Consider the following 72089-nt stretch of genomic DNA (forward strand, 5'->3'; position numbering starts at 1 on the left):
AGTCACTAGCTACAGGTGGCTATTGAGCACTTGAAGTGTGATTATCAACACTGAGGAGTTGGCTTTTAAATATGAATTAAGTAAAGTTCAACTTTAAGTAGTTACATGTGGCTAGTGACTATTGTATTGGACAGAATAGTCTTACACTGATAATAGGAGTTATTTCCACACTGGAAAATTACCCATTGCAGGGATTAGTAACTATGATGAGAACCAAATTAATAGTATTTTTCATGTGACACCAGATCAGTGATCTGATTCCTCTTAACTTAAGCACCCAAGAGACAGCTGGCACATATTATACAAAGGTTTCTCACAAGTCTTTATAAGTATAACTTGTTCATATAATATGATGAGAAATTTTACTTTTTGAGAATGATATGGAGAATTGAAATTACTTGCCTTAATATCAATGCCTAGCAGTCTTTTTTTAAACATTTTTAAAATGTTTATTTTTGAGAGAGACACACACACAAAGTGTGAACTGGGGAGAGGCAGAGAGACAGGGAGACACAGAATCCAAAGCAGGCTCCAGGCTCTGAATTGTCAGCATAGAGCCCAAAGCGGGCTCAAACTCACAAATGGTGAGATCATGACCTGAGTTGATGCTTAACCAACTGGGCCACCCAGGCACCCTATAAATGCCTAAGAGTCTTAACTGAAAACTGAACAAACCCTCCTACCATTTCAACTAGACTTGACTTTTTCCCTAGACATTCTTGGTCAAAAATTTAAGGCTAGGAGTTCATGGATGGCTCAGTCGGTTAAGCATCCAACTCTTGATTCCAGTTCAGGTCATGATCTCACATTTGTGAGATTGAGCCCTACATTGGGCTCTGCACTGACAGCACAGAGCCTCCTTGAGATCCCTCTCCCCCTTATTTCTCTCTCTCTCTCTCTCTAAAAAGAAAGAAAGAAAGAAAGAAAGAAAGAAAGAAAGAAAGAAAGAAAGAAAGAAAGAAAGAAAGAAAGAAGAAAGAAAGAAGAAAGAAAGAAACAAGGCTAAAGACCAATAATTAAATTTTGTATTTGATTCAGGGAAATCCTGTAAGCTATTATCATTTGCTCTTTTAGGCAAAAAGCTCTCCTAAGAGGAAAAATTCTGCTCACCTGAGCAAGAAGTTTGGTTATCAGAATACTTTACTTAAAACCATTTCCTGTCTTTGCTTATAATCCTATAACTTTTATGTCAAAATATTTCTAGCCCCAATCAGTACCTCACATTGAAAGACTTGTTTTAAACCCACTGGACAGGATGCAGACCATAAAAATTCTGGAAATATCTTATGCTGACTTCCCCTTCTGAGATCCACTAAGATTCTGTCAAGGTCTTTGTTCATCATACCTGCATTGGATTAACAATTAGTTTCTTTGATCAGAAAACTTTCTGGTGACCTTTTTAGGGAGTCAGCATTGCACAGCATTTCCTAGGAATTTTTAGTTAATAACTAAAATTATTAAAATTCACACTTTGTTCTTTCTGAAAAGGAATAGAGAGAATTGGTAAAGGCCCACATTTAAAATAAGCTATTTTATTTCACTTTCCTTCTCCATAAAATGAGAATACTAATACTACCAATAGCATATGGTTGTTATAAGGTTTGAATTAATTGATTTATAAGATTCACTTAATTTCCTCCCATATAAGTCCTCAAAAGACATTAATCACTTTTAATATTTATCCCCAAAAAGAAATATCTCATGAAATTTTAATATTTTCCTAATAGAGTAAAAATATCATTAAATGTTCAGATAAAGCAAGGTTTATATATTATTATATAATATAATATGCATTTATATATTTTAATAAAAAATAAATATAATATAATATAATAATTACAGTCGCATATTACAAACTCAAAGTTAAGTAGAGCCTTTCTATTCCTAAGAAATTCATATATATATACATAATCATATATATATAATCATATATATATTTATTTATTTGATATATAAATAAATTAGGGTTTCCTAGGAATACAAAGCCTCTACTTAACTCTGCATTTCAGCTATGTGCTCCGGTCCAGGTAACCAGAAAACTATGCATTTGTGATTTGAGACCCTGGCCCAGTGCACAATAATGTTCCCCAGGAAATTCATAGGAGAAAAAGTGGTTGGAACATGGCATTCCAATGCCATAATGACTCAACTCTTCCCTTTTCAGAAAAATCCTTATATACACCGTGTATCAGAGTATTCTTCTATCAGAGAAAATCGCATTGGACAATACCACATTCAAATTTATATTAAGGTTATTAGTAAAATGTTGAAAATAAATGGGGAAAACTGAGGAATGAATATACTAAAAACTGGAACTGATTATCTGTACTGACAAATGAGAGAGTACATTTCAATTAACATTTGCCAATTATGGGAAATCCAAATTCAGCGTACTCAACACCTATATAAAATCCTTTAGGCCTATAAATTAGTTCCCTGGGACACATAGTTCCAGGAAAGTTTAACAGAGGCATCTATAATTGATGTGTTAGCAGTCTCGCAGTGTGCCAGAGAGTGCATTTAGGTGTCACCGGGCTATTTCAGCACTGTTAGAGATGAACAAATTAACCAGCTGCAGATCCTATGGAGTTTCACAAAAAAGTCTATTTTAAGTTTTCATATACTTTGAGAAGACTTAGAAAGCATGTATGAGATTAAGGAGTTATACAGATAACGGCAACACATTTTATAATGCAAGAAACACCATCACTTACTCAACTATTTTTATCTATCAGTACAAGCTCTTTATCACCATAGAAACTCATGATAGCATTATGAAATTGTTTTATGCTTAGTGATTGTCTACATAATAATAGGTATTAACAACAGAGTCTAACTCTACTTAATATTGTTACGGCAGCAAAATATTTAATTTTTCAGGGATATATAGGCTCTAGTTTAGATATAAACATGGAAGAACATAATGCAAATTAAATGTAAGCTACTGTGGAAAGATAAATGAGCCCAGAATAAATTAATCTAAAACTTATGCATTTATACTTGCTCTCTCACCAAGTAACATATATAAGCCTTAATATTACTGTAGTGTTGAAATATATTTATCATGGTCTAAAGAATAAATGTTACCTTGTTAATACGACCATGAGAACAGCATAATTCTGACAGTTGACTATCAGAGATAATTGTGCAAAGAAATTGCTTTTGTTAGTTAATCTTTGCAACTGACAGAGTATTTTTCACAGATGAAAGAAATTTAAAAATAATTTGATTTATTATATTTCCAGAAAATATCAACTGCCAAAAACTAGTGACAATGTTTGAAGAAAAAGCAACAGAATACTAAAATGATACTTGTATGTAAATTAAAATAGTTGAACCATAATCAATAAAGCATCTCAAAACCTTAAAATTTGTGTCTTCCATCACCATAATTATTCCATGAAATATTATAACAATTGGAAAATGTCAATATTTATTAAAAAATGTATTTTATCTCTGAATATCTTCATATTACTTTCAGGGAATAATCTCTAGTAATTTGTTTTGCCAAACATATATTTTTATATAATGTTAAAATTTTTTAAATCATTAGAAGTCATTTAATAAAAACATTTTAATATCTTAATAACAATCAAATATATTTGGGTGCCTTTGTTATATGTCCACTTGGCTAGACCAAAGAGCATTTCCCAGAAATTTCTTTCCTGCTAATTTCCCATTCGGATGGATCATAGGAAAGATTCTTGCGTGTGATATTTGAAAGACAGAAGTGAGGAGCAGCTGGGTGGTTTAGTGGATTTCAGCCCAGGCTAGTATCTCACCGTTCATGAAATCCAGCCCTGCGTTGGGCTCTGCACTGAGAGCATGGAGCCTGCTTGGGATTCTCTCTCTCCCTCTCTTGCTTGAACTCTCTCTCTCTCTCTTTCAAAATAAAAAAAATAAACTTAAAAAAAAAAAAAGTGAAGCGACAGCCGTTTTGTTTATCAGATATATTGCTACATATCTACTTGTTTATCTTATTAACATGACACATTAGCTGGCCCTACAAAAACACCACCTGTCCTAGGATCTGCCTTCAGCTTCTCTGACTCTTGGTCCAGATATGTGCTCAGCTCTATGATAAGGGCCCTGGTTTACACAAGGAACCCATAAAATCAAGGCAAGATACAATGAACTGACATCAGTCTCAGTTTGTTCCTAGGCTTCAGCTCATGTTCATGGGCTCAAACTCGTTCTTGCTTTTATTTACCTTGGCCAGGGCTAGAATGAGGCAAATGAGACACATAGGGCACATAATTTAAGGAGGCTTGCACTGTCAGGGTCATGCAGGGGCAGGTGTAAAATTTTTTTCAAATATTTCTTTCAAAACATGATATCTAGTCAAAAATAAATAAAGTTATCAAATAAAGCAGCATATAACCTTGTGATCATAAACTGAGTGAAATAATAGACCACATTACAATCAAACATTGTCTAATTATTCCAGATTTGAAATGTTGACGATACTATTAACACTTGTTATTTACTTTTAAATTCAACACATTAATAATAGTAAGTGATCACGTGGCATACCCAATAAATAAGTCAAACTTAATGTTTTTGTTACATTATACCCGTGGAAGGCCTCTGACCATCTGCATGAAAATTACTGCACTTTCTCATTAGTATTTTAATCTTGCGGGGATTAGTTTTATTTGACACTATTGTCTTTTCTTTTAATTTTTTTTTAACGTTTATTTATTTTTGAGACAGGGAGACACAGAGCATGAACAGGGGAGGGTCAGAGAGAGGGAGACACAGAATCCGAAACAGCTCCAGGCTCTAAGCTGTCAGCACAGTGCCTGACGCAGGGCTCGAACTCACGGACCACGAGATCATGACCTGAGCCGAAGTCAGACGCTTCACCGACCGAGCCACCCAGGCGCCCCCTGACGCTATTCAAAGCCCAACAAAAAGCAATCAAGTTGTGAAAGATCCCAATTTTGCTGGGAACCCTCAGGACCTGCAAGAGCCTAAATCCTATCATTTACTGTTTAACATACTGCACAGGAGTATTACAAGAGCTGGTGCAAGGAGCCAGTTTTAAGTCCAGGGAACGTCTTTCTCAAGAACCTGGGAAACATCTGTTTGAAAGGTAAACATTGTAGGAAATAACTTCCCTACCTTTCAGTCTCCTTAGGAGGGCAGGAGCCTAACTTCAGTGTGCGACTTGCTCCCAGTTGTAAACCTCTTGTTCTGAAGATATGGAAAATTTACTTTTCTGCTGGGTAAAGGTCAATTAGCAAACACAGGTCGTCTACAATTTCCCCCATCCCAGCTCTTAAAATTCTCCAGTCTTTTGTTGCAGTGCAGTTGAGTTCAATCTTTCTTTTTTATGGCAATAATCTCTTGAGTGAGGTTTGACTTTGTCAAGTGCTATACATTAACAATGTTGTTGGACAAGGCCATGGGGAGGACAATGACCACTAGTTGACCCCAGAGTAGGACCCAGGCAATGGAAGGCTCCTCGGCCCCTTCCTCGTCCTTGTTCCCACAGCGGGAGCTGTTTAATGAATGCAGCCCTAAGGGAGCAAACATATTGTTGAGAGCATCTGGATGGTATGTATGACTGAAGCCCATTAAAGTCTCTATATAAACTTCAAGTTCTGGAGGGCAGGTGAGGAGATCAACTCCTCATGCAGCTGTCCAAGATAAGTCTCATACGTAAGTTCTGTTGCATTTTGGACCGGCCACCAACCAGTCTGGAATGGCCTGCCTCTCCCTTTTTCTCTCCTTGCCCTCCATGTCCAGGGACCAGTCTCAGATTTCACCTGGGAAAATCCTGAGGTTTTGAACCATCAATTGTCTGAAAGTATTTTTCAAGTAATATCTGAAAGTCTCCAATGACTCCCTGACTTCACTGTTTATAAGACTTAGGTACAATCAGTTTTTAAGGCAAGTTGTATGAAATCTCTTTGAAAATATTTTGTCCTATCACCTGGTTATTTAAAGTCCATTCTCAGACCTGAAATATCCATATAAGTTTGGATCTTTCCTGGGACATTTCTTTCCCCAATTATTGTCTTTTTCCAAGTTTTGGCTATTTAATGATCATCTAAATGATGTACTCAATTTTATAAATTCAGAAGACCAGGATTACAAGCTCCCAGAGGAATTCTGCATTCCTCTGATTTTTCCCCTTTATTCTCATGAGTTTGGGAAAAAATTTTTGACAATATATTTCAAATCTTCCCATGATGATGTGTTACAGTCAGCACACCATAGATTATTGACCTTAAAAAGGTATGTTGGGGAATAGAAAAAGGATTATTAGTTTGAACTGAAATTCCATCTTGGAGGTAGGAGTAAATGTGGGGGGAAAGCTGGTCCTTGGAGATGGCAGTTTCTAAGAATAGAGCTGTCTGAAGTGTTTTGTTTGTTTTCATATGTTTCACTAGTCTGCACCAGAAAAAAAATCATTTAGAAAAGTCATTTTGCAGTCTAAATTAGGTTTTGATTTTTCTTCATACCAATCAAAAAAGGCTGACTGTTAAATGTTAGATATTTTGTTGCCTTTTTGTTCTAAGGCATCTATTAGTCAAGTTTTATCAGAAGTTCCTCAAAATGGCATCAGAGTGCTAAGTTATTGTTGGTAAAAGTGTGCAATTTCAAAAGATAGAAGACCTATTTAGGATGATGATGAGAGTATATGTATAAAGCATGATTTTGCCTGGGTAGGGGTGAGGACTCAACTGAGAAAACCCTGTGAGAGCTGAGACAGTTGGAAAAAATATGTTGCTTTTAGATCTCATGTGTTTCTATCCTAGCCAAATGCCAGCTGCCACCATCAGTAAGCCTTACTTGCTGCTGCTTCTTTGTAGATGGAATAATCAAAACCATTTTTCAGGGAAACAAGAAGAAAGAAAAGAGGCGATATAAGGTGTTGAGTAGTGACCCAACAAAATTTTCCGAGGCACACTAGTGTATTGAGACAATCTACATACTGGTCTTTGGGGCTATTTCACATTCTTAAGCTTATTAAGCATATTCTCTACGAATAGTCACTTTCCCATTTTAGCAACAATATAAAATTCACCAATATAAAAGGGAAACAATGATAGAAAATAAAGATATAGGCCAGATTTCATTAAGGGACATAGAATATAAGAATGCATAGGAATCTGATTAGATTCCTAAATTATACACTTAATCTTGGGAATAAAAATAAACAGCAACACAGTGTCTAAGAAAAATTTTCTAGCTTGTATTCAGCATGAGACTTTAGTTAAAAGCGAGGTGGTCTCTAACAGCCAAAGATAACAGAGTCTTACATGTGAGTACTATTATTGAGTTCATCAACAAAGGGAAACCAAGGATACACCTATTTTGCAACCAAAACAAAGTCTGTGATCAAAACCAAGTAATTCTTGGGGTGCCTGGGTGGCTCAGTCGGTGAAGCGTCCGACTTCAGCTCAGGTCACAATCTCACAGTTCGTGGGTTCAAGCCCCGCATCGGGCTCTGTGCTTACAGCTCAGAGCCTGGAACCTGCTTCGGATTCTGTGTCTTCCTTTCTCTCTATTCCTCCCCCGCTCATGCTCTATCTCCCTCCTTCAAAAATAAATTTAAAAAATTAAAAAAAAAACCAAGTAATTCTCAAGAGAAAGTACAGCACAAACAATCCTTATGAGTGACCCCTATTTATTTGCCAACGGTCCATTATTGTGACTTATAAATTACCCTATTGGAGGAGACCTATCAATGCTTTCTGACTACAGCAGGCCACGGATTGGTTACACATAAATACCATAGAAAAAAATGAAATATAAGAAAAATCGGTGGTTATAATTTCAATGTTTAAAAGTCAACAAATCTAGTGAACATTTTGTTAAATTTGCTCTTTCATGGTAATACTATACCCATCAATGGGTCATATAATTTTTGCTTGATTTTAAAAAAAATATTTATATCCCAAAATATGTTTGCCTGAAGCCTGGTAGAGAGCTGAAGTTTGAACATCTTAAGCTTGTCTGTTAACTCATGAGACAACTGAAGAATTCCTAAAAATTCTCCACTACTCTTGGAGCAGTATTTTGGTTACTGGATGATAAAAAGAAATCTATAAAAATGAGGAGGCTGAATTCATATCTGATCTTCAGTTATCTGGACAGTCACATCTGACATACCAGTCACATCTGGACTAGTATCTGATGTGTTGATTGGAAATTTTCCTCATCCCATTTCTGGCAAACCTCACTGATTATTTCAACAAGGGAGAGGACAAATACTATTCACTACAATGTGATACTTTGTCTTTAAGAAATCGTGGATGTCATATTAATATTAATCTTAATAAATCTTCATATTAATAAATCTTCAGCTCAAGCAACATAGATTCCCAGCACTGCCTTATATGATTTTCTACTGTATTATTGTCCAACTATCACTAAGGATAAAAATCAAAGTAGATAGACAAATTATTAAAAAATTCCACATCAAAATCTCATTTTTTATGTTAATTTTGAGATAATCATAAGTTACCTAAAAGAATATTGTTAAGAATGTACAATTGTCTCTGGAAGTAGATTTTTTATATGCCATCTAAGCACATAAAAATCATTGTCTTTGTGTCTTCAAAGCATTTGGTGTCTTTAAGGAAAACTGATAATTTTAAAAATAATGTCTGCATTAGTTGATTACATAATTTGACAGACTTAAAAATACTGGAAACCTTCAGAGAGAAAATTTTTGCAGGCAGTTGTTACATGACATATTTGGAATTTGATTTTGGTTTTTTTTGTTTGTTTGTTTTTTGTGGGTTTTTTTGTGGGATTTTTTTGCATTTCGGAAGCCAAACACAATCATACTAATAGTTGTAAGTAGGGAGTTTTCTTAGTGTAGTAATGTAGTATAGTGCAGCAATAAAAATGTCATTTCATTGTCCTTTTAGTGTTTTTATACTTTATCATTTTAGCAAAATTTGCATATTCATTACTACGTACCTTCAAATATTCCGGTACTGTAGCACCCTTTTGTCTGCCCTTCCTGTTTCTGTTAATTCTGTAGTAGTAAATAATTCGGGAATAATACTTAGCATCATTATTTATTTGTGAACAATTATTATATGATATTGTTATTTTTACTATTTCTAATACTTAGTATGTGACAAACCGTTCGTTGGGCAGTAATTGTTAGGTCTTCAAGTGTGAAACAATAAACAGATAAATTGACTGTTTGGATTTAATAGCTTGAAGTGATGTCCTAGAGAATGATAGTGTTAAGGTGAAAATGATTTTAAAAATCATTAACTGATTATATTTAACTTTAACACATTTAAATAAAATAGGTCTTTTAATAGTATCTAATATTTAAAGCATGTTGATGGGAAGGCATTATCGACTATTCTTTTGCTGTAAGCCCAGAGAAATGTGACACACAGATCTGCTTAGGTGTGTGTTACATGTGTATAGGGTTGGTCAAAGGGCTTGTGGACATTGTTTGGCTTAAGCTTGAAATGGGTTTTATTTTCCCCAATTGCTAAAAACTGGTTATTTACAGTAACACACTCCACTGTCATCTCTATTTTACCATATGTATGATAAATATCGTACCTATGTTATATCTCTTTGTATATTTCTGCTTATGTGTTTATCATCTACTCTCCATTAATTTATGTCTCATCATCTATCTATAGAGAGGAAAGTCCTAAATGGAGCTCTTAAAAATAATCTCAGCCTTGATCATGAGATTTATTCATTAATTGATTATATTAATCCACCTTTTTCTCTTTCTTAATCATTTTCCTAGTTAATTGTCAATTTTACCTTCTCCATGCCTCTCCATTTTGTTCTCTAACATGTATTGCCAAGTTAACCATCTTAATGAAATCTCATCATCTTGAGTTTAGGCTCATTTTATAATCTGCTAACCAGTTAAGCTGCAATACTTTTACCTCTAGGAGTTCCTGGTTGGCTCAGTTGGTTAAGCATCCAACTCTTGATTTCGGCTCAGGTTCTCATGGTTGGTGAGTTCAAGCCCTGCGTTGGGCTCTGTGCAGACAGTGTGAGCTTGCTTGGGATTCTCTCTCTCTTCGTCTTTCTCTGTCCCTCCCCCACTTGTGCTCTCTCTCTCTCTTTCAAAATAAATAAATAAACTTAAAGAAATACTTTTACCTTTAATCTATCTTTCACATTACCAACAAAGGTTTATTTTATATCATGTGTCAGTGAGAAAACTTAAAATGCTTAGCATGCTTACATGGATATATAGCATGTTTTCCCATTTAATCTACCTATTCAGGATGATTTTATAGATTTCCTTAATTTCACATCTTATGCTTTAGTCACATCATTTATCTATTTTGCTAATAAAACATTTATCTAAATCCAGTGAACAATTTCAGCAGGGGCAAATTACTTCTATTTTTAATGTACTATGTAGTTTCACACTTCTGTGTGAAACTTATGCTATTTCATGTGGCTGGGGCAGCCTTATCCATGGTGTTTCCTCTTGAACAAGATCCTATAAATTCAAACTGTGAAAATATTTGAATATCTTGACAAAATTCAGTACTAGATCTTCTGGACATCCACTGTACTGTGATCTATTCCCAATTATGTCATTTCCTGCCTTATTTTACTTGTTAATTTCTTGTTGCCTCCATTTTTTGAGATACTTTAGAGTTGGTAGTTAAGTTTAATTCATCATTACTGGTGCACACCCTGGGCACTTCTTGTATCTTAAATACTCAAATATGTGTTTTCCTGAGTTTAAAAACTTGACCATAATTGAACAAGAATGTATTCATATACAAATTATTTCACATAACCACATATGATGACCCTTCTGGAATGTAATGCTTTTTAACTAACAGTGTAGTTGACATAAAGTATATCATGTTACTTATACTTTTTAATAAGGGCTTCTTATTTCACAGCAAGATGGAAAGAGCTCTTACCTCCTGATTCTGTATACAATATTTCTATCAATTCCTCTTCTATCATTAAACTGTACTAATAAACTATAAACTGATTGGCAGAAAGAAATTAATCACCCATGTGACTGTATATCTTCATTTCCAAGAAGTTAATATTACTATGTTAAATCTTTACTTTTTAACTTAAAAAAAAATTTTTAATGTTTTTATTTAGTTTTGAGATAGAGAGAGACAGAGCATGAGCAGGGGAGGGGCAGAGAGAGAGAGGGAGACACAGAATCCGAAGCAGGCTCCAGGCTCCGAGCTGTCAGCACAGAGCCCGACACGGGGCTCAAACTCACCCTGAGATCATGACCTAAGCCAATGTCGGTCACTTAACTGACTGAGCCACCCGCGCACGCCTTTATTTTTTCACCTGAATATTACTGAAATTGTCTAACAGTCAACGGCATTTGAAACTGCTATCAGCCCAGTGTCTGCCAAGTTGGCTGTTTTTCTTGGTGGTGTGGTTGCCCAACTGTGAACTCCCAACAATTTAGTCAACAAACTAAGAAACAGTGAAAACACATACATGAGTCCTAGTTGTTGTGTGAAAATGTTCACCTGCAGGAAACATGGATTAAGAAGAACCAGTATCAAAACGTACAAATGGATGTCAACAGCTTGGAAAATTATTGAAGATTTTTGGAAGGAAATCCTTAAACAGTAAACACCTTTTTTTTTTTTTTTTAATAAATGCTGTATTCTCAGAACTCTTCATTGGACAGAGATAATACTGTGAGGAAAAAATATGTCTTATCTATCACTTTGACTTAAAAAGTGATTCAGAAAATTTAGACTATATTAAGTTTTTTAAAAAAACAACCATTTTATTTTCTCTCATTACCCACATATTTTACTTTAAAATGATATATTTTTAATACTTGTATCTACATAAACCAAATATATTTTTATTATGGATATTTCTTTAAATCAATGATATTTTGTGCTGGATAATATATGTGATAGTCTCATAAGCTTATTAAGCACTTATGCTATTCATTTTGGCAATAATCCAGACTGTAAATGACATTACTAATAGTTACTTAGGCTTAAAGTCACATATTTTTATTACTATACACAATATAGAAAACACACACTTGCACAAAACAAAACACACACACACACACACACACATAAATGCATATTTTAAAACTCATTGTGGTAAAGATTTGGTTGAAGAAGCTGAGAGTTTTTTGCTGCAATTTTCTACCTGTGTCTTTGTTCTTTAATTTTTAGAATTAATATTTACCCTTAAAAATTGCCCTTCAGACCCAATGTTTATTCTCATAATTATCTTTCCTAATTCCAATAACAACATCAAATATTTGGGTAGTTTGATTTTCCTTTTCCCAATTTTAGTGACCCCCCTCTGACAAGTTTTGTGTATGTTTTTATTATTGTTTTTTAAATCCCTATTGATTTCCATGGGTTTTTGGAAGACTTTCTTTTTTTAATCAGAATCTAATTCATGACTTTTCTTTTTGCTTTCTGTTGACTTGGGTTAAAAATACTACTTCCAAAATTTAGACATATACAATCAGGTAAATGTGATGACTATTTATTATATGTTTTTATGAGAATATTGGGGTTTTTATGGTAGTTTATCTATATATATGTGTGTGTATTGGCAATTTTTTGGTAAAATATGTCTTTATTTGAATGAATATATCCTAGAGAAATATATACTTTATTTTTAAATTTTTTAAAAGCTTATCTATTTTTGAGAGAGGGGGACAGAGAGAGAGTGGGGGAGAAGCAGAGAGAGAGTGAAAGAAGAATCCTAAGCAGGGTCTGCATTGACACAGTGCAGAGCCCGACAGGGGCTCGAATCCACAAACTGGGAGATCATGACCTGAGCCAAGATCCAGAGTTGGATACTCAACCAACTGAGCCACCCAGGTGCCACATAGAATATGTACTTCATAGAAGAAGGTGAATGATAATCTTCATTTTACAAGTGAGAAATTTTAATATAAAGATTCAATTTTCTATTGCATTATCTTTAGTTAATTCAGTATATCATGCCCACCGATTTCAGAGGAGACCCTCTGGTACTTTTTACTTCAGTTTTTAAGTGTATGGCTTCCAAATCATCAGTGGTTCATCCCTGGGGTGTGGCAGAGACTGCCTATTTGTTCTCCAATCCACTTTTAAAAAGACCTTCAGGACAGAGCCAGATTTTATCTCCCACTGTCCCGCCAGTTACCTGTGGTCCACGACTGGGTTGCAAATAGAAAGTCATCAGAATCTACACAGGTCACCTCTAGGCTTGGGCCCAAATATTTCCAATACATGATTGTCTACCTTTTTTTTATCCACCATGCTGGCTGAATTTAGAGGATTCAGAGTTCTAAAGCAGGGTGGACCGAGTGGAGAAGAGATCTGGATCCCTGAATAGCCATTTGCAATGCCATCCACTTACCAGGAAAACCCGTTTTGAACTTCACATGAGTAAGAAACTCCTCTTGCATTAAATCAATGGATTTGGGGGTTAACTTATTAAAAAAAAAAAGCATTGCCTTTTAAAATTTTTCAACGTCACAGAATTATGTGTCCCTTCAATCGTCCTGTTGTTACTTGGAGCTCACTAAACATATGGCATAGAAGTAAGCTGGTCCAGTTTAGACTCATTCAATAAGGACTCTAACAGGAAACTAAAGAAACAACAAACCTAAAATAAGTTTAAAATTGAATATTTAAAACTATGTTACTTTATAAAACCTTAAAATATGATATTTATAGTCTAGCCATAGACTCCTCAGCTGGTATAACTTGCCAATCATACGGGTAATTCTATGTAACATGGATGGTTAAGTCTACGTAACAATGTCATCCAGTCATGCTCAAATTAAGACAAGTAACACTATTTTTTTGTGGGTTTTTTTTTTGTTTTTGGGTGGTTTTTTTTTGTATAATTTTCACGCTGGCCAAGAACTTCATTTCTTGCCTTTTCTTTGACCATAAGGACATTACTCATTTCTCTACTGGCTCATGGTTGAGCTGTATTTCTATTCAGCCACTAACATTCTTTGCTGAATTATTTTCTGACCTTCTTCACGACTGATTTCAGCCATGTCATACTAAATTCTTAAGTGATCTTGAGAGTCTTCCTTCAGATTTTAAATGTGACCTAAATATTATAATTGAAATAATTACAGTCATTTTATATTGGGCAGAAATCTTACCTATACCATGTAAATGTAATAATAAGCACATTGTTTGTGCTGGCTAATTTTATGTATCCAACTGAGTGGACCACAGAGTAGCCAGATATTTGGTTAAATATTACTCTAGGTGTGTCTGTGAAGGTGTTTTGGACATGATTAACATTAAAATTGGCATATTAAAGCAGACTGCTCTCCATAATATGCATGGCCTCATCTAATCAGTTGAAGGCCTGAATAGGAGGAAAAAAAAACAATAAAGCTGACTTTTCCCTAAGTAAGGGATCATTTTTCCTGCCAAATAACCTTCAAACTAGAACAGCAGCTTTTTTTTATTGACTTCAAATCTGAACTGAAATATTGACTTTCCTGCATCTCAGGTCTGCTGGACTTTGGACTTAAAATACATTATTGGTTTTCCTGGTTCTCAGGCTTCAGACTTGGCCAGGGACTATACCACCAGCTTTCCTGGATCTTCAGCTTGCTAACTCACCCCGCAGATCTCAGGACTTGCTGGCTTCCATACACATATGAGCCAATTCCTTATAATATATATCTCCCTCTTTCTTCATACATGCACATGCACACACACACACACACACACACACATGCATGCACACATTCTATTCTGTTTCTCTGGAGAATCCTGCCTAATACACTGTTATAGCACAATAATACTTAGAAGAACAACTAGAAAACACAAAATGCAAAGAGCAAATAATTTTTTGTAAAGGCAGCAATTTCTAGAAAGACAGTGAGAGTAATTGAATTCTATCAACAGAATAATGAGGAAGATAATAAAGTTCTCTTACTATTGAAATATTAAAGTTGTTTTGAAGATCTAAGAGATATTTGACTAGTGGAGAAAATCAGGCACTTCACTAATGAGCTTTCATAAACAAAGAAAACTATCAGCAGAAAAGAAAAAAATCCAAAGGAAGTAAAATGCTTTTTAAAAATATATTTGATTGCCATATGCTGCTTAATTTTTTATTTCAAACTGTCACAAGTTAATTCTGAAACTCACCTGAACATCCATCATTGCAAAAAAGTTAATAAATAAATCTGTTTAGTTTATTTTTCTTCAACCATTTCACAAGTATTAATTTAGTGTCTACTGAATACTGGGTACAGAAGTTATAACGATGGATGAAACACAGGATCTGACTTCAAGGGCACTTTAAAATTTGGTGAAGCAAAGTTACACAGGTTTGCCCCCACTGTCCAAAAGTGGAGTGTTCTATGAAAATTTGCCTAAACAGAAATGGAGTAAAGTGAAGAGTATCCTGCACGTTCAGAAGTTCATTGCTACACTACATCACTTTTGTTGAAGACCTACAGTAGTTTTTTTCACAAAAGCAAAAACCTTCTTTGGATTTCTTTCGGTGTCAAACACAAGTACCAAGGTGGGTCTTTTGTAAAAGTGAAAATGGTGTAATGGGAACTTTATGGAAAGCGGGGGGTACTTGCATTTAAAACATTTACCAGAAAAGTGCAGATAAAGTGTTATAGATGGTGCCATTCCCAGACATCATCGTGACGTAAAAATAAAGAGGTAAACTCTAGTAGTCTTGGAAAAGAGATTAAGAGAGGTTGAGGAAGACTCCCTGAGAGGCAAATGGATGTGTGTGGAGTTGATGAGAATAAACTCTCACTGGTCTGGTAGACCAAGCGTCTGAGTATAGGCGTTCAGAAAAACAGCAATATAAGAAAATACAGAGCCTTTAAAAAACACATTATGTTTGAGAGTCCTAAGTTGTGCAAAAGAGTATAGGTTTGAGAGGGATGTTAATTGTGGGAGACAAAGTGAAAATGTAGGCATCATTAAGTTTTTTGTATGCTATATATAGGAAACTCTTTTTTTTTCCTACCTATCTATCCACTCTGACCTTTTGTTCTCCCTGAATTCAATTTTGTTCCAGTCAACAGACTGTGAAATCGTGGACTGCAGGATAGCTGACTTCTTCCCTATGTATAAGAATGTTTTCCATTTCTTGGGTTTAGGCATTAGTGTGGATGACAATATTGGCCAATCATATTTGAAGGTAAGTAAACCAAGGAAGTCATAGCATCGGTTTTCTTGCTCTTAACAAAACGAATCTAAAACAATTGCCTTATGCAACATTACCTGAATTTCTGAAGCTTTTTTTATTCCCTTTCATTTTTCTGGAAATGGACCAGTAATTTTTCTGTGCTCTCTTTTTTGTATCATCTTAATAAAAGTTTACAATGATTGTGAATACTATGTTTGGTTTTCCAACCCATTCACTGACACTCACTTTCTAAACTGTTGCTACCTATTTAGATGATTTGTAATAATAACATAGGACCTGTTCCTGACACCAATATTCTGACTTAGCTAGCATGGGCTAAATTATGCTGCAGAAATACCAACAATGACAACAAAATTCTCAATGGATTTATGTAACGGAATTTTTGTTTGTTTGTTTGTTTGTTATTCACATATCATGTTAAATGTGGGTTGGCAGATAATCCTTGTGTGGGTCTGTCCTGTGCATTGTTGAATTCCTGGCTTTTCCTCATTACATGCTAGTAGCAGCTACCCCTCCCACTCATTTGTGACAACTAAAAGTGTCCGTAAATATTGTCAAAAGTCCCGCAGGGGAGGAAAGATTTGCCCCGTTTTGAGAACTATCCATCTAATCTCCCTAACTTCACGTCTTATGCTATTAACCAGCATTGTATATTGCCTCTTGGAGCTCAGTATGTGTCTTTGATTTTGATATTAATAAATTATGAATATTACAATGACACTAACTCTAAATGAAGGCAATAGTGCAAAATAGCTTAGAATTATTATCAGAATTTGGGGAAAATATGTGAAATTTTCTTGGTCTGATGGTAATCTTAATATCTCTAGCATATGCCTAATTAGTGATGGTAAAGAATTTCACCTAGCCCATTTTGTTTCATATTAGATTTTATTGGCACAATTAAACTGCTCTTTTCAATCCATAAAAGTCCATCTGTTTGTAGTCTAGAGGCAGGCACATCTTTCTCAAGGTCATTTTATGAATTGATAATTAACCTTCTAAATATAGATACTTCATTCTGAAGGTCTTTTACCATATCTAATTAAATGAAAACAGCTACGTTTATATCTCCCACAAGAAACGTGGCTTACATTTATATTAACATTATGATTAAAATGATGTTTCCTTTGTTTTCCTCAAAACAAAATGGCGGGTGGAAACAACATTTATTACGACGCCAACAAGAGTATTGTACCTGTATTTTTAATAAGGCTTTATTAACCATAAAATTGGTCTGAATCAGAGATCTATATCTGTATGTTCCAAAACAGATCACACAGAAAGTATTGAATTGGAAAGACAAATGCTAAAAATGCAAACATGAAAGAAAGTCATTGGCTTATTGATATGTGGAATCTTAACTTGGCTTAACATTGAGAAGTTAGGACATTAATATTATATGCAATTGAGAAAAAAGTCAAATAGCACACATTTTGCTTAATTTTTAATTTTTTAAATTTTATTTAAATACAAATTAGCTAACATATAGTGTAATAATGATTTCAAGAATAGAATTTAGGGATTCATTGTTTACATATAACACCCAGTGCTCATTCCAACAAGTGTCCTCCTTAATGGCCATCCCCCATTTGGCCCATTCCCCCACCCAATACATGGTCAGCACCCCTCAGTTTGTAGGCACACATTAAAAAATGATTAACTGGGAGATGTGGAAGTCTGATTAATTGAACAACACAGTGAAATGGATCACATGCAGGAATTAAAATGAAGATATTAAATAATAAATGCATTACTGTTTGACTATTAAGTAATAAAGCAAGAGTCTAGTTACTAGAGAATTGAAAAAATACAGTAAAAATATGATGGGCCACAAAGAATACACTATTCTTTTGAAGTTTTGAATATTAAATGTCTTTATATACAGGTAGCCCTATATACTCTAATTTAATGTCCCCCCAAATTGATAAATGTAGGAACTTGAAGGGCTTTATACCACAGTTTCTTCATTGATAAATATCATGTCCATATATATCTTGCCATATTTCTACAGATTTTCAAACTTACTTAAAGCCAGTTTTGGCCTTAGGTTTGGTGGGGGTAAAGGTAGAGGAAAATAATAAGTGTAGTTGCAATGATTATAAATGTTCAAGACAAAGGATGTAAGTAATGCATTATATTTTCTTAGCTACTTGTTGGGTATAAAATGGGTAAATGTAAATTATTAAGTATATGTTGACAGTATGTTTTATATGTCAAACTTTTTAATTTTTTTTAGTTCTTTTGAGAACAATAATTAAACAAATAAAATGCAGAAAGAATATTATAATTCACCAACAATTACTAATGCATGTCCATTTTGCTTCATCTACATTCCTACCCAACTCTCCTTCCCCGCCCCCGAATTAATGTAAAACATTTTCAAGTTAGAGAACTATTTTATTTTATTCATAAATATCTAAAAACAAAATGTAGCCTCAATAAAATTATTGCATCAAAAAAATAAACACTTCAGTATAAGCAATTACACAGCCATTGTTCAAATGGCAGATTGTATTATAAATCCATTTTTAGTTGCTTTTTTTAAAAACAATTTGAAGACTGGGGCGCCTGGGTGGCTCAGTCGCTTAAGCGTCTGACATCGGCCCAGCTCATGATCTCACAGTTGGTGGGTTGGAGCCCGGCGTGGGGCTCTGTGCTGACAGCTCGGAGCCTGGAGCCTGCTTCAGATTCTGTGTCTCACTCTCTCTCTCTGCCCCTCCCCAGCTCATGCTCGCACTCTGTCTCTGTCAAAAATAAATAAACTTAAAAAAAATTTTAAACAATTCGAAGACAAATCTAAGTGAGATCTGTGCATATATTTAGATCATATTACTCTCATGTGTCTCTTTTTTTGGACATTTCATTTTTTTCTCTTTCATTCTTACCCCTAACCAATTCCTATTGTGATTATTACTATCCAAATGCAGTATTTTTCTTATTTTTTTCAAGTTAACTTTTGTGTGATTCTGAAGAATTTTATAGATGTTAACATTTACTTTAATTTTTTTTAACCTTTATTTTTTATTTTTTATTTATTTTTTTTAAGTTTATTTATTTTTGAGACAGAGAGAGTCAGAACATGAATGGGGGAGGGGCAGAGAGAGAGGGAGACACAGAACCGGAAGCAGGCTCCAGGCTCTGAGCCATCAGCCCAGAGCCTGACGTGGGGCTCGAACTCACGGACTGCGAGATCGTGACCTGAGCTGAAGTCAGACACTTAACCGACTGAGCCACCCAGGCGCCCCTTTAACCTTTATTTTTGAGACAGAGAGACGGAGCATGAACGGGGGAGGGTCAGAGAGAGGGAGACACAGAATCTGAAGCAGGCTCCAGGCTCTGAGCTGTCAGTATAGAGCCCGACGCGGGGCTCGAACTCACCGACCACGAGATCATGACCTGAGCGGAAGTGGGCTGCTTAACTGACTGAACTACCCAGGCGCCCCTAGCATTTACTTTAAATTGATTTTTTTCTAGGTTTGCTTACAGTTCTTTCTAATCATATTTTTAAATTGTTTTTTTATTGTACATGGAGGTTTTCTCTGTAATTCAATATTTTAGTAAGATTTTGTTTGCATATATGTAAACTATCGGTTTTATGATGTATATTTCATTACTATTACTTTAGGAAGTTTTCCTATTATTCATGGTAGTTTTTCCTTGATTTGTTCAGCCTATCACATCATCTATTATTTTTATTCTTTTCTCTCAAATTCTATAGTTTATTTTTTTTCTCTTGTCTAATCGCATTGACACCTTTGCCATATTGTTTTAAAGAGCAATAAAACAGAGGGCATTATATCTTTGACTTCAGTAGAAAAGGTTTTTATGTTTCCCCATTAAATAGACAGAGATCTTTAGCTGAAAGCATATCATTCCATCAATTGTTATTTCATTTAGTACTTTTGCCATAAAGGGGCATCTTTTTATTTTTGTAATTTATGAAGATTATCATATGATTCTTCTTACATTATTATATCGATTACATTATAACAGTTAATGCTTTTGAAACCCTTGGGTCTGTTAGGTGGTGGATGCTCCATTTAGTCATGATGTTTAATGTTCTTACTCTTTCAATATGCTATTAAATTCTGTGTGTTTTTATTTAATTTTCTTGAATTTATATTAGTAAATCATCATGGGTATATGGATCTTTTTGGAGTTTTTGACAACCTGGGGAACATTTTTATCATTTCATAAAACTAATTTGGAAGTTTTCTTTCTTTGTCTCTAGAAATAGATAAAGTAATATTGGATTAATAGCTTTTTAAAGGTGTTTGTAATAGAGAGTTAATTTGGACACAACTAATACTTACGTGAGTTCTGGAACACAGTAACTAAAACATATGATGAAATTAATAATATGAGAATATAAAATCCTATGATTCAGTGTGTAATGAACTGATCATATTTGTATACCTTTTTAAGTATAATTTTCTTCAAAATGACCACTTTGGAAATATTAAGTACTTTTGCATGATTTCTTGTTAAGTGTTATTTAAGTAATTTTGGAATTGCATGCAAAGTACGTTTTACGTTATTTTAAAAATATGCCCATCTATTTACATACATAATATATTTAAATTAATGTCTTTTTCCCTAAGTTATTTATAATTAAGTCCTTCATTTCATTCATTTACTCAGGTATGCTTACCTTAATTCTATACACTCTTCACTAATGTTATGTTGTGGTCATGTGATAAGCACAATTAGGATATTAAATGAAACTTGTATTTTGTGTTTCCTGCTTTGGAGAAACTAAATGTAGTATGAAACAAATTTACAGGCAACTCTATAGCTCCTAGCAGTAGGTGAAAAAACGTAATGATACTATATTTCAAGTATCATATATTAATGAAATGATTCTCGAAGTGTTAATAATTTAAGGAACTTGGTCTTAGGGGATATTCTGTTGGTACCAAGTTTGATACTTTGGGAAAGTCTAATACTATATCTTAGATTTTTAGCACAAAATGGAATATGTATAAAACCTTATTATTTTCCATAATGTATTAGAAGAATTCTCTCAAGGTATTTAAATGTGATTGCAAACTCAGGAGTGATGAAATCATGATTTGTAAATTTAGTTGGCTTGTGTTACAATAAAAGCTCCATCAATCTTAATTACTCTAAAGACTTTAGCTAGGGTATTTAACCTTCTCAAACTTTTGATTTTCAATCATGAAAAAGGTGACCCTAGTGAAAACTAGCTTATAGAGCTGGTGTAAGAAATAAATATTCCTGTCCCTTATAAGCAGTCTACTGTTTGCAATATTTTTCTAAAATTAAAAAGACAAATGACTGATGAAATTTAAGCCCCTTATTCTAAGACCTCTCAAAACGCAAGGATTTTTTTTTCTTCAAGTGAATTCTGCTAATTCAATTGATACCAGATTTCCCACAACAGATTTTTACCTTGGCCACATTTCCCAGCTCAGGAACCTCCGAGGACCCATTTGAAATAATTCTGTGAGGCAGATATTTGAGGAGAAGGTCTAATAAAATAACACTTTGAAAGTGTACAGCCCTAGTTTTATCTGGGTTTGTTGTGAATATCTGGGGTAGATACAAACCATGCTTTTCCCCTCTCCTTTCCTGATATTTAGGATACCTGAGACAGGAATTCTCCAGTGCCTCCCTTCTCACTTTGGCCATGAACACTTTCATGTACCCACCCAATGCGGGGACTTACTCTCCAGCTCTCCTTATGTGTAACAAAATAGAGAATAAGGACTATTTTAATTCATTACAGATATTTCTTTTTTTAATACAATTTTCTTCCATACATAGGAAACAAGGTTTTCCTGTCCATCTATGGAAGGAATATGATGGTATTTTTATACCCACTTGAAGAATATATTGATTAAATGAACTTCTAATTAATTAGAATTCATTAGGGAGGAGTAATAATTAATTAGGTTCCCCTGGACCTCCTACGGTATAGAAATTAATTAAATAACAAATTAAAAGCTGCTTTTTTGTGTTTTCAAAATGGTATTACCACTTTGTAATTTTTCAGTAAATTACTTTCTTCTTCATTAAATTGCTTTTGCTTCTTTAACATTGTACCTGGTGTAGAACTGAACACCTCCACCCGATTTCTAAATACCTCGTAATTTAATCTCCACTACAGAGATTCATACTTATTTTCCCACAGGGTATGTATAGCTTTTCCTCTCAAACTTACATATTGCACATTTTTGATGATTGCTCTAAAATTATTAAATCTACATTTGTATTTTTTTCTCATTTTAGAAAGTAATATTGAAAAATTGTGTCTGCTATTTTGCATAGTAGCAAAATTTGTACTATAGTACATATATGCACTACATATAGATTTCACACACAGATTTCAATTGATGATGTTATACAATTATCACAGGAGATTCATCATGTGGGGTTTTTTCTTTAATTTTTAAAATATTTATTTATTTTTGAGAGAAAGAGAGAGAGCCTGCAGGGAGGGGCAGAGAGAGAGAGGGAGACACAGAATCGAAAGCAGTCTCCAGGCTCTGAGTTGTCAGCACAGAGCCTGACACGGGGCTCAAACTCGTGAACGCGAGATCATGACCTGAGCAGAAGGCAGACACTGAACCACTGAGCCACTCAGGCACCCCCGTCATGTGTTAAAAAGAGAATATGCGTTATGGAATCATAACAATATGCATTTCAGCTCTGCTCTGTAAACATCTGAGTATAAAGATGCATGAAGACCAATCACCATATAATTACTTATACGTAGGTTACCTAGGGCTAATAATCATTAACTTAATGGCCTGGGGGCGCCATGTGTATCTGTCTTGAAATAACACTGTACACGGTCACAGAAGTCCAATATTTAAATTGTCAAATGTGAATATTTGCTTCTTTTTTTAGATAACGAAAATGAAAATCTATCATGGGAACACTTTCTAGTGGTGTAATCTAAGACCATTTTATTCAAACGTGCAGCATTTTGTCTGTGTGAAAATTGGTTTGTAATTGGATTTAAGAGAACCATTTTTTTCCTCTACATAAATTACCTAAAGATACAGAATACATAAATTATAAGAGAATAAAAAGTTCAGGATAATATCTTCTCATAAGCTATAACTTACCATATAGGAGTCAGACGATAAATTGAATTACTAAACAAAATTTCTTGATTTAACATTAGATAAGCTTCTTTCAGACTGTAGACCCCTGACGTAGTTTTTCTTGGAGTGTTTACTTATAAAAACAAGTTGAAAATTCATTCTTTGCCCCTTTTAGATGTAAATCTTGTTGAAAGCTTCTTGCCAGTTTTGCAATCCAGAACTGCCTTTTTTAAGGACTTGGGGGGGGGTCTCCCTTCAAAATATAATCATCAAGGAAGATAGTGCTCCCCCCACCCTCAGGCTTTTCCTTTTCTTTCTTTCTTTTTTTAGATTTACTCTCAGCAATTTCCAAATATGTGATAGAGTATTATTAACTACAGTTACCACACCGTACATTATATCCCCATGACTGATTTCTTTTATAAACGAGAAGTTCGTACTTTTTGACCCCTTTCACCCATTTTACCATCCTCCAACTACTACCAATCTGTTCTCTACGTCTATGAGCTTGCTTTTTTGTTTGTTTGCTTTGTTTTGTTTTAGATTTCATATATAAGGGAGATCATACAGTATTTGCCTTTCAGGTCTGACTTACTTTACTTAGCATCATGCCCTCAAGGTCTATCCACATTGTCTTAAATGGCAAAATTTTGTTCTTTTTACGGTTGAATAGTATTCCATTGTGTGTGTGTGTGTGTGTGTGTGTGTGTAATATATACATTAGTAAACATATATATCTATACATATCTATATTAATTCATCCATTGATGGGAACTTAAGTTGTTTGCATATCTTGACTATTATAAATAATGCTGCAATGCATGTGAAGGTATATATATATCGTTTTGAATTGGTGTTTTCATTTTCTTGGGCTAAATACCCACAAGTAGAATTTCTAGGTCATATGGTAGTTCTATCTTTATTTGTTTGTTTTGCTATTCGGTTTTGTGGTTTTAAATATAGTTTGTGTATTAACTACTTATCAGATAAATGATTTGCAAATATTTTCTCCCATTCAGTAGGTTGCCTTTCATTTTGTTGATGATTTCCTTTGCTGTACTGAAAATTTTTATTTTGATGTGGTCTCACTTATTTATTTTATTTATGTTGCCTTTGCATTTGGTGTCAACTCCAAGAAATTATCACCAAGACCGACGTCAAGGAGCTTGTATATTCCTGCCTTCTTTACCATTAATTACTTGACTCTAGAGGCATGGGTTTATTTCTGTGCTCTCTATTCCGTTCCATTGATTTATGTGGGGTTTTTTTTTGAATACTACTTTTTAATGTTTTACAATAAAACAAAAAAGTAAAATAAATTTTGTTAAATGAGGGGCGCCTGGGTGGCGCAGTCGGTTAAGCGTCCGACTTCAGCCAGGTCACGATCTCGCGGTCCATGAGTTCGAGCCCCGCGTCAGGCTCTGGGCTGATGGCTCGGAGCCTGGAGCCTGTTTCCGATTCTGTGTCTCCCTCTCTCTCTGCCCCTCCCCCGTTCATGCTCTGTCTCTCTCTGTCCCAAAAATAAATAAAAAACGTTGAAAAAAAAATTAAAAAAAAAAATTTTGTTAAATGATATTATTTTGGATAACTGAATTACAAGAAAAAATGTATTGCTCAACAAGATATAGTTGGATGCATGTTGATTATCATAATAACAATATTATTTTCTTCTTAATGAAGATAATGACCTTGAGGATATAATTATTAGATACATAATATTCTCTAAAAAAATCACCAAATGAAATAAGTCGAAGGAAAACAAGTCTTATTCCTGATCAGTTGACTTTGAGAAAGAAGAAAAAATGGGAAGAATGTACTGTTTTTAAGGGAGTAAGGAGACAGCGGGAATGAGGAAAGTCATTTAAGAAGATGGAAGACCGTTATTGTGAGGCAAGAAAGAGACCTTGTTTAAGTCCATTATAAGAGCACTTGTGGGTGTGTTTGAAAGGCTGCTATGTTATATACAAGTGGGAAGTACATCTTTGGCTGAAGTTATGCCATAGGTTACACTATAATTATTAACTTAATATTTGGTTAATAAATATTGAGCCTTTCAGCTGTGTATGTGTGTATTAATTGCTGCACACTTTGAGTAGTAGTATGTAGGAGTATGTTAAGATTCAGAATTTTAATTAGACATTGCCATGAGTCTGTTCATCTATGATACCCAGAAAGGAAGGAAAAAATGCTTACCAGCCAGAAGCTAGATGACTCACACATTTCATGTCCTAACTACAAAAATTCAAAATGGCAAAGTTTTTTATATGTTGGTAAAAGCTAAAATGTATTTTTTTAAACTGTCTTATGGTCAAGCAAGAAATTAGAGCCTAGTGACAGTCAAGTACAAGAGAGAAAACCTTAAACTCTCCAGGAAAGGGGGAGGTGGATCCTCAACTCTGTTTATCTAATTATAAAAAGCCATTTGAAAGTCTTGCTAAAAACCTGTTATTCAAAAGTGTGAATTTGTCTAGTAAAATATTAAGTATACATTATGTTTATATTTTTCCCCTAAATAGAAATATTCAGTATTAGACGGGCTGAATTCTTGATTAAGAAACATTTTCCATCTCTCTAGAGCAAGAACATAACTCCAGATAAGCAAATTAAACCATTATTTTTATTAATTAGTACAACATGGATATAGTAGGCAGTAAAACTTAAAATGTGTTTGAATTTCTAAAACAAATCAAACAACTTTAAAGAATTGTTGAGTTTATAGAGCATGTATTTATGCTTTTTGGGAGTACAATTTCACCTTCCCCTTCCATTAGCTGTAATCAATACATTAGTTGATTCAATAAATACATACTGAGTACATATAATTTGACACAATGAACATGGTCTTCACTACCCAATGGTAAACAAAATACATACTTTTGATGCTAATGGTCCTTGTAATTCAGGGGAGACCAAGAATAATTTATTTATTATACACATAAATATTTTAAAATAGTAAGCTTTAAGAAAAAAATGGATGCGGGAACTGTGATAGAAAGTAAGGAGGGGAGTGTAGTTTTCCATATAGATGAAATGAGTGGGTAAACTTTATAGGGTTTCCTATCACACTCTACGGTGTTGACTTCCTGTTCTTTTATAACTTCTCTTCTACATTGTTTTAGTTCCTTTTTATATTCTACTCTCCTTGCCTAGAAAATCACTTTAATTATTTTTTATTCCAGAAATGTATACAGCTCCTAATGATATCTTAACACTTTCATATGCAAGAATGTCTTTCTATCTTCATTGCAAGAACAGCAACAAAAACAACAACTACAGCAAACATAAGTTTTACTCATTTGCTCAGAATAAAATTATTGGGAAATAGCATTTTACAATAAAGGAGAATGGGAACTCTTCGCGTTATTGTGGTATTTATTATTGTTTAAGAGTCTGAGGCCAGGGGCGTCTGGGTGGCTCAGTCTATTGAGCAACGACTCTTGATTTCCACTCAGATCATGATTCCATGGTCGTCGGATTGAGCTCTGGATCAGGCTCTGTGTTGGGCATGGAGCTCTATATAAGGCTCTCTAGATAGATAGATAGGTAGATGATATAAAAGTCTGAGGCCAACAAATTCTGAACTGACTAAAGAAAATCTCTTCCTTCACTGAAAACCTACAGGATATATTCCTTATTCTTATAGTTGAACACTTTATCCTGTTCAGACTATATGAGACTCCTTTTAGATACCACTTAAATCCTCTCAGCACCAATAACCAATGTTAAATTGACTGATTCAGAGCAGATTTCACTTATTTCAAAAGGTCCCCCTGCAGCATCTGGCCTTAGTGCGTCTTGCTTCCTGACTTAGGGCCTTTTCATGTGGCACAACAGTCATGTACGTGTGAACCCTATAAATGCCACGCTTGACCAATAAAGAATGCTGGACTATGGGCAAGGGTTCCCTTTTAATAGGCCCACCACTGCTGGAAGTTCTATGATTCACTTCCAAAGGCTCCACAACGTGTCAGGCAGGATTAAACTTCAGTTGTCAAATTGGAGACCAACTTCTTAAGTCATCCTCCATACCTAATTCTTGAATTAATCTTTTTATTTTTGCTCTCTCCCTGTCCCACTTCTGTATCTCTCATCCCTGCTCCAGAATACCATTGGGAAATAAGTTAACTGCGTGCAAGCCTTTGGTTCAGGTTCTGCCTTGAGGGAAGGAGGGGCAGGCATTGGCCAAGATAAGTTCTCACTTTAGAAAAGCAGTAAATATTTTGTTGTTGTTGTCATTTGCTATTTACTTATTATTTATTTTTGAGAGGCAGACAGAGACAGGCACGAGCAGGGGTGGGGCAGAGAGAGGGAGAGACACAGAATCCCAAGCAGACTCCAGGTTCTGAGTTGTCAGCACATAGCCTGACATGGGGCTCGAACCCACAAACTGTGAAATCATGACCTGAGCTGAAGTCAGACACTTAATCAACTGAGCGCCCCTAGAAGACCATTTTAAATTCAAAAACACCAAAAATTTCCCCTAAGAAATTTTGATCACTTATATTTGATGAATGTTTCTTTTCCATTGATTTGGACATTCCTTTACTACCCTTGTTTAGTTTTTCTAGATAAATTTTAGTCATTGTTACAAAAGGCAACATGTTTACCTTTTTTTTTTTTTTTTTTTTGAGAGAGAGAGAGCATGCATGCAATGGGGGAGGGGCAGGGGGAGAGGGAGGGGGAGACAGAGAATCTTAAGCAGGCTTCACACCATGCAGAGCCCTCTTGGCTCAATGGCACAACCGTAAGATCATGACCTAGAAATCAAGAGTCAGAAGCTTAACCAATAACCAGCTGAGCCAGTCAGGTACCCCAGACAACATCTGTTTAGACCAATGATTAATTACAAACAAAATGAATTGGCTTGCTGGTTCAATGGTCCTTCAAATCTAAGAGGGCAGGCATTGAGCATGTGAGCACTGTCTTCTTATTCCTCCTCTCTGCTAGTTTTTCTCCTTTGTAATTGTGCTTTATTTAAAGTAATCCTACCTTCTAGCCTTGTAACATTTCTTTGATACTATGATTACTATGGTTCATGAGAAACCACAGTTTAGCCGATGTATGGAACCATCTTTTTTGTTGTTGTCATTGCTAATAGGCTTAGAACTGCAAGATCTGTTTGTTCATGGAAACTACATCTTCCATATTCTACTGTGATTTTACTATCGTTCTTCCTATTTTCACATTTAGCTACTTTCCGGCAACTAGAATTTCTCTGAAGTTGCTAAGCAAGGTTGCACTCATTTGGAAGAAAGAATTATTGCAGAAAAAGGGTCAGAGGGGCACAAGTGCCCATCCCACTAATTAGGATAGACCTGGGATTTTTTTATCTCTCTGTGTTTGCTAAGCACTGCTCTAAATCCTTTGTATGCATAATCCTTTCACCAACTAATAATATAATCTTCACTTACACATGAGGAAACTGAGGCACAATAAAGTTAAATAATGTGACTCCATGTCACATAGCAAATGAAAAGTGGATCCTTGAATTGAGCAACATGGTCTGAATTCTGCATTCAGATACAGTGTGATTCCAAAGCTTATGTTCATTACCATTTCAGTATCTTTCCTCGTTATCATATTGGTGACTTTATTGAAGGCTTATTGTGTTCTAGGCACAATTTGTAACAGATAAGATAATTTATAATGAAATAATTTATGAGAAAGTTGCTGATGCCTCCTAGGTACCAGGAAATATATTAGGCACTGAGAAAGATGGGGTGAGTGCCTCTGCATTCATGTTCCCTTAGGAATTATGTTACTCTTTATTCAATTCACTCCTGACAACTGCCACCATCACTACCTCATCCCTCTGTCATCTGTCTTTTATTTTACTGATAAAGTAAGCTAACTGGACCACATGCTTCCATTGGTCCACCTTTCAATTAATTCTCCTACCTGCAAAGATATCTTTATCAAAGCAATACATACACAATTACATTAGTCCCCTGAAATGATGCAATGCCTTCTCATTTACGTTTGTCTTTAAAACAAAGTCAGATTTTCTTAACAACATTCATAAGGCCTTCCATATAAATCTAGTGTCTCTCTAAAGTAATGTATCAACATTCTTACTCTCAGATTCTACCTTTTGGATAAACTTATTCAAATTCTCTTTCATCTTTTGTCAAATCCTGGGTTTGGGCACATACTTTTCCTTTGGTGGACCGTGAACCTTATCAGAACAGGGACTAGGTATATTTCTAAAACAAGGCACCACAATGCCTGACACATATTAGGTATGTGTGGATATTTATTACCCAAGAGAATAAATGCCTAACAGCTAAACTCTCCCTTGTTATTCCTTTATTGATTCTTCAGGTTTTAGCTTATCTGTCACTTACTCCAGAAAGCTTTAAATCTCTTGCCCTGAACAATTGCACATACCTACAAGGGCCTTTTGTATTCCAGAAAACCAACTATTTCAGGTATGTGTTTCGAAGGGACACATACACCCCCATGTTTATAGCAGCACTATCAACAATAGCTAAAGTATGGAAAGAGCCCAAATGTCCATCAATGGATGAATGGATAAAGAAGATGTGGTATATACATACAATGGAGCATTAGTTGTCAATGAAAAAGAATGAAATCTTGCCATTTGCAACTATGTGGATGGAACTTGAGGGTATTATGCTAAGTGAAATTAGTCAGTCAAAGACAAATATCATATGACTTCACTCATATGAGGACTTTAAGACACAGAACAGATGAACATAAGGGAAGGGAAGCAAAAAAAATATATAAAAACAGGGAGGAAGACAAAACACAAAAGACTTAAATATGGAGAACAAACAGAGTGTTACTGGAGGGATTGTGGGGGGGGGTGGGCTAAATGTGTAGGGGGCATTAAGGAATCTACTCCTGAAATCATTGTTGCACTATATGCTAACTAATTTGGGTGTGAATTAAAAACATAAAATGGAAAAGAAAGAAAAAAGAAAGAAAGAAGGAAATGAAAGAAAGAAAGAAAGAAAGAAAGAAAGAAAGAAAGAAAGAAAGAAAAAGAAAACCCAGTATTTTGTTCTTTTCTCATTTTGTGTAGTTTTTACTTTTTAATGTATAGAGTATATTTTAACTGGCTGGAAAATCTCAACTATCAACCTTAGTGTCAATATTCAAATATGGGATAATAGATATATAAATCCAGGCTGTTGTGTCTCTTGTCTATAAGGGGTGACCTTTGTCGGGCCCCATGGACCAGTGCTACATGGATATTTGCTCAATATTGTCACATCTTCCAGCTTTGCAAAGTAGGCTGAGAATACAGACTTTCACTCTAATATCAGTTTTTAAATTTTGAGAATTTGTTCAAATTTTAAATAATTTTAAGCCAGTTTTCCAGTTTGTAACTTCAAATGAAATTATACAAAATGCCTAAATATTCCTTCACATTCAATCCCAGTTGTTCCCTTACATAGCTGTAGCATTTGGAATATCTCCTAGTATGAATTTTTCCCCTTTCTTCCTTCTGCTAGACTGAGAGCTCTGTGAGGTCAGGAGAGTACATAGATAGGTATCAATGATACAGATGTAGATAGTTAAAAATAAAGATACATTCACAACTTTAAATTCAGTGCATAGTAAACAGCCTAGAAATAGTAGATCCTTGATATAGGTCTTTTAAAAAATTAGTTAAAAATTGTATTCTAGCCTGTCAATCCTGATACATGTAAATTGATTATATATACAATATTGATAAAAGGGCTTGAAATCTAGTAAACTAAATAATTTTTTTTACCAATTATATAAAATATATACTTGCCACACAAAGTGCAATAGTTCTACTAATATTTACAACTGTCAATGTGCAATTTACTATCCTTTTTAGGCTATGCAAGTATGAAAGAATACAAAAGCTACCCATCCCTGTCCCCTACTCTCTTTTTTTTTAAGACACTTTTTTTTTTTTTTAAGTTTATCTATTTACTTAGGGCACCTAGGTGGCTCACTCAGTTAAACATTCGACTCTTGGATTTCTGCTCAGGTCATGATCTTGTAGATCGTGGGTTCAAGCCCCATGTCCAGCCCTCCACAGTGTGAGGCCTGCTTGGGATTCTCTCTCTTCCTCTGTCCCTCTACCTCCCCTACCCTGCTCTCTCTCTTTCTGTCTCTCTCTCTCAAAATGGATAAAATAAATTTTTTTTATTTAAAAAAAAAATTTTTTAACATTTATTCATTTTTGAGACAGAGACAGAGCATGAACGGGGGAAGGACAGAGAGAGAGGGAGACACAGAATCCAAAACAGGCTCCAGGCTCTGAGCTGTCAGCACAGAGCCCGACACGGGGCTCGAACTCACAGACCGCGAGATCATGACCTGAGCCGAAGTTGGACGTCCAACCGACTGAGCCACCCAGGCACCCCAATAAATTTTTTGTAAAAAGTTTATTTATATACTTTGAGACTGAGAGAAACTGACAGAAATGAGGGGAGGTACAGAGAGAGAGAGAGAGAGAGAGAGTCCCAAGCCGGCTCCATACTGCCAACATGGAACCTGATGCAGGGCTTGAACTCATGAACCTCGAGATCATGACTTGACCAGAAATCCAGAGTTGGACACTTAACTGACTGACCCACCCATGCCCTCCTCCCCCTACACTTAAATGAATGAATCACTTTGAAACTTTAGCTTATTTCTTTTGGCTTAATTTTTGCAAGTGTTAAATTTATCATTTTTAAATATAAACCTTGTTCCACATCCCTGAAATATTATAAATATTGGGGAAAATGCAAAAGATCAGTAAAACAAAATTATAAATTAAAAAAGAGCAATTTTCTCACAATTTAAATCACCTCTTCCACACACATACATTCCATATTTCTTCCTAACCACTATTCCAACTTCTTGGTTCTCTTGGGTTAAACAGAAGATGCTTTATTAGCTGCTATTGTGAGGAAGGAAATGCACTCTTTACACCATGAAATGTCATTATATCTTCATTTCTAAGGAAACCTTTATATCTTCAGCTGTAATTAGTAGAAGATTCTTTCCGGGCAAAGATGATGAGAATCTCTTCTTCTGCCTTTCTATTGTAGAGCACATAATGGGAGAGAAGAAATAGGCTTCAAGCCCAGATACAGGGAAAGATAATGCCATGAGGTAAGCAAACAGCAACAAACAAAGAAAAGAAGTCTACCCGCCTCCACAGAAGACATTGATAGGATTTTACTGGGCTAATTGGACTAGCTGATTTAGGTTAATCTGAAAAACAATAATATATTTCCCGATTTAAGAACATGACGGTCTCTGTACAGAATACAGTGGAGTTAAGAATGACTTAGAACATGAAAATATATGCTCAAATTTACTTGCAAGAAAGAAGGAAATTTATCTTGAGCTAAAATGGAAACTCCTTGGCCTTTTTTCTTAATTACTCCATTGTTTTTTCTTTATAGGAAATGCAAACATTTGTAAGTGAATATTACCATGTATTTTTTTTTAACTTTTTAAAATTTATTTTTGGGAGACAGAGTGCAAGAGGGAGACACATAATCCAAAGCAGGCTCCAGACTCTGAGCTGTCAGTATAGAGCCTGACGCGGGGCTCGAACCCACAAACCGTCAGATCATGACCTGAGCTGAAGTCCCATGGTCAATAGACTGAGCCACCCAGGTTCCCCTCGCCATGTATTATTTACAATTGTTATTTGTATATAAATATATGAGAGTCTTAAATATTTCTTATATCATCAAATAACTTCAGATACTTCACACATTTTAATCTAAATGCACAAGTTACAGAATTCCAAACCCAAGGAATTAACTGGTTACCACAGTAAACAAGTTAGTCAAAAATGGAAAATTCATGAGCTTCACAAAAATCTTGTTTCTTCAAGCTAATATATATTTATTTAAGCTGCATTTCACTAATTCACATAATTGTTGAATAAAGTGTTTTATGTGATTTTCTTTTTTTTTTTTAATGTTTTTATTTATTTCTGAGACAGACAGAGACAGAGCATGAGCAGGGGAGGGGCAGAGAGAGAGGGAGACACAGAATCGGAAGCAGGCTTCAGGCTCTGAGCAGTCAGCACAGAGCCCGACACGGGGCTCAAACTCATGTACCGTGAGATCATGACCTGAGCTGAAGTCGGACGCTCAACCGACTGAGCCACCCAGGCGCCCCATGATTTTCAGTGTAATTTGGGCATAACTGAAAAACTGAGAAAATCTAGAGTGCATATTTGCATTTGCATGTAATAATGAAAATATATACTATTAGTCATGAAAATATATGCTGTTAGCCATTATCATGTATAGAGGTTCCCACTGTTAATAGCATTTCAAGAAATTGGTCCCGTTCTGTTAAAATCAAGGGCTAGTTAACAGCTTGTTATCAAATGGTAAAAGGTAAAACCATTCAGCAAGTTAAGAAAGAAAAAAAAAAACATATCATTCAGTAAAATCAACAGGGGGAGTTAACATGGGCAGCAACTCCTGTAATTACTTATATGGTTTTGGGATAGAAAATCAGAAGTACCTTTACTATTATAACATGTGTTTCCAGGCTAGTTTTATAAAATTTAAGACTTCTGGATTATATTTTATTGGAAAGGCAATATAGTTTCAAGAGCAATAACTACGATTAATAATAATACTTTCTCTAGAGGTTGATATAGAACCATAATAGCAAAAGCAATACAACATATTTTGATGTATTTTTTTTTCCCATTAGGCTTTCTTGCACTGACAATGAAAAGCTGAGATGTAAGAATTTGGGATTTATTTGCTTATTTTTTGTATTCTATAATGAAGCCACTTTCTCTTTGAATACAGTAATTGCTCATTTATCCATTCAGGATAAGAATAGCTCTCTAACAATAATAGATCTCTGTCCTCTTGACATAGCAGGGAATAAGCTATCTCTAGGCAACATTATATATATATAAAGTTGAAAATGTTTTCAAAGTCTTTTCTTATGTTTCAAAATTAAACATATTAAATTCTTTATTAAAACAGGTGGAAAATTATAAATGTGATATTAACATAATCTAGAACTACTTAGGTCAGTAATTTTAACATGTGTCTTTATATTAAGCAATTAGTTGTATAGGGGAGATGCCGGGGGAATCATTGTTACCTGTAAGTGTTTATAAGTGTATGTTAGCCTCATCCCAATACAAAAGGTGACCATCTGAATATGACCTACTACAGCAACCTTTTAATTAAGAAATTTTTCAGACAATCCCATCAGATTTTTCAAATGGATATGAGTAAAGAATAAGATATGTGCCTGATATTATTATCTCTTTTATTCTACAATGTTTAGTTATTCTAGTCATGCAAATTTACACAATAGAAGCATTTAAAACATGTTGAAGTTGATGGGCATTTAAAGTAGAATTTTGTTAAAAACATTGCAAATAAAATTCATCAATTTAATAATTCCACTCAACTAGTGTAGTGTCATGTAGCCATCTCAAAACTGTAGTCTTCTGTTACTCTTAACAAACCCAACTTAGACCTACACTGAAATGATGACATTAACTTGTACTTCTCAGAGAAATGAAAGACATTTTCCATATATATATATATATATATATATATACATACATATACACATATATATACATGTATATATATATGGCAAGTGTCTTTCATTTCTTTGAGAAGTACATAAGGTCATATATATATGTATATATACATATACATATGGCACATGTTCTTGATGAAAAGATGGTCAATGCTCAGTATCGCTCATCATCAGGGAAATACAAATCAAAACCACAATGAGATAGCCAATGAGATATCACCTGACACCAGTCAGAATGGCTAAAATTAACTCAGGAAACAACAGATATTGGTGAGGATGTGGAGAAAGGGGAACCCTATTGTACTGTTGGTGGGAATGCAAACTGGTGCAGCCATTCTGGAAACCAATGTGGAGGTTCCTTAAAAAAATTAAAAATAGAACTACCCTATGACCCAGCAATTGCACTACTAGGAATTTATCCAAACGATACAGGAGTGCTGATTCGAAGGGACACATGCACCCCAATGTTTATAGCCATGCTATCGATAATAGCCAAGTTATGGAAAGAGCCCAAATATCCATCACCTTGTTTTTTAAGGCAGAAAATTAGATTCTTCTGTGACTCTTTTGTTTATGCCTTACTTATTAACCACATCAAATCATTTAAAAAGTGCCACTAATTATATGCCTCTAATAACCTTCAAACTATGTACATCTCCGCCATTCTGTTCCTAGACTTTATCACCATTATCCCTTCCTTGCTGAATGAGATTGCTCTATCTCCCAATTACTTTTTTCTGTTTTCAAATTAATGTTCTCCAATACACTTACATACAGCAGCCAGATAAGCTTACAACTTGCCATTTTTTATTGAGCCATTATTTAGGTTTCCTCTACTCATTTATTTGAACAAATATTTACTGAGCCCCTACTATATGCCAGTCTCATTCTTATGTGCTGATCCTATGGTGATCAACAAAATAAATAAGATGAGTTACGCTGAGCTGCCATGTGAGACCTGGTTGAGAGCAAAATATTGAAGCTGAGAATTAAAGTTCCCAGCAAAATATGAGGATAGAGGATAGAGGGAGGATTTAGGATACAAGAAAAGTAAATTAAGTCTCTTGCATAGGAAAGATGCTTTACTCTGAGAAATGAGAGATTGCTGTGGCTGAAATACCACAAGTAGAGTAGTGAAAAGAGAAGAAGTTTGCAAGGAAGACAAGGTTCAAATTGCCTTTCATGTTGATAAAACTATAAAGTACTGAGTGCCTTTAAGAATGTAACTATTAGCAGATAGTTTATATATTTTTAAAAAGCTCTTACCTTCTGCTGTGTCCGAGAAAGAAGAGAAGTCAGGAGGCCAGTTAGGAAGCTTTTGCAGTAGACCAGACAGGGAAGAGATCATGTGTCATCGACTACGGAAGTGGCACATATGTTCTACATGTATTTTTGACAGGACAGCCTGATCTCTTGCCATCTCCTCACTTTCTAACCACCCAATTTACCCTGCAGTCATATACTTTATTCCAGTCCTCAGAAGTAGTCTTTCACTCTTCACAGTTTTTCTTTACTTGGACACTTAAAACTCTCCGCTTAGACCATACTTCCTCTGGGAAGCACTATCTTCTTCCATAATATCTTGTGCTTACTGTAAGATAGCACTAATCACTCTTCATCACCATTGCCTGTAGACCTCTCCACTTTATAGTAAGCTCTATATAGGTGAGCCAGTGGCCATGTCAAATTTGTTCCTTCTACTGTCTCTAGCACCTAATAGATCCCTTAGCACAAAGCAGATACACAATGAATATTTGTTGAGTAGTGTTCATAAAGTTCTCCTTTGCTCTCCTACCCTTAATAAACCTATCAACTCTCCTATTTGATTTCATAGCCTTTAATGTTCATCATTTGAAGTCAAAATACTGTCTGGAAGTAGAGATGAGTTTTTCTTTCCTTTTAAGGAATACTTTTAAGACCTAAAGTACAACAGATATTTTAATGGTAAAAGCTTATTTCAATTTGGCACCTGAGGTAAATGGAAGTAATTTCCACCAAAGGTAAATTAGAGATAATTATTTGCCTTTAAAAAGAAGTATTTTTAGATGAATCAAGTAATAAATGTCTATTATGTATCAAAAACGGTGCTATTTATTGTGAAAAAATGAATACATCACACCCTTTGCTCTCAATTAGTTTGAAATCTATCTGGAGAACCAAAATTAAGGACAAAATAGTAAACAGAAGATAACTATTAAGCAGATCCTAAATTAAATATTAGTCTGGTGAAAAATAGATAATCACAGGAATACATATAAAGATGGAAGAATTTCTTTTCATAGTAGATGTAGAGGCTTTATTTTCTTATCTTGATCATGGCCTTCAAGATTGGAACAGGAGAATGGAAGGTGGTAAGAAGTAAATTGTGGCCTGGGGACTAAAAAAGTAAATAAATAAATAAGCATGCTGTCTGAAGCGTTCTTTAAAAGCAATATTGACTAGAGTTAAATGGACTTTTTGGCATGAATCAAAATATGCTTTAGGGTGCCTGGATGGCTCAGTCAGTTGAGCATCCAACTTTGGAGGTCATGATCTCATGGTTCGTGGGTTCCAGCCCCCACATCGGGCTCTGCGCTGACAGCTCTGAGCCTCGAGCCTGCTTTGGATTTGTGTCTCCCTCTCTCCCTGCCTCTTCCACGCTTGTGCTCTCTCTCTCTCGCTCTCTCTCTCTCTCTCTCTCTCAAAAATAAACATTAAAAAAAATTTTAAACGTTTTGACAAATATGAAAGAGCACTATCATAATGAGTCTGGCTGATGAAGAAGAGAGAGCACTTTATTTTATACAAGAGGCATGGAAGTACTTGAAATTTCATCAGTGACTTTTATTTATTTCTCTGCTGGAGGATGGTTAGATATTGGTTAGAAATACCCGTCCTGGATCATAACAATGGACAGGAAGAATAATAACACAAGATATTTTACAATGAATGTATATAAAGCATTTAATAAAATATAGTATATTCAAGTACATATATTGGAACTACATTGAACATATTGTTCCTACAGCCAAGGCTTCGGGAAGTTGGCATATTTTATCTTTAGTTATCTTGGGAGACAAGACAAGCCCATTCCGGGTTTGGAAGTGGTGATCAGATTAAGAAAAAAAGCAACATTTAAACACATGTTATTGTTATTGTTTTCTTGAGCATTCTTTTATTTTAATGTCTGGTGATTAGTCTATTTTCTATGTCACCTATTGGGATAACTTTTTTTATTTTTCTAATGTTTCTATAGTTTTTTTTTAAATTACATATGCTTATAAGGAAGTTTTCAAACAATAAGGCAAAGCATAAAGAAGAAAAGCAAACTAAACAAAAACAAATGTGAAAATAGTATCTAAAATCATACCTTTTATATACAACTCATAAAATTTGATGATATTTTTCTAGATTTCTCTTGATGCATGTACACGGATGGATGGATGGATGGATGGATGAGTGGAAATAATCTGGAAACAGAATTATACTATCCATGTTATTCTTTTAACTGATTGATTTTATTTGTTTTAAATTGTGGCAAAATGCACATAACATTTACCATTTAACCATTTTTAAGTGTACAGTTCAGTGGTATTAAGTACATTCACATTATTGTGCAAATATGACTACCATCCATCTCAGAACTCTTCATCTTGCAAAACTGAAAATCATACACATTAAACAATAGCTCCTCATTCTCCCTTCCTTTCACCTGTTAGCAACCTCCTTCCTATTTTCTGTTTCTATAAATATGACTACTCTATGTATCTCATATAAGATGAATCATATAGCATTTGTTCTTTTGCAACTGTTTTATTTCACTTGACATAGTATCTTCAAGCTTCATCCCTGTTGTAGCATGAATCGGAATTTCCTTCCTTTTTAAGGTTTCGTGATATGCCGTTGTATATACGCACTACAATTTGTTTATCCATTCCTCTATGGATGAATACTTGAGTTGCTTTTGGCTGTTGTGAATAATGCTACTAGGAACATAAGTGTACAAATAGCTTTTCAAGATCTTGCTTTCCGTTTGGGGGTGTATATACTCAGAAGCAGACTTGCCGGATTATATGGTGACTCTACTTTTAATCTGAGGAGGAACAGCCATACTCTGTTCCTTAGCAGCTGCACCATTTTACATTCCCACCAGTTCAGCAGGGTTCTTATTTCTCCATATCCTTGTCTACACTTATTTTCTATTCTTGTTTTATTTTGTTTTCCTATAGTAGACATTCTAATGGGTAATGAGTGTGAAGTGTTTTTTTTCTTTTAATATCTCCCAGTTTTTTTGAAATTTTTTCGAAATTTTGAAATTTTTGAAATTTTTTTGAAATTTTTTGAAATTTTAAAATTTGAAATTTTGAAATTTTGAAATCTTTCTCCCAGAAATGAGATAGAGGATTGAACAACAGATATAGACACTGCAAATTATAACACCCTCCACTTTGACATTTATAAACCTGATGGGCTAATTTCTTCATTAGGTTTCTTCTCAGTACTTTTGTTTTTATCTAAGTCATCTTTCATTTTGCTAATTTCTTCTGTATTTCTTATTTTACCAATTTCTGTTTTGTTGTGGGAATACATGCATAACATAAAATATTGCCATTTTAATTATGTTATGTTCACAGTTCGGTAGCATTAGGTACATTAACATTTCTGTTGCAAGTGTTATTTTTAATATTATAAGAAACAATGCACAAGTGCTTAAAAATAATATAATTACAAAAAGAAAACTAGTCCTCTTACTACCGCCATTATTCTTTCCCCCTCACACATCTTAGCCCTAACACCTTTTTTCCACCATACTTAAGAATTTGTATTTCAATATCCTTTAGTGGCTAGGTAACATTATAATCAAAACTTTATATTCACAAATCCCTGATAGTTCTTCAATAAACTACAGAAATATGATGAAAAAAAAAAACATGAAAATCTAATCAATTCAGTTTCTCCCTAAAGAAAATTACTTTTAATGTTTTATGACTTCCTTTTATCTCATCGTGTGTGTGTTTGTTTGTATCTTTAATATTTACATTATCATACTCTTTTGGGTTCCTGGAATGAATTCTAAAGTGTGTCAGGTGGGACAGAGGTGAGAGGGGCTTCTGCACACAACAAACATTTCTGGGGACACCAGCAGAGTATCTGAGAATCAACCCAGTTCTGACACTATTTATCCAGAGACTGCATCGGAATCCACATGTTAAAGGTTTAGTCCCACAAGACTGTCCCCACCCACTTCATATATCAGTCACAAGCCCAGGTTATTCCTAGTACTTCTGACCCAGCTGGCTATAGAAGCGAGGTTCTTACAACCCCTGTCTTGGGTTTAATTTGCTAGAGCAGCGTATAGAACTCAGAGGAATATTTTCTTATTAGATCACTGGTTCATTAGAAAAGAATATATAATCCAGAAACATCCAGAGGAAAGAGATGTATAGGGCAAGGTATGGAGAAAGAACGTGGAACTTTCATGCCTTCTTTAGACATGTCACTGTCTCCCAGATTGTGTTCACCAGCCCAGAAGCTCTCTAAATCCCACCCTTTCAAGTTTTATGGAGGCTTCAATTACATATGCATAGTTGATTAACTGCCATTGGCAAATGATTCAATCTCTAGCTCAGGTCATGTTCTCACAGTTCATGAGTTCGAGCCCTGAATCAAGCTCCACACTGACAGAGCAGGCCTGCTTAGGATTCTCTCTCTACCCCCCTTCCCTGCTCACTCTCTCTGTCTCTCAAAACAAATAAAAAACTTCCAAAAAGTTTTAAAAAATGATAATAAAACAAAATTATTCTAAACAATCTAACTTAAAATATGTTCTCTTAGCAATGTTTTCTCTATATTGTAAACATTTCTGCTAAAATTTCTTCTAATATTCAAAGGCTTTTTATTTGATGTGTGATAATTTGGTTAAGCTTCTCTTTTTAAGCTTTTTGGTTAAGCTTTCAACTGGCTATTGCTATTTCATATGAGAGGAGAACCCAGCTACATTCTTCTTCTGAATGTATAGACAACTTTCTAAGCAAAGTTTATTCCATATCTGATTTGTTTAGTCTGCAAATTTGAGACATCACCCTTGATATATGTTAAAATTCCATTCGTATTAAATATGCTTTTTGTCTTCCAAAAATTTGCATAATTTATAATTCTAGCTGTCTTAAAATCACAAGATTTCAATTAGTATGTCTTTTTTTAAATTTTCCATCTAGTATGGCAAGATCTCCTCCATTATTTTCCCTTTTGTATTTGTCTTTAATATTCATCTTGGACTCTGGAGTTGGAACAGTTGTTTAAGACTGTTGGTTGGGTCATCTTGGTGGTTCCATCGGTTGAGCATCTGACTCCTGATTTTGGCTCAAGTCATGATCTCACAGTTCAGCTCATGAGTTCCAGCCCCACATCAGATTTTGTGCACTGATTTCTCAGAGCCTGCTTGGGATTCTCCCTCTCTCCCTCTCTCTCTACCCCTCCCCTACTCATTTTCTCTCTCTCTGTCTCTCAAAATAAATAAATAAACTTTAGTTGGTATACTCATGAATTTTTTTATTTGGATAAGTGTAATAAATATATCATATATATGCTGAAAATAAAACAATAACTATATATATATCCTTTAACTCATACTTTCATTAATTCACAAATAGTTTCTGTTTTTTCTATGCATATTATATACACCGAGAATACTGAGATAGTCAAACAGTTCCACTCTGTTTCAAGATACTCAGTGTGAAATGAAATAAACTTTGCAACATAGGCACACACACACACACACACACACACACACACAAACACACATTTACTTATTTAATACAGTAGTAAGTAAGATGCCAGCTATAAAATACACAATATAATAAAGACTTGGACAAAGTGGCAATTTTTGATAGTAATGTCAGGGAATAGTTTGTTTGAGGACATGATATTTGAGCTAAAATTTTATGGATGAAAGGAGACGACTGCATAAAGATCTGAGTAAACTTTAATGGTCATTAGTCTAAAAAAATTCTTTAACTTCCACTTATAGTTATGACAGATGAGCTTATGTCAGAACAACCTTCCAAACTGATTATATAAACAGCATAAAATGCATGAAACAGCTGCTTAAAGTCACAGAAGAGCAATCAAGGAGGCTGGATTTTAGGATCTGATTTGAGGGAGAAGAGAAGAAACTTTACGTGATCACTTTTTTCCCCATTGCATGAACTGACTCATAGGTGTGTGAGACCTAGAAGCTGAGAAAGAAGTCTCAGCTCACTCAGCTCTCTGCGGTCTGTGTGAGACCTAGAAGCTGAGAAAGAAGTCTCAGCTCACTCAGCTCTCTGCGGTCTTGTGGGTGAGGGAAGAGAGGAATTGGACTTCGGTTTTCTAAAGACAGCCAGTAGAATGAGCCAGTCTGAAAGAAAAGATATTGTCAGAAATGTGTGTCAGAGACTTTTGCTTAATTTTCCATTCAAAGCATTTTCTAGATCTTGTGGTGTATAAGACAAAAGGCAAATAAGCCAAGCGGAAAATCGAAAGTGAAGCCAAAAACCAAAGCAGATCTTGAACAGTCTTATTGTACAGGAAACAAAAATTGCAAATTCAAGAACCAGCAATGAATAAGGGCCATGGTATGTATTCTAGGCTTGCGGTTGAGATGCGTAAAAGGATATACCCGTGAACTACACACAAACTAGACTTAGAACCACCTCCACGAAGATTGAAATCCATCTCTAAGACATCCCAAACCATGAGTAGACCAAAGAGAAATGCCTTATTCTGCTTTCCTCTAGTTGCTGGCAAGGCTAAGAAAAAATTATTCAGGCACTTGCTGAAGAATAACAAGGCAATTTTTATTCAAAGAGACAACAATGGGTTTTTATAGTATGAAAGAGAGATGGAGCTCTGAGTACAGTAAGGAAAAAAATGGAAATTTATCACCAAATGGCAGAATGAGAAGAAATCATTGGAGGGAGAATTAATAAGAGAAACAACTAGGTAAGGGAGGATTCTGGTTAAACTGACTTGATGAGATTCTTGCTAAACGTGGACTCTAGGTGAACAGAGATAGAAGCCTGAGGCTGAGTCTAGTCAAGTAGAGAGCTCAGAGGAGCCTGAATAAAGTTTGATCAAGGAGAAAATGTTTGTCACCAGAAAATGTGGAAACTATTTTCTAGAAAAAGATAAACTCATATAGAGCCTCGACATTGCTTTTGTACATAGTGCAAAAGTGAACAGACTAAACCAATGAGAAAAATTAAAAAGAAAAAGATGAAAATTGGAAAGTAGACACAGAACCAAGGCAATTTCAGATATTGATATGTCAAAAACTTTAAATTACAATGATTTGTATGCTCAAAAAACAGATGCTAAAAAGGAAAATGTCATTAAAATATCAAAATAAGTAAATAAAAGATGAAATGAAAATATTAGATTTGAAAATTATAATTAAAATGAAGAATTCAATATACCAATTAAATGGTCAAAAGGAAGATTTGTGACCTGGATGGTACATCAGTAGAAAACATCCACACTGAAACACAGCCAGAAAAGGATGGAAAATACAGAGAAGGATGTGAGATCCACAGAATATTGTCAAAGTTCTGATGTATACAGCATGGCCATCTCCAAAGGACAAGAGAGACAGAATGGAGAAAACACGTTTGAAAAAATACCGGCTGAGACATTTTCAAAAATGGTGAAATATATTAATCCTCAGGTAGAAGCTCTGTGTGCCTTTCAGAATATGAATTCCCAGGAAATCTTAATGAGAAACATTATTGTTTGACTGTAGAATGCCAAAAACAAAACTAAAACCCAAAGACAGTTAGTGGAAACCACAACAATGGATTGTTTTTTAAAAATCAGTAATGAGAGAGACAAATGACTTAGACAAAACCTTAAAAAAATTATCTCAAATGAGTGGAAAGAACAGAAGAACTAATTTAGATTTCTGTATTCAGCTAATATGATTTATAATGAAGGCAAAAAAATGTGCTAATGTAAATAAAACCTGATAGACATTCTGTTTCTGAGCCTCATTCAAAGAATACGAACATATGAACTAAAAAAAACACACAGTTCTTTAATTTTTTATGTATGTGTATACTAGTATTAATAGTCCAAATATAGATTCAACCCATATTTTCATCAATAGTATAATACTACATAAATAGAAGAATAGTTATACAATGTCGTCATCTGTTCTCGGGCTAATCCAGACTGAGTTCAGCGGGAGTGGTTATCTCTACTTCACGTTTTCAAATCTTTCTTCTCCAAGATAGCTTGCCCTGGCATACTTTTCTCATGTCAGTGGAAGTCTACACACAAGTGTTTTTCAAACCATTATGTCAGGGCCACAAACATGGCCAAAGTAGGTATTTTAGCTGACTCAAAGACTCTTTAGTAAGAGCAGCTATAAAGACACCTACTGAGGGGCGATGATACAAATAGCATTGAATAAATTGAGTCTGTAGAGTAATCTAGCTTAACGTAATTCATTTTTGTCTTTAATTTATAAAAAATAATTCCCTGATTAGCTGGAGGCATAGAAGAATTATGGTTCTAACAAATGTAGATAAGTTCAAATTTGTAACATTTTGTGAAGCGTTTATAATCTTAGCCATGATCTTCACAACTCTATCTTCATTACTGACCTCAGGAATAGAGTATGACATGAAAATTCCTTAAATACTTAAATCACAGAGATTTATATACCACATCCACCATTTTCTCCTTTTCTATAGGAAAAATGACAGATTTGTTTTTAATTTAAATTTTAGTTAACACACAGTACAATAAAAGTTTCAGGAGTAGAACTCAGTGATTCATCACTTATGTACAATACCAGTGATCACCACAACAAGTGCCCTCCTTAATACCCATCATCTATCCAGCCCATCTCACACCCACCTCCCTCCATCAACCCTCAGTTTGTTCTTCATCATTTAGAGTCTCTTGCATGTTTCTCTCTCTCCTCTCCCCGCCCTGCCACTTCCCATATATTCATCCACATATGAGGGAAATAATATAATTTTTGTCTTTCTCTGATGGACTTACTTCGCTTAGCGTAATACATTTCAGCTCTATCCACATCATAGCAAATGGAAAGATTTCATTCCTTTTGTAAGTAACATTCTATTGTATTAATATACCATTTCTTCTTTATCCATTCATTAGTTGATGGACATTTGGGCTCTCTCTATAGTTAGCTACTGTTGACAATGCTGCTATAAATATTGGGATGACTGTACCCCTCCAAATCTGTATCTTTGTATTCTTTGGATAAATACATAATAGTACAATCGCTGAATCACAGGATAGTTCTACGTTCAGTTTTTTGAGGAATCTCCATACTATTCTCCAGAGTGGCTGCACCAGTTTCTATTCCCAACAACAGTGTAAGAAGGTTACCCTTTCTCTGCATTCTCGCCAGCACCTGTTGTTCCTTGTGTTGCTAATTTTAGCTGTTCTGACAGGTGTGAGGTGGTATCTCATCATGGTTTTGATTTGTATTTCCCAAACTGGACTACTTTCTTATAACTCATACAAAAAATAAATTCAAAATGGATGAAAGTCGTAAACGTGAGGCAGGAAGTCATCAAAATCCTAAGAGGAGAACACAGGCAGCACCCTCTTTGACCTCAGTCAAAGCAACTTCTTACTAGACATGTTGCTAAAGGCAAGGGAAACAAAAATGGATATGAGATATTGGGACTTCATCAAGGTAAAAAGCTTCTCGGGACATCTGGCTGGCTTAGTCTATTAAACATCTGACTCTTGATTTCAGCTCAGGTTATGATCTCATGATTTGTGAGATCAAGTCCCGATTTGGGCTCTGCACTAACAGCATGGAACTTGCTTGGGATTCTCTCTTTCCCTCTCTCTCTTCCCCTTCCCTGCTCTCTCTCGCATATCCATGTTCATTCTCTCTCTCTCACAATAAATACATGTACATTTATATTTAAATAAATGTGTTTCTACGCAATGAAGGAAACTATCAACAAAACTAAAAGGCAACTGAGGGAATGGGAGAAGATATTTGTAAATGACATATCTGATGAAGGGTTAGTATTCAAAATCTATAAAGAAGTTATCAAACTCAACACCCAAAAAACAAATAACTCAGTTAAGGAATGGGCAGAAGACATGAACAGACACAAAGAAGACATCCAGATGACTAGCAGACACATGAAAAGATGCTCAAAATGACAAATTCTTAATCTCATGTACATCCAACCTCAATTTATCTGTTTAAATTTCCTTTTACTTATCTGTATACTCAGTCAGTTGATGATACCTTTTTTCATATATAAAAAATTACTAAACTTTTCACATCAACAAGAAAACATCAAGTTTTCTCTCTCATTTGTCTTTGTGCTTGTGTGAGTGTGAGGGTGTATTTGTTCATCTATCCCCAGTCCAGAATGTCATTAACATTTTACACAAGTTAGATCCAATCACATACTGAAAATTCTAGGTGAAGGTCCCCTCAGCTCCTAAGGAACTATTTGTACAAAACTCAATTCAGTATTTATTACCACATATTTGTTATTGCTGTTTATTTTTCTTTGACAGACAGAAAGACCAGAGGAGAGGGGCATAAGGAGGGAGAGAGAGAGAGAGAGAGAGAGAGAGAGAGAGAGAGAGAGAGAATCTCATGTAGGCTCCATGCCTTGTGTGGAGCCCCACATGGAGCTCCATTCCACAACGCTATGGTCATGACCTGAGCAGAAATCAAGAGTCAGATGCTTAACTAACTGAGCCACCCGGTACCCCCCAACTATTGCTATTTTTTTAATATTATTAAATGACATCATTACTCATCAAAATTTCTAATAAATTAATTATTAAATTTTTCTTCCCCTCAACTAGTGAATTGCTGAAAACAATTTAATTGACAAGAGTTAAGAAAAGGTACACATTCTCTCCTGTTAACCCTTTGTTCAATTGACGATCTTATCATCCAATCTGCTATATTCAATTTGCCATCTCTAATGCATTCTTCAAATTGATCCCCACATGCTCTTTCCAAGACACCAATTTTGTCATATTTTTGAAGTCTCAGCTCTATTAATGTGAAGCAATCTATTATCTAGATTCTGCAGTCATTTAACATCTTTCCTATCTCACTACCTCTATATAATTCTGATCCCAAATGATTTGATTAGATGGCACTCTTTGCACTTACATTACCCACAAAATAACTCTATCTGCATAAATTCATAATTACTCACTTATACCACATTGGAAAGTAAGTAATTTTGTGTGTAGAATAGGGAGTGGTAAGACAGAGAGACAGAAAAGGAGGAGGAGGAGAAGAAGAAAGAGAAAGACAAAGATAAGGAGAGGAGAAGTAAAAGAAGAGGAGATGGGAGAGATGGAAGGAGAGAAGGAAAGAGACAATGCCCAGTGAAGAAGTTTTGTCTTAACCACTCTTATGTGCTTAGCAGCTTACAGAAAGCCTAAAGTAGAAACATGCTTTGGATTGTCTGTTGTCTACTTGGCACCTTCACCATTGTCTTTTTAAGTCACTTCTGCATTCCCAAAAGGAATATGGAAATTCCATTTTACAGAATTTCTCTCCCTTGTTGCCATGTTAGAGAAGAGAAATTCATGGGGGAGTGGTAGACAAAATGAAAAACTATTATTCTATGAAGTAATTGTTGCCAGACATAGGGACATATTTAAGTTCGACAAACCTTCAAGGGTACTATTAGAGCAACTTCCATTTTCTTCCTGGAGACCAACACTTGGTGAAAACCTTCTCAAAAATTCTTAAGAACTGCATCCTTTTCTAAAAAAAACAATGCATTAGGCTGAGGTTTTCACAGTCTGGTTCTATGGCCTGGAGGCTGCTACTTCCTTGATTTTTCTTGATGCATGACTTGGTATATTTCCTTCACATGTGACTTCTCTAAACTGTATTTCAATTCCTGCAAAGTTTTATTAACCACGACTCTTATACTATAGAGCAAGTAGAGTATTTAGTTTTCCTTTTTGAGCTTAAAGTTATACAAATAGTTTCTCAAATAAATTATTTTACATTGAACTAAGCTATTCTGTCCTTATCAAAAGTTTGGTATTATCATACTTGGTATTAGTGCGTGATTAATCCAGAGATAGTAAAGATGTTAAGGTATGTATGCATGTGTATGTAGATAGATAGAATTTAGATTAGATAGATAGATAGATAGATAGATAGATGATAGAGATAGAAAGATAGATACTCTTTTAAATTTCAGTTCCTGATTAGACACTAAAAACAATAACTTAAATTATTTTAGTCTGTAGCTAAATTGAAACATTGATACAATCACGTAACATTTCATTTAATAATCATTGACATTTTGTACTTAGACATTGTAACTCCATAATTTATAACGAATATAACACTATACAGCTTTTTTGTTAGGCATAAACTTCTAGAAAGTAGTATATTACAAAGTATAATAACATTTAACATATCAACCTGGTAATTCCTGAAATTTTATATTGTGAGCACCTTAATTTTACTATCACTATGATTGTTTTCTGGACGCTTATGTATTCACACTTTATCACCAATAAATCTTCAGACATAGCTAGGCATGTTGGGCAGAATAATGATACTCCTCCCTCTGCAATATTGTCCATATCTTTTTTTTTTTTTTTAATCTCTGGAACCAGTGAATATATTAGGTCACAAGACAAAAAGAATTAAGGTTGCAGATGGAATTAAAGTTGTTAATCAGCTGATGTGGAAATGGTGGTATTATCCTGGATCATCGAAGTGGTCTTAATGTAAGCATAAGGAGCCTTATAAATGCACAACGGATGCAGGAGAGAGAGAGAGTCAAAGAGATGGCAACATGAGAAGGACTTGATCTGACTTTGTTGGCTTTGAGTATGGAGGAATGGGACCACACACCATGAATTGTCATTGGCTCCTAAGATCTGGAAAATAAGCATAAAGGTTTTTCCCTGAGAGCATCCAGAGGGAATATAGCCCTCTATAAATCTTGAATTTAACCCAGTTAGATTTATTTGACACTTTTGGCTTCCAGAATTTTCAGTAATCAATTTGTGTTGTTTTAAGCTCTGAAGGTTGTTGCAACTTGTTATTACAGAAATAGGAAACTAATAAAATAGGATGTATTCAGAGTGCATAAAATCATATACAAGTGCCACCAATAACATTGAAGTACTTTTTGAAACCACTAAATATTCAAGACACATAAGATACTGGTCAATGAAGATGAACGAAAGGCATGAATGAAAGTGCAATATGTAGCCCTTTGCATTAAGTATTTCTCCTAATGTGCATAGATTGTTAAAATAATGTATAACTGGTCAATGCTGCAGGATGAAATTGAGTTTAGATTGAGTAGAATGACATTTGATTTTAAAATTGTGTATTTCCACTTTAGCATATTTCCAGAAAAAATAAATTAGCATCCACTTCTTTAAAAGTCACATATTTTTTTAAAAAAATAAATAAAAACAGCTATTTTAAATGGGTTAATTTATTTTTTACTATGTGCCCCAAATTAACATGTTATTACTAAAATTGATATGTATTTCACTAAATTATAGAGGTACTATCATTAAATTCTCATTTTCATCATGTTATATGTGTATGTTTGGCCAAACTGAGACATAATGGTAGAAACTAATCTATGTATGTTACTAAACATTTGGTTACACAATCAAATTTGTAATTATGGAAAAAATGTATATGAATGAAAGAAGTAGTTTATGATAATAGGTGCACTCAGCCTGGGAAATAAAGTGGTAGAAAACAATACCATACATTGGTATTATAATGGAGATATTTTCCCTCTGTTCAGGTTATTTCACTATAGCAGTATAAGTACAGTAGTACGTTAGAGCCATATTTGCATTTCATTAGACCATGCAAATAATGATAAAAATTAAACAAGAGAAACAAATGGAAATAGTGCTCTATAATTTAAAAAGAAATGTCTCTACAAATTTTATCTCATAAATTTCTAATTTAACCAATTTATAGGATTAAAAAAAACATATCTCCATGAATTAACAGAAAGAAAAAAAATCTAATCTCTATGTTAACCTTCTATTTTATTACTGTGCTTGCAACTATTGTATCCATTGTTATTAAATAACATCAATGAAAAATATAGCTTCTTTGTAACATGTGATTTTGTAAAGCAAGCCAAACAAAATTCATTTGGACATAACCTCAGAGTTTTAAAATAATACATTTCCTAGTTCAATGATATCTTACACCATACCTTTCTTGCATTTAATTTTGTCCTCTCCAATATTTCTTTGACAAGTAGTTTCATGAAAAAATTTCATTTCAGTTCTCTGGAAACTACTGCTAACAACATGCAAACTCCTTAATTTAAGACCCATTTACATCCTTCTCACCAGTCTCCTTTCTCAAACTCTGCACTTCAACCAGTAAATTATGGCAACCCCAAGTATATTGTCTTTTACCTCTTATTTTTATGCACGTGGGCTTGCTGTTGCCTATTAAATGACTTATCGTCACCTACATGCATTCTTAATCTTAACCTGTTTAGATCAAATTTCTTACTGGCACTGTATTCATGATTCTATTTTTCTCTTATGTTTTTATGTTTAGTTACAACAAAATCTACCAATTCTTCTAATTCTGTTTTACATCTGATAGGAAATCCTTCCTCTAATCCCAGGGATGCAATCCCTAATTTCAATGTAGCCTTCCTGAAAAATTGAACCAAAATATTGGCATTATTTAATTTATGACTGAGTATTTTCTATCAAAAAGAGCATGTACATTTTATTTATTTGATATTCTTAAGAAAATTTGTTTTCACAAAGTTATGAAAGACTGTTGGCAGATATGCAATTATGCTTTAAATGTTTGAAATGCTACTTTAAAGAAATTTTCAGAAATTTCTGCCTTAATCTGGTCGGTAAATACATCATACAAGTTTTCTCATGCAAAGAAAGATATGTTAGGGTTGAGATAAGACCATGTAAAATTTTCTAAAATATGTATTTTATCTTACTATTTTATCTAACTTAAGCAATATTACTTGTACTTACAACCTTCCTAATATGTTCTACAAGAAAATTCTTGTGGAATCTTGGAGCACAAGACACATGCTTAAAAGAGGAATAAAAGAATTGGGTGAATTTATCCTTAGTAGACAAGACTGAAGAGAATTTAATGAGTAGCTAGGGAGGATCAGACCTAGTTTCATTTTCATTCTGTTACGTATCAGAAATTTTTTATATTATAACTTACAGATTGTTTTTCTATCTAAGTTTTCCACCTTATGTTATTTTAGCCTCCATGATTTCTTCATAATTAATATTAAGAAAATGCTTAAATAAAACAAAAGCAACAAACATCTAACCTCAGAAAATGCCAAATGAATGGTAGAAGACAAGAAATTAGGTGAATACCATTTTATACCACTCCTGTCAAAGATGGAAAGTGAGGGGCGCCTGAGTGGCTCAGTCGGTTAAGCGTCCGACTTCGGCTCAGGTCATGATCTCGCGGCCAGTGAGTTCGAGCCCCGCGTCAGGCTCTGTGCTGACAGCTCAGAGCCTGGAGCCTGTTTCAGATTCTGTGTCTCCCTCTCTCTCTGACCCTCCCCCATTCATACTTTGTCTCTCTGTCTCAAAAATAAATAAACGTTAAAAAAAAAAAAAAAACAAAGATGTAAAGTGATCCTCCTAATCCCTTCCTTCCTTCCTTCCTTCCACCCACTCTCTCCCGCCCTCCCTCCTTTCCTTCTTTCCTCCCTCCTTTCCTCCCTCTCTTTCTTGCTACTATAAACAGTTTAAAACCTGCTGAATTAGAAAAATGCTTTGAAATATGTAATGGAACAGAGTGTTAGGAGGCCTACAGGATCAAGCAAGCAAGCAGAATTATGAAACAAGGAAGTCCCATCAGAAGAGCTAAACCACAGGTATGGGTAATATATGTGTAAAGACTGTTATAGTAAATAAAGAATCAGCACGAAACAAAACTTCCTAGGAGCTTTCTTTGGAATAAGACACTATTTACTTTGACATGGAAATTTAAACAAAGAATCTAAGATGGGAGGACAGAATCCATAACTGAAAAATTTTGTTCTTCCTAAAGCATTGTTTAATTTCATGGATGATTGAGATTTTTCATTTCAAAATATATTCAATTCTCTAAGAAATTTACTTGTCTATAAAATGTCCACTTCTGTTAACATGCACAAATAGAGATCCACAAAGGCTGGTCACATATACAATAATTAAAACAAAGATAATTTTAGTTTGCTTAAAGATGGATGATTCCATTTATGAGAATGCAAGCACACCTAAAATTGAGAATGAAGCAATATGTATTTCTGACAATTCTAAGGGCATTTTAATAAGAGTTGTTTCACTTCATTAACATTAGCTCTTTTATTTAAAGCTGAAATTGAGTAAATGAATTCATGATGCCTTTCGTTTCATGTGCACATATAATGTGATTAGCCATACATTCAAAATATATGCCTAATTTTACTGAATTTTTATTCCAATATTTTATTTATCAGGTAATGATCATATCACAGATAGGAATGATTTAAATTGCAGTATTGTATAATAGAATTATGATTTTTGTGATATTTTCCCACTACTTTAGGTACTAGACAGCAAACACAGATAGTACTCCAGAGATATATAGAAAGAATTTGACTTGCAGGATATTATGTTGTATTTGATAATGTGTCTCTTCATTTTCCTATTTTTGGTAAATTTTTAGTTGAATTAAAATATGTAGGGGCGCCTGGGTGGCTCAGTCGGTTGAGCTTCTGACTTTGGCTCAGGTCATGATCTCATGGTCTGTGAGTTCGAGCCCCGTGTCAGGCTGTGCTGACAGCTTAGAGCCTGGAGCCTGTTTCAGATTCTGTGTCTCCCTCTCTCTCTGCCCCTCCCCCGTTCGTGCTCGGTCTCTTTCAATCTCAAAAATAAATAAATATTTAAAAATTGTTTTTAAAAATACGCATTAAGAAGCACACAAATCTTGGGACGCCTTGGTGGCTCAATCAGTTAAGCATCTGACTCTTGATTTCAGCTCAGGTCATGATCTCACAGTTCGTGGGTTTGAGCCCTGCATTGGACTCTGTGCCCAGATCTCGGAGCCTGCTTGGGATTTTCTCTCTGCCCCTCTCCTGCTCATGCTCTCCCTCTCTGTCTCTCAAAATAAATAAACATTGAAAATAAAAAGCAATACATAAATATTATAGGTAAAGACAGATGAACTGTCACAAAGTAAACACACATGTGCTACTATTACCTAGATTTGAAAAAAGTACAGAATATTACCAGAACCACAAATACACTTTGGAAGTTTTCTCTAAATGCAACCCTAACTCTCAGTAACAAGCATTCTTCTGATTTCTATCACCACACGTTACTTCTGCCCTTTTCACTTCATCTAAATGGAGTCATACAGTATATACTTTTATATAGTTAGATGTTTTTATACAATTCTATGGCATGAAATTCTTTTCCATTAGCTCATTTTTTTTTTTATTGCTGAATATCAATTGTTTGGCCACAAAACAACTTACATATAAACCTAATGGTAGGCAGTTAGTTGCTTCTAGGTTTTTTTGTTTGTTAAAAATAATGATGCTGGAACCATAATACTTATGTCTTTAAAGATATATGTGTGTGTGTGTGTATGTGTGCGTACACGCATATATATATTATACACACACACACACATTGAATATATTTCTGAAAGTGAAATTGCTAGAACTTAGAGTATGCATGTGTTCAACTTTTGTATATGATGCTGAAGAGTTTACTGAAGTGTTTCTACCATATAGAATCTCATCTCCTGTATATAATACTTCCTGTTACTCTACTTCAACAGTGATTGTGAGTCTCTGTCTTTTTAAATATTAACCATTCTGGAAGGAGCATTTCACGTTGGCTTTAATTTGCTTTACCCGGTACATAAACTAGGATGCACAACTTGCCATTTCCTTATTGGTTATGTGAATACCACTGTGAAGTGATTGTTCACGTCTTTTCTCACATTTTCCTATTGGCTCGTCTTTTTATTGTGATTGAAGAGATCCTGCATATATTTAAAATATTAGAACCTTGTTGTTTGTATGCACATCAAATATTACCTCTAACATCATACATTTTCACTCTCCTGGTGATACCTTTAGAATAACAAATATTCTTAATTTAATGGAATCCAATCTGTCAATCTTTTATATTGTGATTCAAGGCATTTTGTGCCCTGTTTCACAAAATGTTGACTTATACCAAGTCATAACAGTATGTTTCCATATTAACATCTGACATCTATATGCTTCACTTTTTACATTTAGATATACAGGATATATTGAATTCATTTTTATATATACACTGAGATAGAAATCAAGTTTCACTTTTTTTATTTATGTACCCAGTTGATCCCATATCATTTAGTAAAACCTCTATGTTTACCGGAAAATTTTATAATGTTACCTGTCAGAAAATAAGGGAACATATATGACGAGATCGTTCTAAACTGTCTGCTCTGTTTCATTGGTTTTATCGTTGTCCCTCTGTGGTATTGTCATATTTATATTAGCCTCACAACAATTTTGATACCTGATCATGTTATTCTTCCAAATTTGTTCTTCCTCAAGTGGTTTTCCTATTTTCAGCTTTTTTTTACCTATAATATTTTAAAATCAGGCCACTAATTAACACACATACACACCATACATATACACACATCTGCTAGATGGTAATTGCATTTACTTTCTGTCTATCATAAATACAGCAATAATTAATGTACTCGGATTATTGAGTCTTCCAATATATAAGCACAATATATTCCTATATTTATAAAGATCTTATATTTCTTTCAACAATTTTGCGTGTGTGTGTGTGTGTGTGTGTGTAGATGTCTTACAGTGCTACATTCACTTAATTTTGCGTATAACATTGTGAATGGTAATATATCTAAAGTTTTTATTTTCTGTTTCTTGCTTTCATGTGGACAAACAATTGGTGTTTGCGTATCAACTTTGCAGCAGGCTGAGTTCTCTCGTCAATTGCAAGAATTTATCTGAAGATACTTAGGTCTTCTACATACGGTCATCTTACCTGCAAACAATGACAATCTTATTTCCTTGTTCCTTCTCCTATCATTTGCATTTCTTACTATTTCTTTATTACCTTGGCTAAGTCCTCTGGCATAATTGTGAAGAGGCATGGCTATGTGGTGATAGAGAGTATTCCGGTCTCTTTCTGGAATGAGAATATGGTTCTGACTTTCGCTGTGCATTTTCAGTATCCCTGGATACTTCAGTCTTTCACTTTTTTCCCACACTTTCAAAACGAATAAGGTTAGGAGGAGCTTGGGAAGTTACGTGGTAGAAAGAAAAGGAGGAAATTATTGCCATATTGATTGTCTTAATATATAACTTATTCTGAAAAAAATATTCCACACCTTTATACCTGTATGTTGATGTAGAAAAAAAGTTTGATCAATCCTGTGGAAGGAGATTATCTCTTGAAATTTGAGATTTATAGTACACTAAAAGCCTGTGGTAGGTACAAAGAAATTGATTTTGTATTGAGACTTCAAGTTAGATATCTTTTAAATTTATGGCTGATTTAAGTAATGAAAAACATTCTTAAAGAGAATTGGGGATTATAAGAGATATTATTGTTCTGGCCAAAAAATGAAAAAAGCTAGTGTGTTACTGATTGTTTCAATTTTAAAAAAAAGAAACAAAAAAATGTAACAACTTAAAACTTGTCTCTGCTGAAGGAACAATGTATCTTTTAACTGTTTTGTTACCCAAATATTTACTATTCCAGTTTCCCCAAAGTGGAAGCATTTTTATGCAAATGAGTTTTCTATGATTAAATAAAAGTGTCACACACACACAAATACATATTTCCTCCAGATAGTCAAGTTGCACAGTCTTCTCAACCTTTTTTATTGTTGTTAATGTGTTGATTTTTTTTAATGTTTATTTATTTTTTGAGAGAGAGAGAGCACGAGAAGGGAGCAGAACAGAGAGAGAGTGGGAGAGAGAACCCCAAGCAGGCTCTGCACGGTCAGCACAGAGCTTGTCACTGGACTTTATCCCACAAATGGTGAGATCATGACCTGAGCTGAAATCAAGTCAGATGCTTAATCAACTGAGCCACCCAAGTGCCCCATTAACGTGTTGATATTAAAACTGTAAACCCACCTTGAGTTTTAGGGGGGTAGGTGGGAAGTAAGGCTTCCACGAGTATTGGATTTTACCTGGGTGGTGAGACCCAGATTCCTTACAGAAGGGTCTGGGGAGAAGGATGGACCTTGGCACACAGAGCGCCCAGGCATTTCTCATGCCAGCACTTTCTTGCCTTCCCTGAACACTGTAGAATTCACAAGATCCTGGGAGACAGGCTGGCTGCAGCATTTTGGCCTGATTCTACCATCGCTGAGCCACCCCTGGTCCCTGATGCTCAGCTCATCCTAGCTTGCCTTCTCCTTGCCCCTCCCTCAGGACCTCTCGGAAGAAAGGCTTCCATATTTTACTATAAATGTGATGTTTGCTATAGGCTGCTTGGTAGACAACCCTTTATCTAATTAGGGCACTACTCCTTTATTCCTTCTTTACTTCTTTACCTTTCTTTACTTCTTTAAATCATGAGTGCTCTTGGCGCCTCACTGGTTCACTCGGTTAAACAACCAACTGTTGACTTCCACATAGGTCATGATCCCCAGCGGTGGGATTGAGCTCCACCCTGGACTCATGCTGAGTGTGCAGGCTGCTTCACCCCCATTTTTTTTGTGGTTTTTAAATTTTCAAACTAAATATAGGGATATGCAGATATGTTTTTATTGTAGTATAATACCCATAATGTAAAAGTTACCATTTTAACCATTTCAAAGAGTAGAACTCAGTGGCAGTTAGTATGTTTTCAATGTTTTATAGTTGTCATGACTGTTTATTTCATTTAACCACCCCAAAAGGAAACCCTGTAATCAATGCATTAAGCAATTATTCTCCATTCAACTCCTCCCGATCCTCTGGCAGCCACTACTATGCTTTTGTCTCTGGATTTGCCTATTACGAATATAAATACTATACTAGGCAATATGTCACGATACTATACAATATAGAACTTGACATAATGTTTTTAAAGATCATCTATGTTGTAGGATCTATAAGAACTTAATTTCTTTTTTCAGGGCTGAATGGTATTGGATTATATAGCTAAAGGGCATTTGGTTTATTTATTCATCAGTTGATGGATATTTAAGTTGTTTGTACCCTTATCAATTGTGAGCAGTGCTGCTATAAATACTAATGTGCACATTTGTGTTTGACTGCCTGATTTCAGTTCTTTTGGGTGAATACATCCAGTGGACTTGCTATGACATATGGTAATTCTATGTTAATCTTACTGGGGATTTGCCGACCTGAACCATTTTATTATATTCCCACTAGCAACGTGACAGGGTTCTGGTTTGCCTACCTTTGCCAACACTTGTTACTTTCCCTTTTGTTTTTCAATTTTTTCATTACTGTTATCCTACTTAGGTGTGAAGTGGTAGGTCAATGTAGTTTTGATTTAAATTGCCCTAAAAACTAATGACGTTAAGGATCTTTCCATGTGCATGTTGACCATTCCTGTATCTTTTTGGAGAATTATCTAGTCTTTTACCATGTTTTGTAAATTGTGGTTTGTCTTCTTGCTTTTGAGTTATAAGAATTTGTTTAGATTATTGGATGTTTAGATTCACATTTTTTATCAGATTTATGTGTGTTTTCATTATCTCCTGCTAACTTGTGGAAATTTATCATCGTATAAATATTTTCAAAGATATAAATTTTGTTTTTTTTAAAATGTTTATTCATTTTTGAGAGACAGAGAGACAGAATATGAGCAGGGTAGGGGCAGAGAGAGAGGAAGACACAGAATCTGAAGCAAGTTCCACGCTCTGAGCTGTCAGTAGAGAGCCCAACATGGGGCTCAAACTCATGAACCATGAGATCATGACCTGAGCTGAAGTTGGACGCTCAACCAACTGAGCCACCCAGGCACCCCCTAAATTTTGGCTTTGTTGAGATTTTGTGTGTTTTACAAGCTTTAATGTCTTGTATTTTTACTATTACTTCATTAATATGTTTCGTTAACATCCTGGAGATTTTTTCTTTGACCTGGTGATTGTTTAGAAGTGTAGTGTTTAATTATCCAGCATTGGATTTGGAGATTTATTCTATTACAAATAGAAAAGATATTTTATAAGGCGACTGATCCTTAAACAATGTTTTAGTCTTGTTTACAGTGAAGCGTAGTTTCAATTTTGATAAATGTGAGATAATAGAAAAATATATATTGGTCTCTTCCCCTGTTCCTGATACAGAACTCTTAAAACCCTCATAATTTCGGGGCGCCTGGGTGGCGCAGTCGGTTAAGCGTCCGACTTCAGCCAGGTCACGATCTCGCGGTCCGTGAGTTCGAGCCCCGCGTCAGGCTCTGGGCTGACAGCTTGGAGCCTGGAGCCTCTTTCCGATTCTGTGTCTCCCTCTCTCTCTGCCCCTCCCCCGTTCATGCTCTGTCTCTCTCTGTCCCAAAAATGAAAAAAAAAAAAAAAAACCCTCATAATTTCTTGGGTGATAAGAGCTTAAGGAGTATCTTTTGTTCTGTCATTAGGTTTTTGACCTGGTTCCTGATATAGGGTTTCTGAAAACCTTAGAATCTCCTGGGGAACAGGAGTTGTAGCAAGGCGACTCTGGGTGGCCTCCTGGATGGCTCTGGGAAGAAGGCTGGACACCAGAAAGACAGTCATAATTAGAAGCTTAAAGTTTTCAGCTGTGCATTTCATTCTCTTGGGAAGAGAGGACTAAACGTGGAGCTAATGATCCATCATTCTCACAGAATGAGGCCCTCAGAAAATTCCAAAAGTAAGGGGCTCAGACAGTTTCTAGGTGGAGAAACATATCTCTACCAAGAGGGACACATATCCCAACTCCACCAGGCAGAAGATTTTGTGCTAGCGACTCTCCCAGACCTTGCCCTGTGTATCTCTTCATCTGCCTGTATATCTGCATCCTTTATCATATCCTTTAATAAACTGGTAAATGTAAACAAATGTTCCCCTGAGTTGTGTGAGATGCTTTAGCAAATTCATAAAACTTGAGAAGGGTGTGGTGGGAACCTCAATTTATAGCTAAATTGAACAGATGTTGTGGGCAACCTAGGGACCTACTTCTTGAGATTGGCCTCTGAAGTGTGGGGGGGGGGGCAGTCTTGTGGGACTGAGCCTTACCCAGTGGGATCTGACTCTATCTCCAGGTAGGTAGTGTCAGAAATGAGTTAAATTATAGGACACCCAGCTGGCATCATGGAGAATTGCTTGGTGTGGCCAAAAAAAAAAAAAAAAAAAAAAAAAAAAAAAAAATGCATTTGGTGACCAGAAACGAAGTGTTCTGTGTAAAAGTAAAGGGGAAACACAGTACAGAAGAACTATTACTTGTTTGTTTGGTTTTGTTTGGTTTTGTTTTCCAACATAGGAAAGGAGAAACCTGAGTTTTTTCAGTGAATAGACAATGTGTCTTTCAATACAGTGTATAAAATGTAGTTGCTGAGTATGCTATAAAATATTATGTCAATTAAGAGATGCTATTTTTATGTTGCTGTGGGCTGAATGTTTGTATTTTCCCAAAATCCATGTGTTGAAACTCTAACTTCCAAAGTGTTTGTATTAGGAGGTAAACCTTTGGAAGGTAATTAGGTTTAGATGAATTCTAAGGGTGGTGCTCTCATGATGGGATTAGCGACCTTATTAAGAAGAGACCACAGGGCTCCCCTCCCTCCCTCCCTCTTTTCCTCCTTCCCCCCCCCCCTTCCTTCCTTCCTTCCATCTTTTTATGTCTTTCTGTCTCTCTATCTCCCTTTCTCCAGCAGGTGAGGATACAGGAAGAAGGCAAGAAAGCAGCCATTTGCAGGAAAGTTTTTAGCATGAACCAAAACAGCAGGCACTTTTATCTTGGGCTTCCCAGCCTGCACAACTATGAAAAATAAATGTGTTTTTTGTTTTGTTTTGTATAAGCCACTCAGACTATACCATTTTGTTAAGGCATCCCAGACTAAGACAAATATTTTATATTCTTAAAGACTTTCTTGATGCTTCTTTGCAGTTAATGAGATCGGCCTACTTGTCATTACTCTGTATGAATTTAGAAGCAACATTTCCAAGTGTATACAAATTAATATTTTGAATTAAACTGAAGTTGTACAGGCTATAATTTGCTTCCATGCCCCCATTTCATCATTACTGGTTGATTCTCACTCAAACTCTTATCCTATTACTACAGGAGAAGTTTGATCAATTGAATCTGCTGTTGACCCTGTAATGGGTGCATTCTGTGTGATAAAAGGATATCCTTTAATCTCAGCTTTAAAGAAAGATTTCCTAAGTGATATGATACTATTATCTTATATACATATAGTCTGCATGTAGTAAAGCTATAGAGAAAACATGCAAATGTCTGATATTCATATGAAATACTTTAATGACTAAAGAAATAGGTTTAAGAGGCATCCAGTATACTCATTTTATCATTACAGTTCAGTAGGACAGCAAATAAAGTGCTATAAATCTGAAGTTTCTACTGATTTTTTTTTAGATTACTACCAATGTTTAACAATTTCCATATAATTGTCCCATATGGCAGTTAGATTTATACCTATTCTTTGATGTAGCATGTGTAATTTTTTACGCTGGGTAAAAAAAAGGTATATTAAAGGAAGAAAGATTTGTCAATGCTAAATGCTCTGGGGACATTTTTATTTTATTTTATTATTAATGGATGAGGTAGCTACATAATTGCACCTGACTTAAAACCTTAATAGTTAAAAAAAGTTGTAAGTATGCTCTATGTAAAAGGGTTTTGAGTACTCAGTCTCCCATCCAAATGTACAACGTGCTGGATTAGAAGCTATGCTCAAGAGATCTTTACCCCGCCTACAGGCATTCATTCAAGTAGCCACTGAACCAATGTCAGATAGCCTTTTATTCAGGCACACATCCTGGCTAGACTATTCAATTTCCACGAGAGAAGGTCAACTCTATTCCAAGCTTCACTGTCTGTTAGCACATATAGGTCAATATTTATCTGGCAGCATAGAATTGCTTTATTCCAATTACTTGCCAGGGAATACAATCTCAAATTCCCTCCTGCCCGATATCTATCAAAGGCCCTTCTGAGGGAAGACTATTTGTGGACCATTTCTTCAAGGCTGTTCCGTTTATCAGTTTTTCCACATAATCTGCAACCTACTGTTTAATAGTTCAGACTTTCATAAAAGTGAGTAATTGCATCATGCCCTATTTTTCTGATTCCTCCCCCAAATAATCACAGCAATTTAATTATGCATTTGTATAAATCCATTGCCATTAAAAGAAACAAGTATTCATGTTATTTATAAGCAGGATCCAATAAGGGATATTTTCTTTGAAGAGAATTTTTTCTTTTGTTTTATTTTTTTCTTTTAGGTTTTGTGTGTGTGTGTGTGTGTGTGTGTGTGTGTGTGTGTTTCTTTAGGATTGCTTGTATTTCTTCTGAACAAGTAGATTTGTTTTGATCTTAGGGACTCTGTATATTGTTACAAAGAACAGGTTTCTCATTTCTATCTTGCTGTTAGAAAACTAAGGACTGTATTGAAGCTTAGCCTTGACAAGTATGTAATCCTTTTACGTACATATTTTATGTTACCCTATTCTTCAAACCATTTAATATGCTTCTTTGTTTTACCCTTTCTTTTTTCAATGGATTCAAATATATATTATATACCATCAAATGTTACCTTAAATTGTTTCTGGAAGAAAAGTATAGCAGAAACAAATTAATAAATAAGTAGAAAAAGTATTGTAACAAATGACGTTTCCATTTTAGCAGGAAATTTGACTCAACAGGTTTATTTTCTTAATGCAATCAGTTGTGCAAGTAATATTTGTAAAAAGTGTTGTTCAAGATTTGAGTCTTGAAAATCTTTTATTATATTAAGACTAAATCATAACAGAAGAAAATGATTCATAATACCTTAAAGCCCTTGTTTCAAAACACATTTGGTTTTTCCTCTCATGATCCAATAATTTGAGATACATTATCTGAGACAGACAGGAAATTTAACCAGATTATTTTTTTCTTGCCAGATTCCATTAAGAGGTAAGCACTACTCTGAAGAACTTTCTTTCATAAATTCAACATTTGTTTTTGTATCTAAACATATCGTGAATAGTAACCACTGTTTAATATTAATTCTATTTTGAAGTTGCTGGAGCATAATTCATTATATATGGACCTTGAATATCCTTGTATCTCAGTTAAGAGATAATAATTTTTATATAAGCTATTGTGTCCTGAATTTGTCAGTTCAGTGAATGTGATATTTGAACTTCATAAAAGATGGATAATGATATTCAGCAGGGAATTTTTAATCATCTCTAAAATTAAGAATATTATCTAAGAATTTTGCCAAATTTCCTTACTAATCTCTTCCCAATGTTAACCACATCCTTGATAGCTGTATTTATATGTCACTTTATATATATATATTAAGAATGTGTATATACATGTACCTATGTTGTACATGCATATACATATATATAAACTGATAATATATAAATATAACTCGTATGGAGTTATAAAATATGTGAAAAAAGACTAGGAACAGTCAGAGCAGCATTTAAATATTAAATAACAAATAGCATTGCCTTACCTTTATAATTCATTTCAGTAGTGAGATCTAATGACTTTACTACAACTTTATATATGCTTATATGTTTCTATATGTATTATACATAGTACATTTCTGTATATATATATATGCACATATGTTTTCATATGCACATACAGACTTCTAAATAAAGTATTTTAAATGTATGTCAATACTATTAATACACCCTCTTCATCAGTATTACAAAATCTTATACTAGGTGAAATTTGACTTCAATTTATTAGTATTCAAATCAATAAGATTTATCTAGTGAGGCATAGCAGAGCATTGTAATCTTTTAGTAGCAGAAAATTAAAGACTAAATCATTGAATATTTTAGAAAGTCATTAGTGACTTTTTTGCTTTCTTCTATGTATTATACTTATAATACATTTTATGCATGATTTTCAATATGGTTATACCCCTGTATTTGCTGACATGATTTTAAAATTAATGACAAAATAAGGCCTAGTCTGTATAAATTATTCCCCATTTTTTCTTTGCAAAGAACTCATAGAGGGGAAAAAAAAAAAAACCATTTTAAAACCAGTATCCTTTCCAAGTAAAAGCTTAACAGTCTTTCACTAATCTATGATTATTTTTTTTAAAGCATGTCTGGTTTTGGAAACCCCTCATTTCAGACAGATTATTAAATGTCAAGCAAAAACAAGAATACTCAACAAAGTGTCTGGTCTTTAAAATAGATTTTAGATACTAATTTGGAAATATTATAGGAGTATTTTATGAGACTCTTCTCGTTCAGGATAATCATTCAGTGGTAACACATGAGGAGACAACACATAAGAAATGCCTCTATGATAAAAAGCATATTTTCAGGTTGAAGATAAACAATGGCTCTTCTTTACAAAGTAGGAAAACCTACTTGGAAGTAGAGAAAACAGCGACCCTAGCAGCATTCATTGTGAATCGTTGTCTTTTTTTTAAACTGCAGAGAAACCCAGAGTCAACGTGTGCAGCCCTTTGCTGATGGCAAGAGGCCATTTAACTACTAAATTCTGTTTGGTCACTTTATTTCCAACTGAGTGAGAGCGAGTTTTAAAATTTACTATCAATTTCTTTCTGTGAAAAAACTGTGGATCTCAACAGCTGATATGGCTCTGTGAGTTCAGGAGAAGGCACACAAATCCTAAAATATCACTTTCAAGCAGCGGGGAGAGAAGTCCAATTTGCCCCTGATGCCTCAGCACTCAAGGACTCTGCCCTACGGAAAAGGAGCCAGTGGTGCACAGCTCATCAATTCCTACTGGGTCTAAGTGATAGGCCCTTCAGCTTATTGAGTTAAAAAATACATAGATGTAATTCAGACTTTTATTAAGAGCAATATTAATAAAGCAATATTCTAGACACAAAAATCTCAAGAGGATAAGGATGATATTTTGGTGTCATTTATTAACTTACTAATTTATTGATAAATTTATGATAAAACATGGTAATTGCATAGTTACATAAATGGAGACAAAGATATGTACATAAATAGATTTGTAACAATTCTTTTTCTTGGATAGGAAGAACCAAATAAATCCTGAGAAATGAATGATTGAAAAACTGATTTATGGAACATCAATGGAAATCAAGCCATTGGTTTTATTCCTAATATCCCTAAATATTTCTTAGAGTAACTTTGTGATGTTGGCTACTTATAAATTTACTCACTCTATACAGTAGTAAGAGAGCTGACAAAAATATGTAAGCCATGGTAAACACACTTCTCCCTAACTTTGTGGAAACTGGAACAACAGCATAAACAGAAGCTTATGTGCATATGTGTTAATATTTAAGAGTTATGAATTATACTGTTCAGTCTCTAAATAGAGCAGCATGAAGAGAGCCAGACATCAGACTCTCGGCCAACATGTCTATTCCTACTCCTGGTTCTATTCCACATCAACAGGGGCTTCACATATACACAGGTGAACACCATAAACCTGCGTCCAGTCTCTGTTGAACCCTCTGCAAGGAACTGCTCCTTGTCAGCGCTTTGGGTCTAATGATGCAAACTCTGGTTTGGAACATGTGTTCTGTAAGATGGACTCAGGCTAAAGTCTGCACAGACCCTGAAAATGGACATGAGAGATCATTTGGGTGACCCAGAGTTCTGGGTATTTGGAAAGTGGATTAAAAGGTGTATGTGAGCCATGGATGTTCACATCCCCTTTGATCTATGGATTCCTTCCCTCTGAAAAGAAGGAATGATGATCCCAATGGGGCCCTTTAATTCAGTAATTAATTAATTAATCTATTTTGGAGAGAGCAGAGGAGAGGGGCAGAGGGACAGAGAGAAAGATTTCCAAGCAGACTCTATGCTCCTCATGGAGCCCGATGTGGGGCTCAATCCCACAACCCTGGGATCATGACCTGAGCTGAATTAAGAGTCACAGGCTCAACCGAATGAGCCACCCAGGCACCCCTCATTGGGGTATTTCAAAGTGCAGGACCCAGGATACATGCTCTATTGCTTTGGTCTAAGGTTGATATCAAACATAAGGCAAAGAAAAAAAACGTATCTGAACAAATTAGTAAAAACAACATAAACAGAAATTAAGGGTAGAAAGCATGATGAAGCCAGAGGTAGTTTTAGTAAAAAAAACTCAGAAACTTGGAGTTGAAGTTCTAGGAAAGAAAGAAAATGTAAGATATACATTTTTCCATTGTTCAATAGTTCTAATTTTTTTATATAATGGGGCAACAGAATAATAGGAGTAAGGGACTTCTTTCTTTCTCTTGGTTCCTCATAAATGAGATGCAATGAAATATGGTGAACAATGTCTGTAACAACAATCTTATAGTGAATACTATGATTATATTCACATTTTTCTAATTAATACCTTTCAGATTTGCTCATATATGGTAAAAAAAAAAACAGAATAATGAATTTCAGATTCAAGACTTCCAGTTACATTATTTTCTCTAATTCTCCCTTACAAACTAGCCATCAGTTGCTGAATTCAGAACAATAGAACTCTACTAGAGTTCAATGAACCCCAAAGCCTCAAGGGAATTGTGAGAGTGAAGATCAGATCCGGGCCCAGAATTATGTCTTTTATATTCCTGCTTTGCCCTAACCTTACCATTTATGTAGGGCATAAACACATGAGCTCCTCCACACATATATAATAAATTTATTTCTAGACATTGTTTGCTATTGGGATCCATAGTAAATCCAACTAAAGAAGATTCTTCAGAAAGATTGGTTATGTGAAAATAAATATTATTTGAAGGTCTCAAGTATACCAAAAACTTGTTTTTCCCCCATTAGGGCTGAAAGAAATATTTTTAAAATTTATTTAATGCATTTTTTGTTTTCCTGGACTATTATAAAATCAGTTGAAACAATAATAGATATGCTGCCGAAATAGTGAACACAAAGTGCTCCTAATATAGAATAAGGATTATATTCAGATGCAGAACAGACCCTGAATTAAATCCTGGTTCACTGTTAGTAATTGTTCAATGTTGGAGAAGTTGCTGCCCCATTCTTAGACACTAAAATCTGTAACAAAGGGATTTAAAATAATATCTACTTTACACGGTAATATTACTTAGTTTAGTTCCAGGCAAGCATTAAGCACTACATGAATGATTTCATATTATAGTATTGTCTAATGACAAGGCAGTAGTGAGCAATGATAAAAGCAACAGTATTAACTATTAATAAACTAAGCCTTATGAAATATGGAAGTGAATTCAAGGTCATAAAGAACAACAAAAACCTGCCATGATATAGCTCTAAGACTACACAGGCGTTACTCCAGTATAGGCAATTTAGATGGGAAAATTTAGTGTCATGAGTCTGTCCCAACAATTTATTGTCCTGTTTTGGTATAAACACTGATTTTGCCCCATGTCTGCCATAGCACATAGTTGAATAGCAGCCTCCCCAAAAATATCCAAGTCTTAACCCTTGTACCTGTATATGTGACCTTATTTGGAAATAAGGCATTTGCAGATGTAATTAAGGATTTCTAGGACCTAAGTGTAATGATAGTTTCTTTATAAAAGACAGAAAAGACACAAGGACACACAAGAGGAAAGTCATGTTAAGACAGAGCCAGAGATGGGAGTGATGTGTCTGTTATAAGCCGTGAGATTTTGGCAGGCACCGAAACCTAGGAGCAAGGCACAGAACAGATTATCCCTCAAAACCTCTGGAAACAACCAACTTGACTTCAGAATTTTGGTCCCGTGAACTGTGAGAAAATAAGTTTCTGTTGTTTTTTAAGCCATCAAGTTGGTCATAATTTGCTATGGTAGCCCTAAGAAACTAAAACAGCTCTCCTCTATATTTGCTATTTTTATGTCTCTTTTAAACTCAAATCTTCAATCCTGCATATATAATTAATGTAAGTTATTTACCTTTATTAATGGCTCTTGGGGCGCCTGGGTGGCTCAGTTGGTTAAGTGTCAGACTTCAGCTCAGGTCATGATCTCCCGGTTCACAAGTTCGAGCCCCATGGAGCTTGGAGCCCACTTTGTATTCTGTGTCTCCCTCTCTGTCTCTGCGCCTCCCCTGTTCACACTTTGTCTTTCTCTCTCTTTCAAAAATAAACATATAAAAGATTTTTTAAAATAACTCTTTATACAATTGTATTTCTAAGAGTGAAGTCAGTGTCTTTGATCAAATTATAGTAACCAAGATTGCTAAAAACTCTTCACGATACAAAATGATGACCTTCTTTTCTGAATTGTCTCTTAAAATACATCACCATCTGTTATGATTCCTATCAAGAAATAATATAATCTATCACGACCTTCTCATGGAATGAGTTAGCAGTTGTGGGCCTGTATTTGGTGGAAGCATAAAAGAAATAGGTATTTGTTCTTAATCAGTGTCAGAATATTCCGAGGAGAGATGCTGACGCCATCTTCTTATTTCCCTACAGTCTATCTCTTTGACTCTAATTAGGTGAAAACACACACAATTAGCCACTTTACTTGGTTTCATGGGGCAAGAGAAATTACAAAGGAAATTCAAATTCTGCTAATTTTCCTCAAGTTATTCCTCAGGTGAAGCTCTAAGAGACTGGTGATTACAATTATTTTAAAAATGAAAACTCAGCCATGAACTATTTTTAAGAAGGCTTTTGTTTCATTCTCATCTTTAACTATAACCCTGTTAGAATAAAGAATATAATATGGATTTCCCCAAGGAGAACGTAATGGATTAGCTTTTGGGTAATTATAGTATTATACTGGTTTTTTTGTTGGTCTTTTTGTGTTGTTTTTATTGTTGTTGTTGTTGTTGTTGTTGTAGGCAGAGGATATAGATCTGAGAACTTCACCTCAGTATCATTTCCCTTAAAAATAAATTACATGATTCAGGAACTCCTAGGTGGCTCAGTCAGTTAGGTGTCCGACTTCAGCTCAGGTCATGAACTCACAGTGAGTGAGTTCAAGCCCCATGTCAGACTTTGTGCTGACAGCTCGAATCCTGGATGTTGCTTCCTATTCTGTGTCTCCCTCTCTCTCTGCCCTTCCCCTGGTTGTGCGCTCTCTCTCTCTCTCAAAAGGAAATAAACATTTAAAAGAAAAATAAATTACATGATTCAGTGTTAAACACGAGAAATATCCACTTAATTATGAAAATTTTCATAAGGATATATGTGTATTCTAAGGGATTTTTCCTTTTTTGCCACATTTTCTTAAAGCATTTTTTCCCTAACGTGTCCTATTTTCCCACTGAAGGATGCACAAAGGTGTGGATTTTTAATGATAGCTTCATACAATTATGTGTACATACGAGGATGGTTCACCCAAAATATGTATTATTGGAATTACCTGCTTTCTATAATCCAATATCATTCTTTTCCTTATAATGAGTCAAATAAATTGATAATATGTATATCCAGAAATATCATACACACATTAGGACATCTATCAACACACTATTAGAAAATAAAGCTTAGAGCATAGCAATTTATCAGCATAGCAGCTCTGCTCTACTTCCTACTTTTCATTTTGTTCTTACATCCTCTTCTGGGCATGTGTCATGGGGAAGATATTTTGGAATTTCAAGTAAGTAGATCATGAAATGAGATTCTATCAATAGTCCTAGTGTATTTTATCTTCCATGATAAAAGCAATTCTCTTCTTATATGGAGAGCGATGCTTAGATATGACTAGTATTGAGAATTGAAGCCACCTTTAGCATAGACAAAACGGCATGAATAGAATCAAACATCTTTGGTTAATTTGCCCTTTCTGAAAGCTGGAAGAAATCTGACCCAAATTCAGTAGAGACAAGTTTCCAAGACCTCAGTTCAAATAGAAGTCTTCAACGTATTGCAGTCCTATTCACACTTTGAAAAGGCTGCAGGGATAACAGCAAACCACAGGCAGTATGCTTGCACACAGCTGGTAGGACAGGTCTGAAAGGACACACGCTGTCCCCATCTCGCCCACTAGATTTCAGCCGCCAGGTTGGTGTAAGTTCTCTGGTCATTCAGCGTTGATTTCACTCTGAGTTCTGTCACAGAGAAACCAATCAAGAGTGATTGTTAAATTGTCTCACTTCTAAAACAAGACACCGAGCCTGAAATAAGTCTAATGTCCTCTAAATCTTTCACCTGGAAAGTGTAGAAACGGTCGTAAGAAATAGCAAATCTTTCTGGTCAACTGGAACAAACAGCCACATTTAAAATATCTAAAACCTTTGAGACTAGTTCATTAAGAAAAAAAAAGATTAGCTTAAAATATTTTTAGTTAGAATGATCTCCATCTAACCATTACGTGTCGTCTTGCTCATGCTATGTAGTTAAGTCATGTGATAATAAATCTTGTATATATGTAAATTATTGATCTCATATTCTTGGACAACAATCAATGTTATCTTAATCAGGTTAGCTAAATCATGCCAAGGTAATTCCAGATTGTGTCTGACAAAAGTTTATTTACTACATTTATGTATTTTTACAAATGATCATTATTTTGACTTTTTAACAAGTCTAGAAAAGTATGGATAATTTTGTCAATATTTATGTCAGGTTCAGATTACACCTGGACCCCATAAAAATAAATGTAAAAGTGATTTATTTCTCACATGAAACTGGAAGTTATTTGAGAAGTTGTGGCTACTCTAAGAAATAATTTGTGTTGTATCTCTTAGGCAGGCTTTGTCATGATTATGGGAGAAGATGCCAAGATTCCCTTCCCATTGATGCCTTGCTAACTAACATCTTTTACAGACAGAATCATCCCGGAAACCCAGGATATCTAAGCTATGGACTGAATGTGCACACAACTACTCTCCCCCTTCAAATTTATATGTTAGATCCTGTTGCCAAATGTGATGATATTTGGATGGTTGGTCTTTGTGATTAGGTCATGAAGATGGAGACCTCATGAATGAGATCAGTGCCCTCATAAAAGAGACCGCAGAGAGCTTTCTTGCCCCTTCTACCATGTGAAGATACAGTGAAAATTTGGCCATCTATGAACCAAGACACAAGCCCTCACTGAGAGCTTGACCTCATATAGCAAATCTAGCTGCGCCTTGACTTTGGACTTCCCAGATCCAGAACTGTGATAAATAAATTTCTGTTGTTCATAAGTCACCCAGTCTATGATATGCCCTTAAGGCAGCCCAAACAGATTAAGATCATATCATATTCCTTTCATTATGATTCAACACCTTTACACTCCATTGCCATATATGCTCTCCAGATTTGGGGCAAGGCAAATTGGCAAAATCTTGTAATTTCTTTTCTTGTGTGTAACAATACTCCACCAGTTACACTTATACTTTATCTTATGTGTCCAGCTGACACTTGAATCTGATGATAGATCTAGAGACAATGAGAGACGGTAGGAGTAGGTCCTCAGAAGCACCAGCATTTCTTTGCAAGGCAGTTATCTCGGGGCAACTATTATAAATTCTTCAGGAAAGGGAACATCAATGTCGTGAGAAAGAGGGAAGGCTGCTCTATTGACAAAGAAAGCTTTGGGGACTATAGGAGTTCAAGGTTTAGGGTTCATTAGAATCTTCCCATTCAGTCTCATATATATGTATAGCAGAACAGGAAGACGTCAGAGGAAAGAGAAGAAATGTCGGGAAACACATTGACATAGCTAGGAAAGTATGATAAGACTGACAATGAAGAGACTCAGGGAGGAGAGAGTAACAATGTTGCACAGCTTCATAAAGGCTAGTAGGTCAAGAACTCCCTGCCCAGGGTCCTCTGTTCTCCGCTTTAAAGCTCACCAGTACTCCCACCTTCCTCATCAACCCAGTCATTCTCCTCTGCTTTCCAATTCTCTGTGACCTTCCTAAATCATGGTGTACATAATGAAATGTAGCTTTATGTCATTGGATGTGATACAAATTAAACAAGGAGAAAAAGATTATTAGCAGTGAGATCAAGAGCAAGACACAAACTTGCTGAGATACAGTTCACTCATCTTTAAAAGGGTGTTAGTAATTTCTAACAGTATTTTGAAGATTACTTCAGAAAATATACATAAAATTATATCTTTTACAAATACGAACATTAAAATATAAACTATTGCCATTATTATGCTAAAAGGAATAGAAATTGTATTTGTGTAACTACAGCACAGTGATTACCCATCTTTAATATAGTGGTTACTAAAACCACTCCTGCTTTCTTAGCCTTTGCTAACTCGCAGCTTAATGTCTTCTGTACTTACAAAATTGTTTCTTTAAAGAATTTCAGACCCTAAAATAGATTCTACATACCTGGTAATAAGATTTGGTATCACTGCGATCATGTTATACAGATTACTTGTGAGCAGATATCATCATGTTATCAGTACTCACTCAATACTTCCAATGAATTCATAAGATGGGTGGATCAAATTTAAGACAAAAACCAATGACAAACATTTAGAAACCATTCCCCCATATTAACATCAAGCTCATCACTACTTGTGTTGCAGGATTCGTTACTTCAATACTCAGGGTTCGTTGTCTCACTGTTTCAAAGAATGAAGAGGTAGACACAAAATAAAATAAGCAGCAGGAAAACATTTATTAGAGTATACGATTAGAAAGTAAGAATAGTGTGATGACTCTCTTTGCAGACAGGAGGCATTTGAAAGTGAATACCCCCAACTATGGGCAAGGGACATTATTTTATAGGATTTTCATCATTTCCCCCCACTTTTTTTTTCCTTTATTGGCCTGATAACTGTAGGTGCTGAGTTGCTCATTTCTGTGGGAAATATGATGGGGGGAATAGGTAGTTTTTGTTATATTCTTAATAAAATCTTTGCATCTGAAGGAGCTTTTCTCATGGTCAAGGTCAGATGTCCCCAGCATTGTTTTAAAATATGCGCTTTTTTTTTTTTTCTACATTCAGGGACCTCAAGTCCTAGCCTTTCTTTCTCTACCTATTTAACCCTATCTTTCCCTATCAAGCTTGGAGTGTAAAATCCCATCAGTTATAATTATATGTGACTTTTCCACCATTTAAATTTCTTTATCATTTGCTCAAGGAACTAAGAGAATTTACAAAATACACTTAGGAACACACATTATATGCAAATAATTTTGACCTATTCATTTGGTAATTTTTTTTTTTCTCATATGGAAAAGAAGAAAGGGTATAGTGTTTATTTGACTGTAACATACATTTCATGGTAGAATTAAGAACTATTTGATTATTTGCATAAAGTGCATTGTTT

The sequence above is a fragment of the Panthera tigris genome, chromosome A1 (genome assembly GCF_018350195.1).
Source record: "Panthera tigris isolate Pti1 chromosome A1, P.tigris_Pti1_mat1.1, whole genome shotgun sequence".
Lineage (NCBI taxonomy): Eukaryota > Metazoa > Chordata > Mammalia > Carnivora > Felidae > Panthera > Panthera tigris.